A 72,089-nucleotide genomic window follows, 5' to 3' on the forward strand; every position below is an offset into this window, starting at 1 on the left:
ATTTGTATACAAATGTTCTTGAATGACAATGCTTACAGTTACCGCTCTCTGGACGCTCATTTAGCGTCCGTAAAAAACTGTTGCCGTTTATACACACCAAGCTTGAACATGTGGTGAACGTGCAGGAAATGCGCAGTAGGATGCGACCTTCAGACCAAGTGTGTGCATGTCGCGTCTATTGAAATGAGGCTGATGCCTCGTAGGAAGTTTCGTCTTGCTGCTAAATACATTTGAGGACGCAACGTGAAGACCGAATTGAGGTTTGCCGATAGATTTGATGTATTTCGTTCAAGTAGTTTTTTTACATGCTCTTATCCATAAAATTAAAACCACGAACTTCGCGGTATAACTGGAGCTTGCGATTTTTGTAACCATTCTAAGGGAGAATATCTACTCGCTTGCTTATTATCTTCGCATGGGATATGTCAAAGTAAAAAAAAAATTTGCAGCCATTCCACTCTGTAAAGGTGGGTGACCAGCGACGCTTACAAATGGTACATCTAAATGTACAACCCAAGGATACATAACTATATTGGTGTTGTTCAATATTACACGCTTTACTATGGCTTCGTGGTCACTACCGTAGACGGTAGGGGTTCACTGACGAATATTGCCACGACGCCATCTGTGCCCAACCACGCTGACGACGAGAACGACGACCTCGTGTGTGCAAGCGAGCGTGCTAGAGAAGAAGAAGCAAAAACTGAACGCTTGTTCTAATTGTCTAGATTAAAATAACGCTCTCTGCTCTTGTCTCAAGTGAGCCGTGACACTGGTGGACGTGCTGGGTATCACATCATCGCCTAATGATAGGGACGACTCCTGCGAGTAGCCCTGCGTCCAGCCCTTCAAGACATCATCCACGCGTCGAGACACCTGTGCACCGTGCAAGCCGCCGCCTGCAAGGTCTGTGCCCGGAATTTGGTCTCTTGCAACGAACTTCGTCAGCGACCTCAACGACTCAGGAAATGGCGATTGCAAGCCCAACACAGGTGACTATCCAAAACCATCTAGTCCCCTCAAGCTTCCACGGTGACACGTACGAAGACGCCGAAGACTGGCTGGACCAGTACGAACGCGTAGCTAAGGTCAATCAGTGGCGTCCGGACCAGAAGCTTTCCAATGTATACTTCGCTCTTGAAGGTAGCGCAAGGACGTGGTTCCAAAACCGCGAGGCACATTTGACAACGTGGGACGAATTTTGCCGTCGGCTACTTGACACCTTCGGAAGCACTGATCGCCGAGATAATGCACAACGACTTCTCGAGTTGCGAATTCAGAAGCCCAATGAAAGTGTCTCCATGTTTGCCGAGGACATGTCTCGTTTGTTTCGTCGCGCGGATCCCAACATGCCGGATTCGAAGAAGCTAAGCCATCTCATGCGCGGCGTCAAAGAACAGCTATTCGCTGGTCTCGTGCGGAACCCGCCTACAACAGTGGAAGAATTCATTAAGGAAGCCACAGCAATCGAGCGGGCGCTCCAGCAGCGTTGTCGGCAATACGAACGCCTGACTAACGATGCGCCTGCAGGAGCCGCAGTACTCACAGTGACAGACGAGACCTCGCTGCGTCAACTGATAAGAGACATTGTGCGCGAGGAGATTGCGAAGCAAACTGTGACACCGAAGGAGTTTACTGTTGCTTCGGTCGCTGAAGTTGTTCGCCAAGAAATTCGGCAAGCATTAGCACCTCCTGAGCCGCTCCCTGAACCGAGTCCCGAGACGCGCTTCGAGCCACGCGCATATAGCTACGCAGACGCTGTCCGTCGCCCGCTTTCTACCATGCCGGTACAGCAGTACCACCAGCGGCCACCTATTGCTGCCTGGATACAGAGGGAGCATTTCAGGCGACCGCAGCCTCGCAGGACCGACGTATGGCGCACTGCTGATCGCCGACCATTGTGTTTTCACTGTGGCGAACCAGGGCACATTTATCGTTTTTGCCCTCATCGCCAGCGTGGCATCCAGGAAATGTCACCTGCCACTCCGCGCCAGTTTCCAGAGAGACATCCACGCTTCGACGACAGTGTCAGTCAGGAACAAGGCAGCTCAGCTAATCTGCGGTCGCGCTCGCCGTCTCCATTACGTTATTCTTCGCCGAACCGTCGCAGTTTCGCCGACGTTGTACGAGGCCGCTCTCCAAGCCCACGGCGGGGAAACTGAAATCAGCGACCTCCGGGGGGAAGGTTGCAAGTCGTCGAACCGCCGAAAATCCCCCATGCTTACTGAGAAACGAGCAGAGCAACCCGGAGAAACGGGACGCCGACGAATTTGTAAGTGCCGACCTACTCTTAACAATTGATGGGCACGAAGTGACAGCTTTAGTTGATACTGGTGCAGACTTTTCGATAATGAGTGAGCAGTTGGCAGACCGGCTTAAGAAAGTCAGAATGCAATGGACGGGCCCTTATATTCGAAATGCCGGGGGCCAGATAATGGTACCTACAGGAAAATGTACTGCACGGCTCCAGATAGGAAATACAGCTTTTGTCGCCACTTTTATGATTTTAAAAGAGTGCTGCAGATCACTCATCCTTGGAATGGACTTCTTGCGGGAGTACGGCGCCGTGGTTAACATACGGGACGGCGAGATAACCTTGACAACTAGTACAGACACGAGCCAAGACGAAGAGCGCCGACGTATATCGTTACGTGTCGCCGACGACGACGTCTGCATACCACCACTATCATGCAGTCTTGTCTCCGTAAGTTGCGGAGAACAGTTTGACAAGGACGGTGTAGCCGAACAACTAACTGCACTTCTGTTCCATCAAGGTATTGCCATCGCCCGGGGTATCGTCAGCCTAATCGGTGGTCGCACAGAGGTACTACTGACAAATTTTACCAATGAACGCCGGCACATCAGTAAAGGCACCGCTGTTGCGTACTTTGACGAAATTGACCACGTCCAACACTGCTTTGCTGTAAAAGAGGAATCAACCACCGATACGATGCCATCTACACCCGTCGTCGACGTTGACCCAGGTTTAGCGCCGCAACAGAAACAAGGGCTCAGAGAACTGATTGACCATTTTAAAGACTGCTTCTCTACAACGTCCCGAGTGCGTCAAACACCACTGACGAAACACCGCATCATTACGGAGGAAACAGCAATACCCATCCGACAGCATCCGTATCGCGTGGCTGAGAAAGAGCGTGAAGCAATACAGCAGCAAGTCAAGAAAATGCTGGACGATGATGTTATCCAGCCGTCGAAAAGCCCTTGGGCATCGCCCGTGGTACTCGTTAAGAAGAAGGATGGCAGCCTGAGGTTTTGTATCGACTATCGCAAGCTCAATCGGGTTACGAAAAAAGATGTGTATCCCTTACCACGCATCGACGATTCCCTCGACAGGCTGCGGCATGCACATTACTTCTCATCGATGGACTTAAAAAGTGGATACTGGCAAATAGAGGTCGATGAGCAGGATCGCGAAAAGACTGCGTTTGTGACGCCTGATGGGCTCTATGAATTCAAAGTTCTTCCTTTTGGTTTGTGCTCCGCCCCAGCCACGTTCCAAAGACTAATGGATACTGTTCTCTCAGACCTTAAGTGGAAGACTTGCTTAGTGTACCTAGACGATGTGATTGTTTATTCTGCCACATTTGATGAACATCTCAGTCGGCTACGGTCAGTTCTTCAAGCCATACGGTCCGCTGGGCTTACCTTAAAACCTGAAAAGTGCCACTTTGGCTATCAAGAACTACAGTTTTTGGGCCACATTGTAAGTCACACAGGCGTCAGACCTGATCCTGAGAAAATCGCAGCCGTCGCAAAGTTTTCAAGGCCTACGGACAAGAAGGCAGTCAGACGCTTCCTGGGCCTATGCTCATATTACCGGCGCTTTATTGCGGGTTTTGCACGCATCGCCTCACCGCTCACCTGCCTAACCAGAGAAGATGTCACGTTTATGTGGGGCGAGGAACAGGAGGCTGCATTTAACGAGTTGCGGCACCGTCTACAAACTCCGCCTGTTCTTGCCCATTTTGACGTGGATGCGCCGACAATGATCCACACCGACGCCAGCAATGTGGGTCTAGGTGCCGTCCTTGTTCAGCGGCAAGACGGCGCTGAGCGAGTCATCGCTTACGCGAGCAGAACACTGTCGCGAGCCGAGTCGAACTACTCCACCACAGAGAAGGAATGCTTGGCTGTAGTCTGGGCCGTTACCAAGTTCCGCCCGTACATATATGGCCGCCCATTTCAAGTCATAAGTGACCATCATTCTCTCTGTTGGTTGACCAACATGAAAGATCCATCTGCACGTTTGGCACGCTGGAGCCTACGGCTTCAAGAGTACGACATGACAGTGGTCTATAAATCGGGCAGACAGCACTTAGACGCTGACTGCCTTTCCAGATCACCGTTCGAGTCGTCAGGCCGAGATGATGACGAATCCGCAGGCTTTTTAGGAGTTGTTGGTGCAGCTACCATCTCTCAACAACAGCAAGATGACCACGAGCTCGCTTCACTAATTGATTTCTTAGAAGGCCGCACCACAAACAAGCCCAGATTGTTCTCAAGGAACTTGTCATCATTCTGCATACGAAACAGTGTTCTTTTTAAGAGGAACTTCTCTTCAACAGGGAAGAGATATCTACTGGTTATCCCTAAAACTCTCCGCAGTGAAATCTTGCAGGCCTGTCACGATGAAGCTACGTCGGGCCACCTAGGCTACACAAGAACATTAGCACGGATCAAAGAGAAATACTACTGGCCACGGCTAGCAACACACGTGAAGCACTACGTTCGAACGTGCCTTGACTGTCAGCGACGAAAAGTGCCACCTACGAAACCTGCCGGACTATTACATCCCGTTCAAGTGCCGGAAACACCGTTTGCACAAATTGGGATGGACCTTTTGGGCCCATTCCCAATATCAACTGCAGGAAATAAGTGGATCATAGTTGCGACAGATTACCTTACGCGTTATGCAGAAACCAAAGCACTTCCGAGCAGCACAGCAGCCGAAGCCGCGCAGTTCTTCATCGAAAACGTCGTCCTTAGGCACGGTGCTCCAGCGGTCATCGTAACCGACAGGGGAACCACATTCACGGCTGAACTTTTGCGAACTGTACTCACGCTCAGTGGCACAGCACACAGAAGGACGACAGCTTATCACCCGCAATGCAATGGACTTACGGAGCGCCTCAACAAGACTCTCGCAGACATGTTGTGCATGTATGTCGATGTGGAACACAAGAACTGGGACCAAATATTACCATACGTAACGTTTGCTTATAATACGGCTCGGCAAGAAACAACAAGAATGACGCCATTCAGTCTCCTCCACGGTCGAGAAGTGACTACAATGCTGGATGCTATGCTTCCTCATGATTCCAGCGATTCCGAGAATAACGCCGCAGATTTTACAGAGCGCGCCGAAGAAGCAAGACAGCTCGCACGCGTTCGCATAACTAGCCAGCAAGACCGTGATGCGCGACGTTACAATCAACGCCATCGATGCGTCGTTTACCAGCCCGGCCAAAGAGTCTGGATTTGGGCTCCAGTACGCCGCCGAGGCCTCGCGGAGAAACTTCTGCACCGATACTTCGGACCGTACAAGGTTCTACGACGCCTTAGCGACGTCAACTATGAAGTCATTCCTGACAGCCAATCCTGCTCGAGGCGCCGTCAGGACCTGCCTGAGACTGTGCACGTGGTGCGCATGAAACCTTATTTGGCTGAATGACATGGACACTTGCTGGTGGGCTGGACACCGGGTGCTACCCGCCAAGCATCGGGACGATGCTCCTTCTGAAGGGGGGCAAATGCCACGACGCCATCTGTGCCCAACCACGCTGACGACGAGAACGACGACCTCGTGTGTGCAAGCGAGCGTGCTAGAGAAGAAGAAGCAAAAACTGAACGCTTGTTCTAATTGTCTAGATTAAAATAACGCTCTCTGCTCTTGTCTCAAGTGAGCCGTGACAATATGGACAGGTCCTTGGCGAAAGTTAAGCCCAAACAGGAGCGTGTCGTGGTCGTTCGAACCTTGGCATTGCTGTAGCACTGTAGCCCCAACTGTTCGAGCATGAACGAGGTCAGACAATTGCCATCTGCCTGCGACACGTCCACGTTGAAGTTGCCCACGACGAGAACGGGGGTTTGATCGTCATCAGCCGGACCGAGCACCCATCCAAAGTGCACGTTCATAAAGTCGTCTACGTCACGTTTGGAAGAGGCAGGTCGAACGTACAGTCGCGTTCATAGATTTGGAGACCATGCGAGGCCGTGGCCGTGGGCATGCGTGCGCCGTCTGGTGGCTTGGTTCCTGCTGTCGAGAGTGTCGCAGCGCGCATGCGCGTCCATCTTATCTCGCTGGCCTGCTCGCTCGCTCGCTCGCTGCGCACCCGTGAGCGCGCCGTTCACAGGAAATTGTGGCCGCCGCCGCCAGTAGTGTTGTTCGCGAAGCAGCGGCGCGGCATCTTCGATCGCCTTGGTCCGATCTCGGCGCTGTTTTCGACGCGCTCAACGCGCTCAATCTGGGCACTGTTCTCGACGATCTCGACGCGCTCTGTTCAGTTGCCGCAACGTCACAAAGTTGCAATATGCAAAATTTGTGAGAACGGGAGTGAGAGTATAGCCAATCAGCAGGCGGTGAACCATTCGTGCCATGCGAAGCCAGTCTCGTAGCCGAGCGGATTACCACTCGAACTTCACATCTCTAGTCGCGTTCTGCTCCTAGCAGACGACGTGCTCATAACCAAGTTAACGGACAAGAGCATGTCGTCATTTTGACGTCACCAAAAACAACAAACTCCCCGGATCTTTGTCGTCCGGGGAGTTCACTGCTTGGCAATTGGCAGCTCTCCACCTTCCTTGTCAGAAATTTTACATACTGCCACTTTGTGACGTTGCAGAAGCTGGACAGAACGCGAAACGAACGAAGATCTCCGATCGCGCCCCTGGTGGCAACGGACGCAAATTACGATAAGCAGGCCCCGCGCCGGTGCGCAGCGAGTGAGCACACAGACCAGCGAGATGGGATGGACGTGCATGCGCACTGCGATACTCTCGATAGCAGGCACCGAGCCGCCCGATGGCGCGCGCATGCACACGGCCACGGGCTCGCACGGTCTCCGAATTTATGAGCGCCACTGTACATGGTGGCAACGACCGTCCGGTCGCCGGTCTTTACACCACACGCGTCGGCACAAGACGCTGCGCTTTCTAGTTGATGGGTGGTGGATGAAACGTGGGGCCGTCGCTGGCGACTGCGTCGTTTCTCACGTCTATGGCAACTCCGCGCGCTTGCTAGTCGACTCGATGGTCGCGCGCGGCGCTGGTGTACCCCTAGATTTGCATGAATAAGTCGGTTCATGTCTCGAAGAGACACGTCCACCGCGTGCACACGCACCGACCTGACGTTCAGAGCAGCCACCGAGAAGGTATATTTGAGCGAAAGCTCTTCTACGCCATCTCTCGCAAGGTCGTTCATCACATCGCGATTACCTTGAGCAGCCAGAAAGCAAACGTGGCAGTTGTGACGTCACGCATCACGATCTGCAGTGAAGAAGTGTTGCAGCTGCGCTCGCTAGGAGCGTCGCCGAGGTGGCACAACGTAACTTGGCAATAACCGCTGCGTTGTCGCCGCTTGGTCGCTCAGTCTCGCCATGGATGACGCGCCGGTTGGGTCGTCTGTGCGTGCGCTTCAGCGCAAGCTACAGGCTGAACTCATTAATCTGGTCGATATAGCTAGAAGACAAGCGCGAAATATCAAGCAACAGCAAAGTTGCCTGCTGAAAAACCGGAGCAAAGGGAGGCCACATCAACGCGTTATAGATGAGCTTACCAAGCGCCGAAGAGTGCCAAGATCGCAGCTACTGCAGCTGCAACCATGGTTCAGCAACGCGAACAACAAGCAGAAGGACACGAAACAGTAGATACAAGTAACAGCAGCCACAACGAACGTTTGCCAAACCACACCCTTCGGCTTCCGGCAAGCTCGACTGCGACAGCCAGGTTTCACCACGGCTTCACGGGTAACCGCTTCGGCTGAGTGTGGTATGTTTGTGAATGACTGTGGCTTAATTTTAATGAAACATCTGTGCATAGCGCTTGTAAAACAAAGCCAAACAGACCTTTCGCTCACGATAACTAGGTTCACGATATTTAAACATCAGCCAAATATAACAGTTTGACGAGTCTAAGCGCACAAGCTTTGTTGATGGTGTGAACGTGGTGGTTATCTTGCCGACCAAATTTGTCCAGCATGTCGCGGTCTAGGTTCTCTCGGACGTAGTAGAAGCTGCGATCTCCCTTTGTGTTGTTGAAGTATTGCCGATGCAGCTGAAGCGAGCTTACGTACCGCTGGGTCTGCTGCGCGATATAAACGCTTTCGCGCCGCGTCTCAGTTGGAGCGACGCCTACGGTCGCGTTTCCGCCGCTGCTCTCGGAGTCGTTCCTCGTAAAGACCGCCCCGCAGCGTTTTTCCGATTTTTTCTGGCGTTTCGTCCCCCAGCGTCGCTCGGCGTAAAGAGACATCTGAGCAGATCACGCCCTTGCTGCCGGAAGCGGCTCGATGAGCACCGACCAATCAGCGCTGGTCCGTGTGCCGCTCGCGTGGCTGGACCCTCTGTGTAGGCGTTCACGCGACGACGCCGAGAGACGCAACGCCAGAACATACCGCCAACAAAGCTGAGTATGGGGCGCCCTTTTTTGCTGTTCCTCGCGCGTACGAAGCACTCGTGGCCGTCTTGTACCACGCTGGAATGATGGGCGGCGACGGAGCCAGCTATGGGAGGAGACGACGATGCCGAACGCGCGAGCAGTGGCACGAGCCCGTTCGGCGGTTGCGCTGATGGGCGCCAATGAGCCATTTTGCGGGTTGTTCGAGGACGGCGCATTCGCCCTAGCTCTATATAGCTTCGCTGTAAAAATCTTTTTGGTACATGCACGTACGCCGAATGGTATCTTCTTATTGCGATAGCAACTATATGGACACTACATGCGCATTTCTGCCGTCGCCGTGATTTTCGGTATGAGTGAGAGCGTGTGAGAGTGAGCCGGCCAACGCGGTTTAATTTCGTGTGCGCGAGCGAGGACGGCGGCTTGGATGCGTGCCTTCTCCAGTGGCGAGCGAGACCGGGGGGTGAGGCGAGGGAGAGTGGGCGTTCTTCTCTGGCTCCTGCTAGGGTGCCTGGATGTCGTCGCCGCCCGCCGCTTCGTTCGAAGTGGAGACAACTGCGGCGTCTACTAGGGCGTTGGCCGTGCGAATCACGGACGCCGTAGTAGACGCCTTTGGTGGAAGCCGCAGGGACGCTTTGCCGGCAATTGTGTGTCTGGGAAGCGGTCTGCGACGTGGCTAAAGTGCGCGCCCGCGTGGACCTCATTTTCAAAGCGATCTGCGATGTTTGCAGAGTGCGTGTAGTGCCTTTGGCTTCGTATGCGCTGTGCATTCTACGTGTCGTACGACGTGCAGCGACAGATGCACGGAGCTGAATTGGCTCGTTGCTGCTGCCACGTTTCGGAACTTCAGCCTTTTCACAGACAGTTCCGCTGACATCGAGCCATGTGCGTTCATGTTTATCTGTGCGCGCCCTGACACCGTGCTGGTTTATTTAGTTAAAGCACGGTGACGGACTAGTTACTTTGAATTTATTATTGGACTTGTAAGTGCGACTTAAGAAGGATGTAGAAAGAAGCAGACACACAAAGATAGCGCTCGCTCCGTGTTTCTGTTTCTGTCTACGTCCTGGTTGAGTCACGCTTGCGCATTCTATAATTGTTAGGTTAGTTAGTAAGCGAATGTTTACAACTTTATACGGTCAATAAGATTACTATCCTTATTTCGTAAAGCTACCTACTAATTTGCTATCGCAATCGGTGCTTTCCCTTTCAGGCGGAACTGTTTCAAGACATTACTCACTTCCCTGTGTTACTACAATGAAGCTCTTAGTCCAGCAGATTAGTTCTATTGAACTCTCCACAACATGCTGAATATGTTTACTACTGCATGACAGGCTGTTGATTTAGGGAGTTCCCATTTTTGTTTATACCAACTTCCTAATGACCTAAGCAGAAGTTGAAAAGAACTAACCTTATTGCTCTGTTATCTTTTTATATAGGAGAACGCATTATCAGATTCTGTATGTTAGCAAAACAAAGCAGCCATACCCGAAACACGCACTCCTAACTCCTTAAGAGGTTCTGGTCAAAACATATTATAATTTGCCATAGGCAATGCGATATATTAACAGGCATTGGTCTCAAAACAAGTTCACAAGTTTCCACGATGTAGCCACAAAAGGAGGAAAGTTCGAGAGAGTTTGGAAATGTCGAATTGTTTGCCAATGCTGCGCGTAGGTGTTGTGGCGTTGAATTCGAGCGAAGCTCTAGCGGTACTTATCAAACAAGATACTTGATATCTAATTTGCAACGCTCTTTGTTTCTTTGGCTTTTCAGGTGAATTCGACTACTCAGTCAGTAAGTAAACGCTTTAATGTTCTGTTTAAATCGGAAGGTCTCATTTTTTTTGCCCGAGTTCATTGCCAGTGAAGAATATCGGATGAGGAGTAGGTTGTCGTTAACGATTGCGCAGGGCTCTCTTCTTTAGATTATTCTTCCCCGCTATCTTTGTAGACTCCCATATACACATACATATGTGTAAATATAATAGGCCCACACGCATGCACACTGGCATAGACATGCATCTATACGTGTATGAGTGTGTGTGTATATATATGGCGGGCGACAAAAAGAGAGAGCTAGAATATACACAGGGAGAAGCCGACAAAGAAAGTGGAGCTAAAAGTGCAGTTTAAGGAAAGTGATATTCTCCTCACTTTATTTCACGTCATCATTTGACCGGGGGGGGGGGATGGCTGGAACCGAGGCGGCGCCAAAGCGGTTCTTACTACACGGCAGCCCGAATCGAGTCCGTGTAGCCCCAGGAGTGCTTGCTTGATGGCAGCAATTAATTCTCGAGTTTTCGCGTGCACCCGCTCGCTGCGGATCTCAGAAGTCACACCCGGAGTTCGCGGGCATGGGCATTCAGTGTAACATGGCTTAAATTTCATATCAAAATAATCTCGTTCGCACATTGGACAGTCTTGTTACCGAAACTGTGCTTCTTGCTTTTATTTTTTCGAATATGCGTGTCATGCTCATTGTTGACTCAAATGGAAAACAATACAGGTGATGTAATTGGCCTGAACGCCCCGCCTACTGCGTCGACTCACTCGGAACCCAGCACCCAAATGCTTAGAGAAGAAACAAGAGCACGTGATCAATTTGCTGACATCCCCTCCTCAAAGCCCCCTTCATGCAGATGCCAAGGGCGACTAGCGACCTTCTATATTGTGTACCCTAGATATACCAGATCAAATCTTCAGGCGATTTTCGGATGTGAAACTCGCGTATGTTCATCTAGCTTCCGGCATGATACTTGCTTTATATACGGGGCATAGGTCGGCACACTCATTAATGAGTTCGCTCAATCACACTAATTCCCACTCATTTCAAAGGCGTGAGTTCGAGTGAGTACCAGTGAGTGTGCATGGAGGTCAGTGGGAGCGAGTGCCAGTGAGTGTGAGTTGAGGTCAATGCGGTTAAGTGCCAGTGATTGTGAGTGGAGGCGGGTGCCAGTGAGCTCCTAATGGCTATTTCTTTAAAAGATGTGTCTTATTCAAGGACTTATTGTTATCCAAGCCTTCAAAAATTAGGGTTGAAGAAGGCAAAACTCTGTCAAGTTCGCGGCTTGTGCGTTGCCGTTCACATTACCAAGAAATACACTTGTATTGGTTTTGTGAATGTGCCATCATTTGCAGTTGCTAGAAAGCACGACTCAACTAGATAGTTCCAATGCCTTTGAGTTCCCGAAGCATTAGTTTATATGAATGAGTGACAGAATTATCTGTTCAGTTTGGTGGAAGTTGAACGGCTTCCAACGGATGTACATTTCGGAAGCGTGTGAGTGAGAATACTGAAATAGCATTTAATCAACACTTACTCATAATACGTGGATACAAATCAGCCATGTGACTACAAGAAAAGCTCTCCCGTTGAAAACTCAATCTTTCAAAAAATATTATAATGGAGTGCGTGTTTGGGTGTCATGCACGGTTCTCTTTTCTCAGCAGTTGTCTTTCACTCTCCATGTACATCAGTGTTAATGCGATGCATTTGAGTGCTCGTGAAGACGAATCCCATTGTTACGGCGCGCCTTCGTTGGTTGCCTACGTAGTTCATCGTTACGTAGCAGTTTCTTATGCAATGCATGGAATAGAACCCTTTCTGTTTTCTAAGATGCACATCGAGTGACTTCTCGCTTGTGCTGTAAGCGTACTCAAGCTCGGGTAATTAATCGTCATGGCTCGTGCAATAAAAGAAGAAGTAAAAAAAGAGGCAGAAACAACTTAACTAATCAAAAGACAAAATATGTAATAGACATTACTGTTAGTTCAATGTCAAACCGGTTGACAAACTCTTATTAGTTACCATCCCTGCTAAAGACATACTCAATATATCAGAATGCTGAGGTAATCAGGTAATTAAATGCTTGCATCTTGAATAGGAGACCGTGTCCTTGCATTGATTAGCAAGAGTTATTAAAAAAATGGCCCTTAAAATGTATTTAAAATGTTCCATATAAATTACGCATGATTCAGCGAACTTATCGAATATAATAATAATTTCCATTGTTATATTTGCCAACACTGCAATTATGATTAAGAGGCAACGCGCTATGGCGCACTCCGGATGAACAATAAACACCGGAAGTTCTGGCATTCCGCCCTCTTCGAAATGCGGCCGCGGCTGCCAGCGCTCGAACCGGCATATTCGAGTCTAGCAATGCTGCTTTTTAAATATAATGGCGCTTCGCGAAACCACAAGAATATTCTGAAATGATAGCACAAACACCAAAGCCAATAGCCAGTGAATTTTGTTAGGTGCAGTTTAACGTGTGCACAATATTTGTGATACTTCGCAAGTTTATTCGGAGCTGAAAAATATATTAACCATGGACACATATCTCTTCAGCCTAAATATCTCGAGTCCCCGCTTCCTATCGCCACTTTACAATCGCCCTCAAGTATTTGGCGGGAAAAAGAAAAGACAATAGGCAGATTTTAGCACGAAAATACAGCTTCGATCTAACGTTTCTAAACAATTTTCATTTATAAACAGTTTCTAAACAGCTTTCTAAACAACTCACACATTTCTTAAGGCTCGTTCAACCACTGCCTGTGCAACCATTATTTTTTTGTGATAGTTGTGACAGAAAACCATGGACGGGGTAGAAAGAAGCTAAATATTTCTGACTACAGCTTCGTCTGGAGGCACATAAAAATGAAACATGACACTATTGATCTTACTAGAATCAAAATTAGCTCTACGATTCTAGCATGAACAATACTGCAGGCACAAGAATTGAAAGTTCTGGAAATAGAAAAGAGGCAAACTATTCGAGCAAGAAGTGGCTTGTACACTAAAATGAAGTAAATGGTGCTCGAGAGCATCCTTCCCGTTTCTGGAATCGATAAAAATATTTCATTTCAAATGTTCTATGAATCATGTGTTCAGGAATGCAACTCTTGTGCAATGAAATAGGCGTTGAGGAAATTATTGCGCATGGCTCTAGTTTTAAGGTTTTTTTCTCCTACCTACGTTTTCCTTAACGTTATATGTCATTTCACAGTATTTTCTAAAATATTACACATCTCTTTTTTTTGTTTGAAAGGCTTCGCGCTTGTATTTAAGCAAATGGAAGATTGTGAATATTCAACATGGAATATATTAGTTTCCAAACTCGTACACAACTCATGTTTTACCCCTGTAGAAGAAACGAAAATTCCAACTGTCATGTCTTGTGCTCCAGAAAATATGTACCATGAGCTCGTCTCAATGAAATGATACTTTCCTTTTTGGCAATCATACGTATGAGACGAGCTTTGCATTTGCGGAAGGTAAATGTCCACATTAAAGCAACACAAAGACTTTTTTAAGTGATTAGATTACCAACGAATTGGTGAGTGATTTCATAGGTTTGTTGAAAACAATGCTAGTTACAATGATTTCTTGTTTTGGTTTCCTGTAATACTGAATTGAACCTAAAATAATTTGATAGCATTACGAGTCTTCACACAGGCCTTACGGCGCAGAATCATTTGTCTGTATAATTGGTTCATAATTTCAGAAGAATATGATCAGATTTTGATCAGAAAGCTCTGGCCAATACATCGTCAATAAATCGCCTCATACGCGCGTCTACTTCACAGTGTATATTTGCCCGGATCCAGAAACACTTTTTTCTCGTGAGATATATATATATATATATAATAATTTGCCAGTCTTAAAATCAAAATTTTCAGTAACTCGAATAAACAGACTATGTTAGCAATGAAAATCCCTTGGTGTTTAGTGGTTTGCATGGTGGAAAAAATTTTTGCGAAAAAGTAGAGGTAGCTAGTACATCAGCACAAACGCCAGTAAACTTTCCTAATTTCGCGATTATAAATCGTATTCTAGAACACGAACATTTGATGTTGCACTTCTAGAGCGTTTGTGTGACAATCATTTATTATGAAACTTGACCTTCAAAAGGCTCATTTTGTATTCACAGAGCAGAGGTTGAAGATAAATAATCACCCCCCTTGTTGACGCGCCTGATTCTGTATTGCACGCATTTATAGAAGACAGGTAGAGCAGATAACATATGGATTCTCGTCCTTTAGGCGTCCAAAAAGAAGACTTGTGACTTGCGTGGTCTGTTGTTGTGTTGTGCTTTACTCCTCTGAACGCGAAATGAGCGTAGGGAGCGTAAACTTTTACCATGATTGTCTCTGAAGCCAAATGCGTGTTTCGTTGACAAATGAAGTGACGTTACCCTGAAATACGATAATCGTTTATTTAATTAGGAAATCATTATCGTTACTTTTTAGTTGACAGAACCGGTCCATTAAAACCAGCCTTATAACCCACCTGCGCAAGCATCATATGCTTAGCTGGCCTAGCAATTTAACAAATGGAGTTTCTTTATGGTTACGTATTAACTAGTTGTATAGTATTGCCACTGTCGCCCCTGAATTTGTTCACCTCGCTCTATTTAGGTAATATATGGATGCTTTCTATGGAGTGGTTCTTGAAAAATAAACAAAATAATGTTAAATCATTTTCTCTTCAGAAGCTCAGAACTCGCGAAAAAAATTGCGTTTTTCTAGCTCATACACCTAAAGGGAGCCTAGAAAGTTGCTCGAGTCACTTTACTAATGAATATTTATCTCCCCATGCCGACATAATTTGCAAGACAATAATTGCTTTGCAAAAAGCAATTGTTCCGCCTAATAAAATAATTTTGGATGAAATGAATCTTTTACATTAAATAATCGCAATAAATAAACTGGTTACGTCAATTGCCTCTTAGTTACATTGATTACGGCATAAGTATACGTGATGAAGACAAAGTGATCGTCTTAACAGTCCGTTTCCGTGGTTGTGCATTTGAAAACGACCGGGTTATGCGAAATAACGGTTGTCAAATTATTTGTTTTGTTTAAATGATTACGCAGCTGCGCCGCGAAATGCGCCTCGCAGAGCGACCGTTATGTGACATCGCAGCGGCATCAAATGAAGCTTGGTTATGCGGCGCGGTAAAGCGGTCCGCGTCACCCTTGATGTTGAAGTTGTTACCTATCCGATCATGAGGTACACATATCTCCACTCAGGGAAGACGGCAATCCGGTGGCAGTTCATTTTACGCCAAGCTCTTAGGCCACGGAGGGGTTCGACAACGAGAGGTCGTGTCGTGGTGTCGCGTTGCCTAAGAAGGGAAACTGAAGAAAACAATTCATGCGAGTTATTTTTTGTCTACGTTTCAATTTCAATATCAGAAAGCATGGATATTGACTTTTGTGTCCATTCCTCTAAACTTCCTTATATGGACATGCGCCACAAAATCGGTGTGAACCTAGTTGAATTATTCGCATTACTGTTCGGTAAATAGATTGATTTGCTCTTCTTGAAAGTCAGGTGCACCGGAGCACGTGTGAGTGAATAAAATTTACCTCGGAGGCCAAGCTGTTGATGCCGAAGGTGAGCGGCCACCGTAATACCGATAGCCGCAGCCCTGTGCTGATAGCTTGTCCCAGTTCATCAGCCGTAGTTGGTCCCCGGGTTTAGGGCTTGTCAGCTGTGCCTCCCACTGATTGGGTTGGCTGCTTGGATGGACGGTGTCCTCGGGTTATTTTCGCATTCCCAGACCACGTGGTAAAGGGTTTCTGGTGTATTGCAGAATTGGCAGTCCTTTGGGGATGTTAAGGGGTAGACTGCGTATAGTAGAGTGCCGAGGAGGTATTTGTGCACCTCAAGTTGGCGCAGCATGACGGCTTCTCTGTTAAGCTCCATGTGTGGTTGCAGATATTCCCTCCCTGGGACCAGGCGAATAATATATAGTTATGCAATTAGAATAGCTGCTGTACACTTTAGTGTTTAGTTTAAGCGTTCCCAGTGAGAAAATTACATTGCCATGCTTCTTTCTATGCTTGTCGTACCTTTGTGACAGCCTTATGGATTACTTTCCTGTGGACACCCTTGTGCGGTAGCTCTTGGCTGCAATTGCATAGAAATTGACCTACGAGCTTCAGCAACCCGTTGGAAACTGCATACAAGTTTGAAGCTTCCATGTGTATCTCATGGAGCATGAAAGCTGACTCAATCAGGGGTGCATAGAGATCTTTACAAGACAGGCGAATTTCACTCAACATGTGAGAGCTACCAAGAACGTCTGCTAAGACTGTTATCATATACACTGGCTGGCACTATGAATTGTGAATAAAAATGCACTGTCCAGGTTGGTAAACAAATACTGTTGATTCGTTAAGCTGGAAGCTTCGTAGGTAAAATACGAAGCAAAATCATTTCTTAACGGTATTACAACTTTCATCAGACTAAAAAACATTTGCTTGGTTTTTTAGGCAGTAAACTAAATTCGAAGATGTGGATTCCAGCTCAATATCCTCAAATAAAGTGGACGTTTTGCCATGTTTCGATGTTTCTAAAGAAGCGCCGACGCCACAATAAATTACAACGTCCAATATTACCACATCTATATAGCATAAAATTGTGTCGACCGGGCTTCACCTTTATCGTTCGATGGATTGTTCGAGCAGAACAATGATTGATTATTTTGGAAATCTAGTAGCAGCACAAGATTAATGGTGTTAGAAGAAAAAGCGCCGTGCTGTTCAATATTCCACATTCGATGACTGGTTTGTTTGGGTGTTAAGCCTCTTTTTAGAAAGAAATACATCCGGCAGAACTGCTCTCAGATGACTCTCGACGTTATTGCGGCTTGCATTTGAGCAATCCAGCGGGACACCGTTTGGCCATCAACCAGACGCGTCATGTGTAAGCTGCGCACTGTAGCCCAGTTCTCTTCGAACGTGCTTCCCTTAATCGAGTTCTTTGAAAACTATGTTCCGATGGATGCATGTATGGATGGTATGAGCGTCCCCTTTGGAACGGGGCGGTGGGTTTCGCCACCAAGCTCTTGCCATTATACTGCCTAATGTCCTACCTAGGTTCAACAATGAAAAAAAAAAGAAACAATATGAACTGCTAGGCCGAAATTTTCTGATCCCCTATTGGGAACTGTATTTTTGTACGCCTCCTTCTTTTGTCGTTTCCCTACTGTTCTTCCACCAATCCTCCAATCGCCTCTTACTAATGCCTATTTCGGACATGTTTGCTTTATCACTGCTCCCGCTGAACCAAAGCGCTTCAAGAAGGCCAGTGGTGCCTAAATCGACCGCTGGTTAGACGTCTTCACATTCTAATAAAACATGCTCCGTCGTTTCCCTAGCTTTACCGCAGCAAGCGCAAGCTTCTTCTCCCTTCTTATATCTCGCTTTATAGGTGCGTGTTCTAAGGCATCCCGATCTCGCATCGAAAAGTAATAAGCTTCCCTTTGAGTTATCATAAATGGTTTCTTTCCTGATTTCGTTTTTTCCTCTTAAGTAGTTACTCATGGCAGGTTTCTTTTCCATTGCCGCCACCCATGAGATTATTTCAGCCTCTCTGACTTTCTCCTTGACCTCCTTTGTTGCTGGGTTGCCCACTCTACAGGCCGCATACTTGCTCTGGTAAGCTTCCTAGTTCCTTTCCTCCACTGTGATCCAATGTTTTTCCTGTACAGTTACCTGAACACTCTCCCAGCCCATTTACTTTCTGCCATATTCCTCAGCCGTTCTTCATACTCAATTTCACTACGAGATTCCCTCACTTCAAAAGCAGTCAAGCCCATATCACCCTGCGCAGCTTCATTTGTAGTCTTCCCGTAAGCGCCCGCCCAATGCGAAGCCACCCGCTGACCTTTGGTTCCCGTCGAGTCCTGATTGTACTCCTTATTTAAAGCAAAGAACTGCATTTCCAAAAGTAAGTCCCCTCCACACCCGCTGCGCCATCTGGCGGGCACGAACGAAGTCTCCCTACTTTTGGCACCTGAGTTCTGCGGAATCCTGTAAGCCGGTGAAAGCTTAATGCAAGAGAAAAATTGTCACCCACCCGCCAGTAGGACGAAGCTACAAAGGAAATCTGTGCGGTTATTTTACTTTTTACTCTTTTATTCTTAATCTTCCTTCTTTTGGAGAAACCCGTATGAGTTTCCTGTGTAGCTTCGTTTTACGTCGGGGGTAGATGGCAGCCTTATACTTCTTTTGCGTGGTTTCTTATATTGAGGCGGTGAGCGCTATCACTGAGCATTGTTCCCTAACTACGTGCGGGCACTCGTGGCGGAGCGCCGAACAGCTGACCGGCTTTTGTTGATGAACACGTGTGGCATGGGTTGGAATCATTCCAGCACAGGAATATTAGCGCATTTCCTTGTTGAAGAGCAGAGTTAATAGGACAGGTAGCCTTACTAGGCTTTTCAGGGCTAATAATATTTGGCAAATCCACGAAATGTAAGTCGCAATTTCTATCGGCGGAAATTCAGTAACCAAACCACAAGTATGCACCACCGATATAGGTAGCACTGCAAACTCTAGCTCAGAGCTATCAGTACTGTTTTCAGACCTGTCGAGCATTTTTTTAACGAATCCTTTGTTTCCATATAAATTTACATATTCATGTTTAAACAGCCATCTGAAGAGATTTATTTCCTGAAAAAGATTTGCAGCAGCAATGCCGCCGTGAAGGTATAGGGCAGGTGTTGTGACGTACCAAGACTTTTTACCGTTTGGCTAGCCCGTTGTCTTGGAAGACAATTCCAGCGTTTCAGAGGATTTTCCGTAAGAAACGAGCTCCCCCTATACCCCCGCCCTACTTAGTGCCTGAAAAACTCCTAGGTTGACGGGGCAGCAATGTCACCGCACTACTTAGGTTCATTATTGATTGCACCTGTTTTATTCAATACTACCTTTGTAGCAATGAAATTCATATAAAGCCAGTATTTCCTAACAAAAGAATATCTCAATGCCAGGAACGTATTCTACCCTGATACACCAACTCCTTCGTTTGCGCTGCCCAACTTGAACTGTCAAGGCGGTCCAACTTGATTTCTTGCTTCAAGGTTTTGTCAAGTATGGCTTGGCTGGCGAAAATTAAAGTTTGGGCGAGTTGGTTCATTGGAAAACAGCGAAAGTGGTAAGAGAACGGGTTTATGCATTAAGCACATTAGCGCCATTTAGCACTGTGGGGCTGAGGTCAGTCATTTCGGTGCAAGCTAGCTGCTTGTAGATAGAATCGATAGTAAACATGAATCAACATTCATAGCGGTGTGAGTAGGCTGCTAGTTTGTGCTACAAAATACCCCTCCCCCCTCCACATCCCAGCTTCACTGTACGGCGATCATCCTTGAGAATCTAGTGATCTCTAAACGAAAATTCAATCTTATCGTCAATGGTATAATAGATTGTTATTTAGCCTTTTGCGTAGATTTTTCGGCGATTTGTGGTCGCGTAAAAGCGCGGACAGAACCATGCAAACCAAGAGAGTGCATCTGAATCTTCCCACTGACACCAGATGGCAGGCGACTGGTGGTGATACTGCACAAAATCAAAATTCACAGTGCTTTTTTCTTCGTTTTTTTTCTTTTTCAACCTAGGTAGGACAGTAGGCAATATAATAGCAAGAGCTTGTGCCGCAACCCACCGACCCGTTCCAAAAGGGACGCTCATAACATCCATCCATCCATCCATCCATCCATCTATCCATCCGTCCACTGATGGTTGCGGCCTATCGTATGTGCAATGACGGGAGTAATTGAACTTCCGGCAGAAACCACTGAGGCCTCTGAAAATTGCCACTAGGTGCGTCTTTTGAGCAGTTCACGAGTAATAAACACCTGTTATCGCTTCTAATAAAGCATGAGTTCTAGAAAATTGTCCTGAACGAGGTAGAAATTTTCTCAGTACTGCATCCGCAGCCCATCGTTCGTGAGAAGCGATAACATAATTTATCGTTATAGGCTGCGTAAAAGACGCGCCATACAGAAGCAGGAATCCGCATTAGGGCAGTGTGCGAGGCTTGAAAGATGGCTGCCAGATGCTTGATAACTGCAACATCTGGAGCTTGACAGGACGCGAACGGCCGCCTTGTCATCAGGCAGTGCCGTCAGGCGTCGTGGCTCCATCTGTCCACAGGCTCCCATGGTTCGCAGTTTCTCCTCACCGGTTGCTGGACATGATTCCCCTAAGCATGTTGCAATGAAGGCAACAGAGCGCAATGGTGCACATGAGCAACGAACAATCTACCAGAGCACTGACGAAAACCTTAAACTGTCCTTTAAGAGCTATTACAGAACGGACAAGCAGTCGAGACAGCACAGCGGAGTTTGCTTTATTTATGGAAGGAACGGCTCAGTTGATGACACCTGTTTTCAACTGGACACCAGGTGTCACCCATACACGCCCTACCATGCCGCCCCCCCCCACCCCCCACGAGGATAACTGATTGCCTGTTTCCCTCGAATACTGTTCAGTTGTGATATTTGGAGTGAAGTAGGAGAGAAGGTTGCGTCACCCAACTTACATCGGGTGTTCTTTCTCGTGTATTTATGAAGGTGATCGCGACATGAAAGACGACAGCAAAGCAACGTACGACAAACTTCCTAGTTCTGGAATGAGCAACGGAGGAGGAGGGGTCACGACCACTCTGCAAAAGCCGGTGAGTTTGCTCGCAAAGCAATACCTCTCAATCTGCGCGGCTTTTGACTACATAAATCTGAAGTGATACTGCTGGTTAGCGTGTAAGTGTGCACAACAGAATCTGGCGAAGAAAAAGCAACTTAATTTATACAGTCGCTTCCAATAAAACCAGAGAACAATTAAAACGTGGTTCTCATCATAGGTTGAATTATCAACGCAGTCGCTATGTCCATTAGCGACCGGTGGTGGGGAGAATGTGTCATTGAAGGAACCGACGAATACGCAGCCTCTATTTGTGCTAGATGCACATGACCAAAAGTAAAATACAGTTGCGAATATACCTCATATAGCACTGAAGAACACTAATAGCAGGGACTGAAAAATCTTGAATGCACGGTAAATTGGCACGATATATCTCGTATACTAGCCTACACACAAGTACTTATTTTACGGACATATATATATATATATATATATATATATATATATATATATATATATATATATATATATATATATATATATATATATATATATATATTTAAAATACCTTACAGGCCCTATGGGGGCATTGTGTAAGGGGGGTACAAAATCAAGGGGGAAAAGAAAGAGTAACCAGGCTTCTAAAGTGTAATACAAAAGTTACGCCTCAATGCAGGGCTCATCAACATTACGACTACAACATGTAAAGGAACAACTGAAGTAATGAAAGGCCACAAAGGTACACTTAAGGAAATAGCGCGAGTAAAACTCAAGGAAAGGTACTAATACTATAAAGTAAAATACACGAAAAATGAACATATCAGGGAGTACAATTCTTGAAGGGATATTTATTGAAACAGACGCAAAACAGCAATAATATATACAGGGCATACAAGTGAACACGTGACGCAGCATAAAATAGCAATTGATAGGAGCTAGATAGCAATGCATCAATAAAAAATAAAAATCACAAGAAGTTCGAAGCACATTGCCAAGTGTAAGAAACAAGATAAAGTGATTTGTAAGTGCTATTATGAAAAATGCTCGTGTAGGAGATGACGAAATTTTTCTTGATCTGTCTCGGAAGCAATGTGATCAGGCAGATTGTTCCACAAGCCAATGGCCGTAGGGAGCACGGAAAAGTTGGTCCCCTGAGTCCTAAGTCCTGAGTCAATTGGTCCCCTGAGTTACTAAGCAAGGCAATATCATTAGCGAATCGTAAGTGAATCGCATGCTGTGAATAGCATTGGAGATATCGTATCTCCCTGTCTGACGCCTTTCTTCATAGGGATTTTGTTGCTTTCTTTGTGGAGGACTACGGTGGCTGTGGAGCCGCTATAGATATCTTCCAGTATCTTTACATATGGCTCATCTACACCCTGATTCCGTAATGCCTCCATGACTGCTGAGGTTTCGACTGAATCAAACGCTTTTTCGTAATCAATGAAAGCTACATATAAGGGTTGGTTATATTCTGCACATTTCTCTATCACTTGATTGATAGTTTAAATATGGTCTATTGTTGAGTAGCCTTTACGGAATCCTGCCTGGTCCTTTGGTTGACAGAAATCTAAGGTGTTCTTGATTCTATTTGCGATTACCTTAGTAAATACTTTGTAGGCAGCGGACAGTAAGCTGATCGGTGTATAATTTTTCAAGTCATTGGCGTCCCTTTCTTGTGGATTAGGATTATGTTAGCGTTCTTCCAGGATTCCGGTACGCTCGAGGTTATGAGGCATTGCGTATACAGGGTGGCCAGTTTCTCTAGAATAATCTCACCACCACCCTTCAACAAATCTGCTGTTACCTGATCCTCCCCAGCTGCCTTCCCCCTTTGCATAGCTCCTAAGGCTTTCTTTACTTCTTCTGGCGTTACCTGTGGGATTTCGAATTCCTCTAGGCTATTCTCTCTTCCACTATCGTCGTGGGTGCCACTGGTAGTGTATAAATCTCTATAGATCTCCTCAGCCACTTGAACTATCTCATCCATATTAGTAACGATATTGCCGGCTTTGTCTCTTAACGCACACATCTGATTCTTGCCTATTCCTAGTTTCTTCTTCACTGTTTTTAGGCTTCCTCCGTTCCTGAGAGCCTGTTCAATTCTATCCATATTATAGTTTCTGATGTCCGCTGTCTTACGCTTGTTGATTAACTTAGAAAGTTCTGCCAGTTCTATTCTAGCTGTAGGGTTAGAGGCTTTCATACATTGGCGTTTCTTGATCAGATCTTTCGTCTCCTGCGATAGCTTACTGGTTTCCTGTATAATGGCGTTACCACCGACTTCTATTGCGCACTCCTTAATGATGCCCATGAGATTGTCCTTCATTGCTGCAACACTAAGGTCCTCTTCCTGAGTTAAACCGAGTACCTGTTCTGTAGCTTGATCCGGAATTCCTCTAGTTTCCCTCTTACCGCTAACTCATTGATTGGCTTCTTGTGTACCAGTTTCTTCCGTTCCCTCCTCAAGTCTAGGCTAATTCGAGTTCTTACCATTCTATGGTCACTGCAGCGTACCTTGCCGAGCACGTCTACATCTTGTATGATGCCAGGGTTCGCTCAGAGTATGAAGTCGATTTCATTTCTAGTCTCACCATTCGGGCTCCTCCACGTCCACTTTCGACTAACCCGCTTGCGGAAAAAGGTGTTCATTATCCGCATATTATTCTGTTCTGCAAACTCTACTAATAAGTCTCCTCTGCTATTCCTAGAGCCTATGCCATATTCCCCACTGACTTCTCTCCAGCCTGCTTCTTGCCTACCCTGGCATTGAAGTCGCCCATCAGTATAGTGTATTTTGTTTTGACTTTACCCATCGCCGATTCCACGTCTTCATAAAACCTTTCGGCTTCCTGGTCATCATGACTGCATGTAGGGGCATAGACTTGTACCACCTTCAATTTGTAGCTCTTATTAAGTTTCACAACAAGAGCTGCCACCCACTCGTTAATACTATAGAATTCCTGTATGTTACCAGCTATTTCCTTATTAATCAGGAATCCGACTCCTAGTTCTCGTCTCTCCGCTAAGCCCCGGTAGCACAGTACGTGCCCGCTTTTTAGCACTGTATATGCTTCTTTTGTCCTCCTAACCTCACTGAGCCCTATTATATCCCATTTACTACCCTCTAATTCCTCCAATAACACTGCTAGACTCGCCTCACTAGATAACGTTCGAACGTTAGACGTTGCCAGGTTCAGATTCCAATGGCGGCCTGTCCGGAGCCAGGTATTCTTAGCACCCTCTGCTGCGTCACAGATCTGACCTCCGCCGTGGTCAGTTGCTTCGCAGCTACTGGGGACTGAGGGCCGGGGTTTGATTGTTGCATTTATATAGAAGGTTGTGGCCAAGTAGTGCACCAGGGTGGCCAATCCTACTCTGGTGAGAGAGTGCGTTACCGGTTCTGGTCACTGGGATCAGGCCGCACTCCAGGCCTGTTTGTGCAATTTTCTCAACACATTGTTTTTTTTATTACGGCGAAGAACTAAAGGCTGTATGGAATGATCTAGTTTAATTTGCGTTATGCTGGAGTGATGGCTATAGTTACGTGTAATGAAACGGGCCGCTCGGTTTTGGACTTATTCAAGCATGTCGATATATATATATATATATATATATATATATATATATATATATATATATATATGTATATAGTTACGGTAAAGAAAACGAAGAAGTTGGATTGGACTAGAGGAAGACGAAGTCTGGCAGTTTTGCAAATGTACGTTATTCTACACTCGTGGGCCTGCTTTCTTCCTGCAACATTTTGGTGGAAGGTGCGGGGTACAATCACGGAACTTCGCAGCAGACGTCATCTACCTGCCGCCACAATGGCAAATCAACCGATACAATCGACAACGCCTCAGCAGCCCTTTCCAACGGTCATCCTCACTCATCCGCGGGACCCAGGGACATTTTGTGGCACGGACAACGCTGACGTCGAGGACTGGCTTACGATGTACGAACGAGTGTGCGACAACAACAGGTGGGATCCAACAATGATGCTGGCAAACGTGATATTTTACCTAAGAGGAACTGCGTGGCAATGGTAGGACACACACGAAGCTGACCTAACGAGCTGGGATGTCTGCAAAGAAAAAATGCGCGACCTGTTTGGCAGAACTGTCGGTCGTCAGCTGGCGGCCAAAAAAGAACTTGCGTGTCGCGCTCAAACGTCCACAGAATCCTATGTCGTCTACATACAGGATGTGCTGGCCCTCTGTCGCAAGGCTGATAACAACATGACCCAGGCAGACAAGATTGGTCACATATTGAAAGTTATCGCAGACGATGCCTTCAATCTCCTGATGTGCAAAGATTGTGTCACTGTGGATGCAATTATAAAGGAGTGCCGGTGCTTCCAACAAGCGAAGGGCCGCCGCGTCGCTCGGACTTTCGGCCGATTGCCCAATACCGCCGCGACATCTTCTTGCGAAGACCCGCCGTGCTTTGTTCAGCCCACACGACCGGAAGAAATCATGCGCATCGTTCACCGTGAGCTTGAGGCCATGGCTCCGGCTCCAGTCCGTTCTGACTGTCGGGAAAGCGTGCCCGCTATTTCCCTTATACAAGTGGTCGTTCGGGAGGAAATAGCAAGTTTGGGCATTCCGTCTCTCTGCTCGGTCCGCCATAGAAACACCTACCAGATTTCGCCGGCCGCTCGCTCCCAGACGCAAAGCTTTCCTCCCCCTCGTCGCAACCCAGCTGACTGGCGCACAGTGGATGATAAACCTATCTGTTTTAATTGTTCCGGTATTGGACGCGTCGCCCGTCATTGCCGCAACCATTGGTCGTCGCCTCCTCGGTGGTTGTCTCCGAGTCACTACCGCCAAGTACCGGACAATCGTACTTTCTCGCCCTATACGCCGACTAGGAACATCAACGCCGACAGTGCTCCACCAAGATCCAGCCGCTCCCCGTCTCCGCCAGGTCGTAGGTCCCGTTCGCCTCTCGTTCACCGCTCTTCGTACCCTTCTGCAACCGGTCGCTTCGCTTCGGGAAACTAGGCGGTGCAGCTCCCGGAGGTGAAGCGGCAACTCCGACCCGGCCCACAAATCCTCTGTTGACCCGGCCTACATATGGAAACCTACTGGACATCGAAGTTGATGGCGTTCCAGTTAGATCTCTCGTTGATACAGGAGCGCAGCTTTCAGTTATGAGCGCTGCTCTCCATCGAAGGCTCAAAAAGGTTCTGACACCCGCCGTACCGTGCGCTGTGCGAGTCGCCGATGGGAGTACTTCACCTGTCCTTGGAATGTGCACAGCACGTGTGACCATTGGGGGCCATTATGCCGTTGTTCTATTTATCGTCCTTGAACACTGTCCACACGACTTCTATTCTCGGCCTCGACTTCCTTTCGAAACACTCTGCCCAAATTGACTGCTCCGCAGGTGTTGTACAGTTGTATCTGCCGTTTCCTGCTGACGCAACAACTTGTGTTTCACACCGCTTGCAAGGCTGTCTGCAAGGCTGTCTCCACAAGCGGCTACAAACGTCCTCCTGACGTCCTGTCCTCCCGTACCTGATGGCGAGTACATCGTGTCACCGCTTACTGACGTGGTTTTGTCGCACAATATTTCCCTACCAAGCACCTTAATCCGGATCCGCGAAAACTGCGCTCGCGTGCCCATCCTCAATTTTGTGTTTTCGTCGCATGGGCTGCCACACGGTATCGCCATAGCGCACATCGCTCCTATGGAAGAATTTGAGATTTCTTCTTTGACATCTGAATCCTTCGTCAGTACCAACGGACCTTTGTCACCCACTCCTCCGTACTCGACGCCTGCGGACGATGTTTCTACGATGACCGCCCCTGACCTTCCTTCCGAGCAAACAACAGCTCTTCGTCACCTCCTGTCATCTTTTCGGGACGTCTTTGATTTCGACGACCGTCCACTTTGCCAGACATCTGTTGTCACGTATCGCATCAACACCGGTGACGCTAGCCCCATTCATAGGCGGCCATATCGTGTCTCCGCAACAGAAAGGGCCATCATACAGAAAGAAGTAGACATGATGATGGACAAGGACATCATCGAACCTTCCAGTAGCCCGTGGGCATCACCGGTTGTCTTAGTAAAGAAAAAAGACGACTCGTGGCGCTTCTGCGTTCACTACCGTCACCTCAACAGGATAACAAAGAAGGATATTTATCCAATGCCACGCATTGATGACGCTCTTGACTGCCTTCACGGATAACAATACTTTTCATCGATTGACCTCCGCTCCGGCTATTGGCAGATTAGCGTCGATGAGATGGACCGCGAGAAAACCGCCTTCGTCACACCGGACGATCTGTACAACTGAAAGTCACGCCGTTTGGATTAGGCAATGCGCCAGCTACATTCGAGCGCATGATGTACTCTCTCTTGCGCGGCTTGAAGTGGTCTACATGCCTCTGTTACCTAGACAATGTGATTCTGTTTTCGCCGAACCTTGAGAGCCCCCTGCGGCGCCTCACAACCATACTATCCGTGTTTCACAGGGTTGGCCTTCAGCTAAACTACTCCAAGTGTCATTTCGGTCGCCGTTAAATTAACATGCTCGGCCCTTATCGTAAACGCCGCCGGAATCCAACCTGATCCACAGAAAGTTCATGCCGTGCGAAATTTTCCTGTACCTTGTTCAACAAGCGATGTCCGTAGTTTTATAGGCTTATGCTCTTATTTCCGGCGATTTGTGAAAAATTTTGCCGACATCGGTCACCGTCTCACTGACCTTCTTAAGAAAGACGTCTCTTTCTCTTGGGGACCTCTGCAGGAGAAAGCCTTTTCTACCCTGATTGAGCGGCTCACAACTTCCCCGATTCTGTCACACTTTGACCCTTCTGCGCCCACTAAAGTACGAACTGACGCGAGTGGTCATGGCATCGGCGCTGTCCTCGCTCAGCGTCAAGAGGGCCAAGACCGTGTCATCGCTTACGCTAGCCGCCTTCTTTCCACGCCCGAACGAAATGACTACATTACCAAGAGAGAATGTCTCGCGCTCGTATGGGCGGTTGCGAAATTCCGGTCGTACCTTTTCGGTCGGAGCTTCTGCGTCGTAACCGATCATCACGCCCTCTGCTGGCTTTCCTCTTTGAAGGACCCAACTGGACGACTTGCACATTGGGCATTGCGTCTACAGGAATATACATTTTCTATTATGTATGTCAGGGCGCCTGCATCAAGACGCTGACTGCCTGTCCCGCAATCCCTTGGATCAACCGGACGATACCGATGCAGACTCGGACATCAGAGTTCTATCCATCTCTGACTTCCTCCATATTGGCGACGAGCAGTGCAAAGATCCTGTTATTCGAACCCTTCTGGAACGCCTAAGCTCCTCGCCCAATGACCAGTCCCTCCGCATGTCCACTTTGCTCGATGGAACATTATACCGTCGTAGCGTTCGTCCTCCTCCTAGTCGTTCCCAAGCATCTTCGACTAGCCGTGCTCCAGCAACTTCACGACGCTCCAACTGCTGGACATCTGGGCATCACTCGTGCATACGACCACCTGCGGCGCCTTTTCTTCTGGCCCGTCATTTATCGCTCTGTGCGCCGTTATGTCGCTTCATGCGACCTGTGTTAGCGCCGGAAGACGCCTGCTACGCCTCCCGCTGGTTTGCTTCAACCAATCGATATCCCCACAGAGCCTTTCTTTCGTGTGGGCCTAGACCTCCTGGGCCCCTTTCCAATTTCTATCAAAGGCAACAAATGGATTGCTGTAGCAACCGATTATGCCACGAGATATGCCATCGCGCGAGCGCTACCAACCAGCTGCGCTACAGATGTCGCAGACTTCTTACTATACGACGTCATCCTGCACCACGGCGCCCCTCGCCAGTTGCTGACGGATCGCGGCCGCTACTTTTTATCGAAGGTCGTCGATAACCTGCTCCGCTCCTGCGCAACAGAACACCAGATTGCTACCGCGTACCACCCTCAAACGAACGGCCTCACCGAGCGACTCAACCGCACGCTAACTGAAATGATGGCCATGTACATTTCCGACGATCACCGTGACTGGGAGGTCGCTTTACCATACGTGACTTTCGCATACAGCTTGTCCCGTCACGACACTGCCGGATTTTCACCATTTTACCTTTTGTATGGCCGCGACCCCACTTTGCCTTTTGACACGTTGCTACCTTCCGCAGTACAATCACCCAGTACTGGTTACGCTCGCGATGCTATTGACTTTGCCGCCCAAGCCGGAGATGTCGCCCGTCATCGCCTCACAGTCTCGCAAGCTTCTCAAAAGCGACGCTACGACCTTCGGAACCGAGATTACCATTTTTCTCCTGGTTCCCTTGTCCTTCTCTGGACGCCTTCACGTCGCGTCGGCTTGTCGGAAAAACTACTTTCCCGGTATTCTGGTCCGTACCAGATCTTACTCCAACTGTCCGACGTGACATACGAGATCGCCCCAGTCGGTCAGCCTTCAGTGCATCGCAACCACAAGCGCAGCAGTGCACCAGCGATGTTGTTCACGTCGCCCGGCTTAAGCCTTATGTCCCCCCATTAAGTGAGGCTCTATAATTGGCACCGGGACGGAGCTACTCCACCGGGAGGGTGATGTTACGCTGAAGGGAATGAAGAAGTTGGATTGGACTAGACGAAGACAAAGTCTGGCAGTTGCCTGAACACCATATACGCCAGCTGCAAATATACTTTATTTTGCACTCGTGGGCGTGCTTTCTTCCTGCAACAATATAAACACAGTTTCTAAGCTTCTAACTTTTTCAAGAAAGCTGTTATTACTACAATTGAAGCAAAATTGGTTTGGTAGACGGTGCACTACAGTTGGTTCACTTTGTTTTACTAATAGCACACGTGTAACGTGTCGGCTCTTCAGAGAGATGTTTAATTCCTTTTACACTGTTATGTCAGTGTCGCAACATTTTGGTAGTGCGGTAGCATGTGGTTGGTGAAGATGTGGAATGCTTGCATTGCTGCCTCCTTTCACAAATAGTGGTGTTTGAAGGGTCACGCAGAACTCAGCATACTCTATGAAGCATGTAACCGCTGTTTGTATACTTTCCGTGTGCTACTCCGTGTCAAGTCAGTTCACATTACATGACAATAAGTGAATGTCACTAATTTTACCCGTTATGAGACAAGGAAAAAAGTGGTACGTATTAGGAGGCACGCCATAGTAGCCTATATTCTCGTTGACATTTTGACCAAGCAATACAGTTGAGGAAGTCAGATAAGTATGGAGATGATTCACTTGTCTATTAGCATTACGAAATGAGTACGTAGAGTAGGGACGCGCCATCTTAGATGATTGCAAAGTATATGGGGTAATAAAATCAAAACATTCGCAGGCCTAAATGAAATGTTGTGAGTCTGCATATGACAAAGGAAACTGGAGGCCTCTGAGAGAGGCCTTCTTCCTACGGCGCACATAAGTATAGTGATTATAAAAATGGTTTCCGTGGTGGTGGTGATGATCTTTATTAACAATTTCACCTGGAAACTGGCATCCTCTGCAGACACCAACTCCTCTGACATCTGCCGGAGTACAGGATCCTGTTACTACGGAGCAGGAGATTATACCAACGCCGAAGAAAGGGGTGCCACCGCAAGTACCTACCACTTTGAAGATCACCCCGGCACCACCAACTCAAGCACCTACGACGCCGTCCACGCCAAAGCCCACAACAACCAAACCGCCTCCTACTACGCCGGCTGTTACTACAACGCCACAGTCGACGACACCACCTACCACGCTTGCACGTACGTTTCCTAATCCATGTTAACTATATACCTAAGTACACACACACACACACACACACACACACACACACACACACACACACACACACACACACACACACACACACACACACACACACACACACACACACACACACACACACACACACACACACACACACACACACACATATATATATATATATATATATATATATATATATATATATATATATGCATATATGGTGCTTTTCTGTTAAGCACTGGACGTGGGAACAAATTCCTGCTGCGGTGACCGCATTTCGGTTGGTGCGGAATGGCAAAAAAAAGCCGTGCACCGTGGGTTATGTGCATAGTAGAGAAACCCAGGCGGTCAAATTTAATCCCGAGTACCTCTCTACGTTGCGCCTCTTACTCGTATCGTGGTTTTGGCAGGTAAAATTTAAGAATGTAATCTGATATAAACATTTTGGGCTAGTAATTCGCGACATTGTGGAAAATTCAGTAACAAAGTCACAAACGCTGCCTTTAGTTCAAGCTCCCAATTTTGTTACACTAGAGGCGTTTATACTTCTTTCTGCTTAATCAAGGAATATATATATATATATATATATATATATATATATATATATATATATATATATATATATATATATATATATATATTCCAGAGTCCTCTTTGTTCTGTTGCAAGTTATACAACGTATGTTAGAGTTCAATGACCCTGTTTGCGCTCTAACCTGGTCACATGCTATCACAGGGCATGAGTAGACTTTCTGTACGCCATGTCCCCCTGTGTGCAGCTTTAGTTGGCAAGCCACCGCAACGTGACGCCTGCATCTGCACCGTGGCCAGTGATGGCGAGATGGAGATGCCAAAAGATGGGGTCTGTGACTTCACGTTCAACGAATCTCTGAGACTGGGCGAGACGTCCATGGGAAAGTTCACGACCTTTAAATCCATGGCGGCCAAGGGGAAAAAGACGCAGTTCCGCATCTCCATATTCGCATTGTAAGTTCAAGCTGTCTCGAGAACCGACAGAGCAATGGGGAAAAACAAACGCAAGACATGAGCCAAAGATGCGAGAAACACGCATTCTACTTTCAAAAATTTTTTTTTATTCAACCAGGAAAAGAAATATATCCTTACCATACTCTTTAAGAATTACCCCTGTGTAGAACAACTGAATTCGTTGCGTGATATTGCGCTCAGACCTACTCATATTTTGCACAATATCTCGGAAAGATTGAAATAAACTTATGAAAAGGTCCATAATTTTTGGTTGAAATAAAAAAAATGTTACTTTGGCTACCTTAAGTGCATTCCCATGGAGGGGTGGAAAAAAATGAAGCCTGCGAGCACTGCTACGTTCATGACATTAAAACAATGCATGAGCCAATAAACCAGTAACTCGCCGTGGTTGCTCAGTGGCTATGGTGTTGGGCTGCTGAGCACGAGGTCGCGGGATCGAATCCCGGCCACGGCGGCCGCATTTCGATGGGGGCGAAATGCGAAAACACCCGTGTGCTTAGATTTAGGTGCACGTTAAAGAACCCCAGGTGGTCAAAATTTCCGGAGTCCTCCACTACGGCGTGCCTCATAATCAGAAAGTGGTTTTGGCACGTAAAAACCCAAATAATATATTAATATATAATAAACCAGTAAATACATCCCCATACGCATCTCTATAAAGACCAATGAACCCTTAGTAAAATGTCGCAAGATATACCAGGGCTTTGTGTTTCTTTAATTAGACAAAACATTATGTGCACCGAATTTAGGCCATCATTTATGCGCAGATTCTCGGCCAATGCTTCGTGATAAATATGTGCCACTGTGTCATATAGGGTAAATAACACCGTAGTGTATTTATCAATTGCTCTTAAATTTCACTGCTCCCCTTCTTATCTATGCATTTATCAACTGCGCTGTTCCCTAAACAAGCGTCGTACAACACCTTCATCCTCCTGATATAACTGCGTCGGCGCCTCAAACTCCATAGCTTGCTAACCGTGTAGCACAATAATGTGATCATCAAATATAATCAAAGAGACGACCGATGCAGTGCCTAAGCACATGCACTTTGTGAGCAAGACGTCAAACACAATGTAAATATATCAAGCAGCAGAAGCTTGATGTGGGCGAGTTGGTTGAGCATACTTAATGAAAAAAGAGAGCGCTACGAAGACAAGGACGAACATGTCGTACATGTTGTTCTTTCGTCCTTGTCTTCGTAGCGCTCTCTTTTTTCATTAAGTAAATATATCAAGTTTACACATCCCACTTTGTCATTTCGCCTTTATTTAGCCGCTTGACGAGAGCATCGTTGCACATTAAATATTTTTCACTAATCGGCATAGTCTTCGTTCACTCCATAGTGTACTCGTAGTGAAAGGTGCTCTAGACCACGTAGTTGCATTGCGATAGTATGTGTTCAAATGCACACTTATAGACTTCAGCCAAATACATTGTGAAAACTGCAACATCAATGTTTGACGGGGCTATAGGCATTAGGTTTCCGTAAAGCGAATTTTTCAGTGTGTCTGCACAAAATTGTAGTCTCCACTCGTGCAAATCACCCATGTGAAATGAGCATCGGTGTTTGGCTCACTAGCGCTGAAAAAGGGAATTCCTCTTGCTTCATTCAATTTCTTCATTCCAGAAATGTGTTCGGCATAATTTGTTGCATAGCGTACAACGGAACATTGTCAAATGTGTTGCTGAAGTGACGTAAAAGTTGTTGAATACTTTTCAGTGCGTTAGAAACATTACTTTATGTTTGCTTTCTCTGCAGAAGAACGCTATTTTAGGAAGCGCTGTGATCATAATTAATTGAAATAGTTTGCCACTCCTTCCTCTCATAATGTTGTATTTTCTGCTTGCCTGGAAAAGCACTTTATTGCTGTCCAATTGTTTGTTCGTGTTTTCAGGGACATAGACGCTTTCTTGATCCACCTGAGTAAGCAGTCCGCTAAAGCGTGGGCGCAGGAGAACTTGTGGAACCACAACATTCACCACTGGGGAATTCTGAATATTTATGAGACAATTTTTAATCAACCAGGCTTTTTCAGAAACGCCACTTTAACTTTGAAGGTAAGTAACCTGTTTTTATTCCGCGTTGCTGCTGCTCTGGGCAGTTCATCTTCACGAAGCACGTTTCTTCGTTGTCAAGTGGTAGCGGCAAGCTCACATTCGTAAATTCTATTATTCATTCAACTCAAGCGCGAATAAGCAGAATAGAACTAAGAATATAATAGAACAGTATCCTCATTCAAGAATAGAAGAAGAAGAAGAAACTTTAGTAAAGAATAGTCCGGCAGTTCTTGATGTGGTGGCCTCATTGAAACGTGACGGAGAACCGGAATCAAGATGTGAAGTGACTACTTGACGCGTATGCCCAAGCGTAAAACGGCAGCAACGAGCCCCTACATGCGCTCTTCTTTGCACTATGAACGAGGGAAAATCATTCGACGGGTTTGACGCCAGCTTTTCTGATGTTCGCGGGAGACCCCCAGACGCTGACGGACAAAATATTGGCAAAGCGGACAGATTCACCCGGCGCAAAAACGCCATTCTACCACTATGTACGACATTTGCCATCGCCTATGGAGCGTGGTGAACGAAGCGAATTGCAACCTTGCAGAAGCAAGGGCGAGTGGAAATTCCGCCTACGGACGAACGCACCAGGACAAAATTCCAAACGGGAGGTGCGGTAACGTAACTATGCGCTCAGCGACGCGAGGCCCGAGTTCGCGGCGGGTTTAGCACCCAAATGGCTTGGGCCTTTTGAAGTTGATTTAAAGTTCAGGGATCTGAACACAGGTCGTTTCAGCTTACCAATCCACGTCGGCCAGGCGAAGCGGTATTTCCGAAGGGAAGGGGCCGTGGAAGCTGTAGCACTACCCGTGGGCAGGCAAACGTTTGTCCAACGGCCCCTGCGGTGCACGCTTAGAACACCCGCACTCGGCGAAACAGACCGTAACAAGTCCACACACTCGAAGCAGCACAATCAGCAGCTACGGAGCAGAAGCCAACGCTGGCCATCGTAGTAGCCGAGGGGATAGGGTGTGGAACGGCGGTTGCACGTCAAGTGGTTAAGAAGTCAAGCCAACAACTAGCCTTCCGTCAGATAACCACGCTGGTGCACGCGCTGAGGCCGCCCAATGGAGGAGTTTGCCAGCTCGAGGAGCCATCATTTGCAGTTCGCCTTAAGCGGTGCACCTTGATCCCTGGCCGTGCTAGTGCTCAGCTGGAGTGGATCAAGCCTTCCGATCAGGGGTACGCTGAACCAGGTTCCTGTTATCCACGGACACGGGGAACCTGGCTGGCGATGGTTTGTCCAACAGGTGCGTCATGTCCTCTCCAGCTCACACGGATGTTGCTGACTTCGGGGGAAGTTACTGGACAATGTGTTCTGGTGAAAATGTGTCTACAAAACATCCACACCGCCGACTGCATTGCGAAAGCAGTGAAATCGAGCAGGTCAGTTGTGCTTAGAGTGCCATAACATTGTGCCACTTGAGTCAAGGGGGCTTAAGGGTCTTAAGGGGGAGGGACGTGGGAATTATGAAAGTTAATAATTTCTCACGCTCCTACGTGCGCTACGGAAGAGAGAGCAGACGCCTTCTTCTCCTCTTCCCGTGCAAGAAGCTAAACGGTTCTTCTCGCGTAGCCCAACCGTCTTGCAAACCAGTTGCGATCGTGCGGTCACGTCGCCGGAGTGCCGCGCTCCCATCGGAGCGTGCAATCAACATGCAGGGGGCGCCGAAACTGACGCTCTCTCAGGGGAGGCCGCGATGGAAAAGAAACCTGCCATGAGTAACTATAAGAGGAAAAAACAAAATCGGGAAACAAAGTGCCTGGGTATTCGAGTCGCGTGATTGTTGTGTAGTGATCGGAAGTTCCACAATGATATAGTGAGATTCTCTTGTCTGGTTGTTTTGAGCCCTAATGAGGAGATTTGGACGGTGTTGTATTCTCGGTGCCCGTCGCGACCGTGGTCTATGCGCTCAGGTTGTCCAAGGAAAGGCTGTGCCGAAGTTTGCGCACTCGTTAGAACTTCTAATGTAATCGTCCACGTATCGTTTTGGTTCCTGGAACTCTTCAGAAACCCAAGAAAATTTATGGTTTGAGGCTTCAATGTGTAGTGGCGCCAGTGCTGCTATAATGATATTGCGTAGGGATAAGCCCTGATAGGTGTATAACGATCTTGAAGTCTGCCTTTGGTAGAGGTGGCAGTCTGGGTTGTATTCTTCCTTTCACAGAGGGGGCGTTTTCATTGGCGTCCATGTTCCTTTCCAGATGGTCTTTGACCGGCTTTTTGCCGCGCTTTTGTTCAAACACTTGTTGTTTTTGTCGGCGTAATGTTAGCACCGTTTGATGGTCTGGCAATATAGGAGGGGGGGTCATGGAAAGTAGCATATGTCGGCTCACGTCTATATGCTTGGTTTGGTACCCCCGTCAACGTGCCGGGTCCAGTTTGATTCATTCCATCTTCGTTGTTTGATTCTTGCTGGTGTAGCGTTCCAGTGCTCCTGAAATCTCTAGTTGCTTCTACAGGCATGATTAGAACAGCTCCGAGCCGGAGCCCGCACCGCCGGTACAGCCGTTGCTTCAATGTCTTGTCGGCGTTCGGGTAAGCGACTGCACCACCTTGGACTGACCTGTTTGGATTCGTTGCTCTGGCCAAAGCAGTCTAGTTCAAAGTTGGTAACATCCTCGGATTCCTGTATTCTTTACGAATCGATGGGAATTCCTTTTCGGTGGTTTCTGCCACAATGTTTCATTGACGTTATTTAAAATGCAGAGCACAATTCTAGGTAGACTGCACTGCTCGGTGCTCCGTAGGGGCTCCCCACCACATGAACCAGACACATTACAGGAAAAAGAAAATCACCAAGACAACATAAATCTATAATCCAAAAAGGGCAATGAAAACGGCAATTTATGCAAATATGTCAATGCGAAGAAAGGATGAATTTTAGGTGATCTAGAAACGAGTCAAGGGACAGGAAAGTGGGTAATATACGCCACTTGCAATGGAACTCATGCGACATGATAGGATTTCAGGAGAACTTCAGTTTGGCCTAGTTGGTGTTTACAGCATATTATATTGACCGCAAATAAAAACGGGGGCAGCGGAAGAGAACACAAATACGACACGGGCCCTAACTTTCAACTGGAAAGTTACGAGTTGAAACATCCCACCCATTCCGTTTTTGTGTTTTCTTCTGCTGTCCCCGTCTTTATTTGAGGTCAATATGATATACAATAGAATTTTGTTTTACGAGTGGTTGGTGGACTTACGTTGATAATGAGTAGGTGTTCTAATAAAAAGTCATGTCCAAATTTATATTATGAAGGGCTTCTAGCAGCACTGTGTGAAACTATTCGTGACCCCAGTGATCTTTACGCAATGACCCTCTACCTCTTTCCCACAGAGAGCACACGAAATATCGGACCCGTCGCCTACGAAGAGAGTAGTGTCGTACACCTTCCTCGGCTATTACGGTAAACAGCCCGGTGGATGCGATGAAGCTGCAGAAATAATGAAGTAAGTAATTTGCTATACTCTGTAAGGATGCTCTCTTTAGAAAGTGAGAGCTTCCGCACCACGTGCAATAGCGCTGAGGTTGTCGTCAGGGCGGTATCTCAGGCGGCATTTATTTAAAGTGATAGGGCAGACGGTAACGGAACAGTTAAGATAACGACAGGCCTTCAGGTTCATTCATGGTTTCGGCTCGCAGGGGATAGGAGAGAAAGCGACCTGTCGTTAATTGGCGTAAATATACACATTGGCCTCAAAGCGACTGTTGTTGTTCAGTGACTCAATGCCGAAATTCTCCGCGGCGCGACTATAGTAGCAAACCTTCATTCTACTAAACTAATCAACAGCGCAGGAACAATAGGTCGGCACACGCCTAACTAGGGCAGCGATAGGGGTGTGAGCAAACGTTTGCGGCATCAGTCCCAAACATCTGAGCGTGGCGACGGGCAGACAGCGCTCGGAGGTGCGAGCAGTGATCTCTGTGAGACGCTGATTGGTTTATCAGGCGTGGTCAGTCGAGTGATGTCTTTCAAATGTCGGTGTGAATGAACCCTGACAACATCCAGATTACAGAAACGGCGGACGGTAGTGGATGAATCCACAGCGATCACGAACAAGCAGAGCGAGCCCAAATTGGGCAAACGTATATAGTGAGCCTAATCAATCTCCACCTTCTTAACTTCATTTTAAGATTAGAGCACGGTTGCGATACTGCATTTTCTGTCATAACAAGATTTCATCACAATAAAGCACGAATACCGTGGATCGCGAATGACCTCTATCAGCGTATGAAACATGCGGAAAGATAATTCAATTTCTAAAGTCACGTGACTTGGATATTTTGCAAGAGTTAAATAGGTTTAGGAAAAGGTTAAGCATAGACATTAAACAAGCAAGGTTGTCGTTTTTCGAACGCAAGTTCGAAAGCGCAGCCCAAAACAGCCGCGAAACATGAATGATCTTTCATGAATTGACAAACACTTCTGCAGCATGTCTTCAGTTATTTAGTGGTCATTGCTATGGCAATTTGCTGAAAAAATTTGTTGTAAACGTCGGGGCAGCTGAGTTCTTGTTTCCCGTGTTGCGTTAACGGAGCTTCTGGACGTACGTGCGCCATGTCGTAAAAGACGCGTTATTTTGGACTCGCATATCTTAAGATAAAATCGCATCTATTCTGAAATATCTTGGAAGCAAGTTAGCAGCCGTAAAAGATCCCACAAAATGTTCACCGAATATGGCTGTTGCGTATGAAATTACCGTGCCACTGAACTATATCTTCAACGTAATTGTTTCATCAGCTGTCTACGCCAAAAGCCTAAAAATTTCTCGCGTAACTTCATAAAGGTGTACAACACAACGAATTGCTTCACTACACATCAGTATCTGTGCTATCACTTCTCTCTAACGTTTCTTAAATGGATTTGCACATTAACTTATTATGTTTCTTACTAGCCAAGAATAGGGCCAGTCAAGAAAAACGTCCTTAGTGGGAAATTAAAATCAAGCTATCAGAAACATTGAAAAAGGTTATTTACAGTTGTAATATATACGTAAAAGTTTTTAAAGGGCATTTGACACATTAAAACGCGATAATTTCCCACAGAAGCTTGAAGGGAACGGTTTGAAGGAAAAGCACCGAACCTTAGTAAAGTGTGTTACGGGGCAACACAAGAAAAGGGCAAGATAAGGTGAAAAACGACGACACATCGCCGTGCCTTCGTTTTATACCTTCTGTTGTCCTTGTGTTGTGTTGCGCTGCAACAAACCCTACAATGAATCCCAACTAACTGGCCCAACTTGCCGTTTTGGCAGAGAACCTCATCTGTAGTTATCTGCGCAATCGACTGCAATATGTTCGTGTCGATTTTGTTCATTCTGACAGTAGCCCAGTTAAATATGGTCAGCCCCAGGATATGCATTAGGCCCCTATTATTCTTAGTGTATTGGAATGATAATAATATTCTTAATACTGGTAAGCTATATTTGCCTGCCGATGACCGCAAGCGTCTCCTCCTCTTGGGCTAACTTGGAGGAGCTCGAAGAGACATGAAACAACAGGTTCTGAGCACTTATGCGTCTCGTCTCTCAAACTAAAAGGCAGTGCAAAAAATGAAAGTCATTATCTCGTAAGAAAAATATAATTGATTACTCAGGAAAACATAATTACAATGACTTATTAATTTATCTTCTTAATTATTTATTTTTAGACGTCCGTTTTTTTAAGGGACTTAAGCTGGCCATGGCATGTAAACGCCAGAATAAAAGTCGCAAGTCCCCAACATGCTTAAATGTTTACGTTATTTCCTACCAACTAGGCTAAAGATGAAATTGTAGTTTGCTCCAATTTATTCCAAACTCAATTTTTGCGTGTTGGTGTGCAGAATGGGTATTATAAGTTATATGGATAAACTTTATGCTTTACATAAAAATTAATTAAACTGCTCAACACTGCAGATCAGATGGATAGGTCGGCCTTTCTGTTAAAGCCTAAAATTACACATTTCTGCCTTCTTTGGAAAATTAGGCTCTCAGTGGTGCTGTGTCCAGCTAAATACTATGACACTGCAGTGTTTTTTCTCGTCAGTTCCTAAGCAGGAACAATCGCCATGACTTGAATAAAACGAGCATAGTTGTAGAAAGTGCACGATCATGAAAAAAGAAAGAAAAGAGCTCGTGAAAAAAGAGCTATAAATTATGGAATTATGAATTTGTTTAATGAGAACCCTGCTATATTGGACAAGCACACAAAAGTGTAACTGCTCAACAATGTCAATTTCCATGGTCGCTGAATTATTATTTTTAAATCGAGAAAGACCAATGGCCGAGTTCCGGTCATATGTAAAGTACTGCCGTGTTTCATACATCTTGAACATATTGTGACCTGTGTCCGCTTTCTTTTTAGTGTTATAATTATGTGTGCAATGTGGGAAAATAGCGTTGTCAAAATTTATCAAATATTACGACTATTACTTCTGTATTATGTACCTGCAAATTGTGTATTTGGCATTTTTGTGTCAGAGAACCACCCTTGATGTTCCTCATTTTTGTACAAAAGCTTTTCTTCATTTTTTTAATATGGACACATAGGTTGTGCACGGTTAGGGAGAGCTTTGTGTAGTCTGTAAAAATTATGTCATTGGCGTGACAAGCATTTGATTAATTTTTGGTTTCTTATTCTGTAGAGTGCTGGTAGTGTCCATAGATTCCTTGAATTCGTACATTTCTTCAAAACGTCGTTATGAAAAGCATTTTTCTGTGAATTCTTTAGGTGAGATAACAGCGGATCATGCGAGTTACAAACGCCATCTGCATCTACATTTGCATAGGCTTCCATCGTCAATCTTACTATACACTTTAATTAGCTTATTCATGGTTAGTCGAGCTGCCTGATTTGGTAGAATGGAAAAGATAGGCATCCGATAATTTATAATTGCGGTTATTGCACCAGCAAAACATTCCTGAGCGTTGAAGTTAAACATGTCAATTATGGTCTTTAAAGTGTCCGTAACTTTCGTAGGAAATGTTATAATACCTTCAACTTGATCGCAATGAAGTGCATCAAACACATCAGTAGTAATGGCTTGAGTGTACACCAAATAATTATTTATGATGCAAATTACTGTAGAGTTCAAATAAGAAGACAACACGTAATCGATCATTTCTTAAGACATCTGAGTTTCGAATTTAACCAGCAGAAATGTGCTAAACAACAATGACGGGGATGCACGCAAAAATATACATGACAGCCTTACAGGGGTGTTTCAAGGCACAAAATTCTTCTATTGCACAATTTTGCGTTTCCTATCCTGCCTTCGCTGAACTTTCGCTCAGCAGAAGCTGAATGAGCATGCAACATTTTCTGGTGCGCGTCCGAAAGGAACAGTGAAAGAAAGGTAATTGTAGGATGCGTTTATGTCATTGGCTCAATTTACGATTTTGAAAACCTTCAAGAAAAACATGGAATAGCTGACGGAACATTTACGAGGGCGCAAAATTTACGCATTAACTGTGCGTCTATTGTCATCTTCGTCGGTATCATGCTGTAGAGATTGTGCGGTACGTGCAAAGCAAGGTTTTGTTTCTCAAATTATAGTAGCTTCGGACAGCACGTAAAAACGAACGTAATATCGCCGAAATTTTCATAAGTATCGCATTCCAGTTTTCGACACAGTCAATTTTAAAACAGCATCATTACGTTTGGTCGCTATGTCTGAAAGGTTGCACTCCCATTGTCGCATTCGTCCAGAATCTATCACTATTGCAACCTGTAGTAGTGATATGAGACTGTTGGATAAATATGCGATAAGTGCGTTCTGCTTGGAATCTGCCCCGATTCACGAGACTAAGCGGCAAAGAAGTACAGCCCACTGCGTAGGTAGGCGGCCAGCCTTTTATGAAAACTTGAAAACCTCCACTCATCAGTAATTTTAAATCAGTAAATATTGAGAATTCTATTGTTATATCTTATTTGGCTAACATGAGAGGAGTATTCAAAAATTCCTATAACAATTTCGTAAGCTACCGTTTATGTAAATCGCCGAGGCCTGGCATGCGACAATAAAAGAAACACAGATGACTGTGATGTCTCCAGAAGGCATCCGCCTCACATTCACACGTTCGTTATCAAGTGCTGCCAACTGCATGTTTACGAAACTCGAATACAGTTTCGCCCTGCTGACTCTGTCAAGAAATTTGCTCAGGCCTTGTAATTCGTGATCAAAATAACACTGTCACGTAGTGGTGATGGCAAGGAACACAGCAGCAATACTGTGAATAAGGGAACTACCATTTATTTGGCGAACCTGTGCCCACAAAAGCAAGTCACACTTAAAGCACAACGATAGCGGCAATGTTGGCGATTGTCGTAAATCTGATCTGCAGGTCAAGGGCGTCGGCTTTCATGCATAGGTGATGGAAGGTTCTAGAGTAATCGCTGCTTCCCATGTGTCTTCCAGAAAATTCTGCACAATTCACGTCGCGCACACGATGTGATTACACAAGCTTTGGTGACAACAGACATCGATAACATTCGAGAAATTTGCGATACATACGGGTGCGTCCCGCACTGAGCGATAACATTTGTTAGACGGTGAAAAGCCGATAAAGATAAACGTGACCCAATAAAGATCAAGTACGCGGGTCAATGTATCCCTCTCAAAAACCATCGCCTCGATGCTACAAACACGACTGCGAAGAACAAAATGACACGTATTAAACAAACATAATAATCAAACAAGAAAACAAAGTCCAAAATAATGCAGTAAAAAAAAGAAAGTCTGAAACTCGTCTTTGCAAAGTCCAAAAGTTCGTTAGCGCTGGTATAACAGCTTCAGTCGTACAACATGGACTATTTAAGGTTTTGAGTGACACCGCTGTGATAGCTAACTGCCATCGGGCATGACCTCATACTGAAATGCGCCAATGAGTCAGATGATCTTGTAGAGTCTGAAATAGCATCACAACAGTCTCTCACTGAGTCCTCGTCTGCGTATCAAGGTCCAAACCCAAACACGGCCGTCGGGTTGGTATTCTACGTATCACCGTCAAACATGGTTGTGCCAGCTGTCGGCCTGCTGCTCGTTCTTCATGCGTAGGCCGGCGAGCTCTCATCCTTCTTTAGCGCCTTAGAGATAGGCGGCGACGTTAATATTTTCAAAGTTGGCGACTTGCGGCAGCATGGCGTCGAGAGTAGTAGTCGGGTTCCTTCTGTAAACCATCTTGAACAGCGTGATTTGTGTTCTTTTGTGCACTGAAATATCGTAAGCAAAGATGACATACTGAAGCACGGCTTCCCACGTGTTGCGTTTGGCGTCGACGTGCAGTGCTAACATGTCCGCAGCGTCTTGTTCAGTCGTTCCATTAGGCAATCCGTCTGTGGGTGGTGGGCACACAGTGGTCCTCCGGTGACTCGTCTGGCTTAACTGCAGGATGCGTTCATCAAGATCAGCAGTAAAAGCCGTTCCTCTGCCAGTAATGAGGACTTCTGGCGCGCACCATGTCGCGGCAGGATGTTCTCTGCGAAAAATTTTGCTACAATGGCCGCACTACCTTTCGGCAGAGCTTACGTTTCGACGTAGCGGGTAAGGTAGTCGGCGGCCACACTTGTTTCTAGAAGTCGACATCGGGAAGGACCCGAGAAAATCACACCAGATCTGCCGAAACGGTGTGCAAGTAGGCTTGATCGGCTGTAGTAATCCCGCCAGCCTTGTAGGTGGTGTCTTGCGTCATTGGCCGTCTGGAATTGACATGAAGGGTGACGTCGGCAGTCAGACGTGGCCAGTAATATCTTTACGGTATATGCTCCATAGCCTCCTGGACAATCTGAGGTTTCCTAGCGGTCGGATCGCCATGTAGGGCGTGCTGTACTTTTGGACGGAGTGATGAGGGAACAAGGGCGCAGTTGGCGCTAACTCGCGAGAACGTCTTTCCGAGTAACTGATTTTGAAGCAAAAACGAAGATAATTCTCGCATAATTGGCCTAGAGACAACGTCGGTGTGCCCTTCCAAATACTCGACGAAGCGTTTTAGCTCCACCTCTGTTCCTGCTTATTATATCAAGGAAGGCATCGTCATCCTCGTTGTCTTGCGGAGGCGATAAATAGAGGGCCGTGATAAACAGGCATCATAGTGCTTTCGTCCGGACTTGTAGATAGGAGTGATGTCATATTCTTGCAGTCTGAGCTCCATCGCACCAGGCATTCTAAAGGGTCTTTAAATTAGCTAGCCAACAAAACGCGTGATGCTCGGTGACTACTTTGAACGGCCTGCCATTTAGTTAAGGGTGGAATTTTGCTATAGTCCAAATCCTGACGAGGCGTCGTTTTCGGTCGTAGAATAATTGTCTTCCGCTTTAAACAGGTGACCGGCTAGTATAAGCTATCACCCGTTCAAGTCCGTCTTTCCTGCACACTAGAACGGCATCAAGGCTTAGGCTACTGGCGTCAGTGGGTATTTCTGAATCGGCGTCATCGTCGCGGCGTACAAGTACCGGTGGCGAATGCATGCGTCGTTTGAGTTCTTAAAATGCGTCGGCCTATGGCGTTTCCCACTTAAACTGGACTTAACATTTAGTTAGATGTATCAGCGGCGGAGCGATGCATGAGAAGTCCTTGGCAAAGCGTCTGATTAGGCACACATGCTAAGGCATGTATTGACTGCCTTTTTGTCGATGGGCAGCTGGAACTTTGCGATGGCAGCTCTCTTCTCCGGGTTGGGGCGGACTCCATATTTGCTGATGACGTGGCCGAGGAAGAGAAGCTCATCATAAGAGAAGCAGAACTTTTCCAGCTTCAGAGTGAGCCCTGATAACTTGAAAGCCTCTAATGCTGTCCCTGATGACTTGAAAGCCTCTAATGCTGTCCTAAGCCGCCTAAGGTGATCGTCGAAATTTCTCGTGAAGATCACGATGTCATCTAAGTAAACAAGGCAGGGGCGCTATAACGTAAATCTATTACAAACTTTTCTATTCCAATTCTACAATCAGCCCTCCGCGATTGGTGAAAAACATTTTTGGACCACCCCTACTTTACCTGTCTGTCACGCGACGTCACAAAGCCGCGATAGCTCGCCATCTGATATGACGTGTGCACACTGAATATGCATGATTTGGCTGATAAAAAAATTGTTCCTTCTGATTCGACGCCTTTTCGCCATTAGCCCTCGGCTATTGGTCAAAGTATTCGGGCTGCACCCACTTCACCTGCCTGTCACGCGACGTCACAAAACCACAAAAACTCACTGCGTCAAAGTGACGTGTGACGGTATATTAAAGGTGCATTATTATGCCGAACAAAACTGAATTTTCTTCTGAACAGACGCAGGCTGTCCAGTTCCGAAAGGAATAAAAAATGGCTGCCGCCGATCACTGAGGCACTGGGTACTCGCAGCTGCCGGAAAGCATGGGTTTATTTGTGTGTAATGAAACTTCTTGCGTGGCCGCGTAACGTTTTCGAGCACTTTCGGCGCGTTTACGACCTCCTTCTGCCAACTATTCTTTGCTATGGATCCGTTTAACGTTATTTTTAAGCTTCCGTTGCATGCCGCCGCGATTTTCGACGATCCACCGTAAGCTAAGTAGGGGAAAGCGGACCAATCAAAGACGCTGGCACCACCCTCTTCATCCGGTTATGGATTTTCAGTGCACTGGCTCGGCTTCATCGAATCCACCTCCACTTGCGCGTACTCCTCGCCTCTTCTGAGCCAATTAGATAAGATAAGCCGCTCAGTGTAGGCATGGCATGGCATGGAAAGAACTTTATTTTAGTTCAGAGAAACTAGGGTCCGAGGGCACAAGCCCAAAGGCTAAGTCGGTGGCTCTGTCCATGTAGGCACCGGTAGGCCAATGGCTTTCCCGATGTCGTGAGCTCTCCGGACGGCCAGGAGTTGATCTGGGAGGACTTAGCTGGATATGCGTCGACTCCAGTCCTCTTCACTGTTGAGATCCGAAGCGCTTTGGTTGGGGCACAGCCAGAACATATGATCAAATAAACATGGAGTGTGTCCACAACTCTTACATTCCGCGCGATAATCCTGGTCAATTTTGTTAAGCACGAAAGGTGTGGGATAAGATTTAGTTTGAATCATTCTTAATGTGACTGTCTGAGCTCGGTTGAGCTTCTGATGGGGGGGAGGAAAAGACCTGCTGCCGTTCCTATAGTGTGAGGTGATCTCGTGAAAAGTAGTAAGTGGGTCTTTGTAGGAGCCGCTGTCATCCTGGAGCAGTTCCTGATCTGACGTGCGGCATGTGAGATCTCGCACAGCAGAGTGAGCTTGCTCATTAGGATTGCAGCCATTGGGGCTGACCGAGTGGCCCTGATGAGCCGGAAACCAGACTAGGTGTGAGCTATCCAGTTGGTCGTAATTATGAGTATTAATACTGTGTATAAGTAACTTGTGTGCTTACACTGAGACGAAGCCGGCTGAGTAATTCCTAATAGCTGCACGGGAATCGTAGAAAATCGTGGAGCCTTCCTCATTGTAATTGCAAGTGCTATGCTTGGTTCTTCGGCGGCATGAATGGAGCTCGTTCTTAGTGACGCCGCGCTTATTAATTTACCGCTCTCATCGACAACGGCAATAGCGTAGCGGTTGCCCGATCCATAACTAGTTGCATCGACAAAAAGAGCTGAGCTGTGTTGTGGGTGCAGTTTACCCAGAATGCATTTGGCCCTGGCGTCCCTTCTGCCCTTTTTGTGGACAGGATGAATATTTCTTGGTATGGGGTCTACAACTAATTGTGTCTCCACCTCCTTGGGTATTTTGAACTTAGAGACGTCTCCTCCTCGAGGAAGTATTCCGGCTTCACCTAGAATTTTACACCCTGGCTTAGTGTTGGAGAGTCTTGCAATTTGTGACATCGAATGTGCCTCAATGAGCTCATCTATAGTGTTATGAAGTCCTAACTTGTTGAGGAGTTCGGTACTCGTTCCGTGCGGGAGTCCCAGAGCCCTTTTGAGTCCGGAGGTTATAAGTGCGTTTAGCTTAGCCTTCTCTCCTTTCCCCCAGTTCAGGTATGATGCAATGTACGTCACATGACTGATGAAAAATGCATGATATGCTCTGATGAGATTGTCCTCCTCGAGGCCTGCATTTCGATTTGAGACCCTACCCAGGAGCTTTAAAGCACTGTTGGCCTGACCTGTGAGATGGTTCAGGGCCGTAGCGTTACGGCGCCTTGCGTCAATGAGAAGACCCAGAATTTGAATTTTCTCTACTCTGGGTATGACCCGTCCTGTGTTGTCTGTGATTTTAATTGGCGGAGTTTCTAAAGGCGCAAGGTTTCTAACACCTTGTCTCCCCTGTCTAAAGAGCAGCAACTCAGATTTACTAGGTGATAGCCTGAGTCCGGTGCCCTTGAGGAAGGATTCTGTGGTGTCTACCGCTTCCTGTAGTGTCTGCTCTAGTGCTGCGAGTGACCCCCTTGGGACCCACACTGTGATATCTTCAGCGTATATGACGTGCCCCAAGCTGGGGATTTTGGACAATTCCTCCGAAAGCCTCTGCATGGCAATGTTAAAGAGGAGTGAGGACAATACTGAACCTTGTGGTGTGCCGTTGTTTCCTAAATTGTATGGACCGCCTGTGACTATCCCGAGTCTGACCCGAGCTGTCCCTTTAGCTAGAAAGGACCTCACATAATTGTAAAAATTGCTTCCCAGGTGAAAGGTTGAGATTTCATGTAGGATATGTTTATGTGCAACCGTATCAAATTCTTTGATAAGATCCAGACCCAGGAGGCCCTTTACGACCCTGCTAGGGTGGTCAATAATAGCCCGTTTGGTCATGCGAATGGCGTCCTGTGTGGATAATGCCTTCCGAAAGCCTATGACATTGTGCCTGAAAAGCTCCTGGTTTTCTATGTGTTCTATTATCCAGTTATGAAGTGCGTGTTCGGCTACTTTGCCAATACAGGATGTAAGTGATATGGGCCTGAAGTTCTCCTTTGTTAGTGGTTTGCCGGGTTTCAGTATAAACGTCACCTTGGCATCCTTCCATTCCGGTGGGACAGTGCCGGATCTCCAGTGACTATTAATTTTGACCGTGAATATGTCTATGGCATCGTCGTCCAGGTTTCGCAAAAGTTTATTTGTGATGCCATCCGGACCCGGGGCAGATCTCCCATTTAAATTAAAAAGTACATGCCTTATCTCAGCTGCAGTGAAGTCACTGTCCAAGTCCGGTTGCGATATTCCGGAGTAAGGTTCGCTTATTTCTTCTTCGTTGTCGTATTCATTTTTAAGTGGCAGGTATATGTGTGCGAGGTCGTTTGCGACCTCTCTTGCTGTCCGCCCTATAGCTATCTGTTTATTGACGAGTCTGTTTATGGCGAGGTTTGTAGTACCTCTAGAGAGCTTGTCAATAAGTAGGCACTTCAATAGGTTCCATTTGCGTCCTCTGCGCAGTCTACCGTCTGTTTCTGAGCAAGTTTCGTCCCATTGTTGACGTAAAAGTTGAGCCGCGTATGTTTCGATATCACGATTAACTTGGGCGATCTTGGCTCTAAGTCTTCTATTGAGTCTGTGACTCTTCCGTCTGGTTAGAAGTGAATTTTTCGCTTCCAGCATGTGAGCTAGCTTGGAGTCCATTTTTAGGGCTTCGATTTCAGTTGAGACTGCTTTAGTAGCTTTGTTAATCGTTGCCTTCTGTTGATCTAAAAGCTCCTCATAAGATTCGTCATCTATGCTGGTTTCCTTACGCAACTTACGAAACAGATCCCAGTCCACGCACTCATATTTCTTTAGTGGTGGTGGTTGCGTCTGTAAGATGACTTCAGTTAGGTAATGATCACTTCCTAAGTTGTCCTGCAGAATGTCCCATGACCCTTCAATTTCCCGAAGGAATGCTAGATCCGGGGTTGTATCTCTGGTAGTGCAGGTACCAGTTCTCGTGGGGAAGTTAGCATCTGTAATAAGAGCAAATTTTATTTCACTTGCCGTGGTTCCTAAATTAGTACCCTTGACGCTCTGATGACCATAGCCCCATTATTTGTTGGGAGCGTTGAAGTCCCCAGCCACTACGAGTGGGGCTGTATCTGCCTTACTGGAAATGCGGCCCAATAGGGTCTTAAAATCCCTTTTGCTACCTTGCGGAGAGCTATAAACGTTAGCTATATACACGTTAGCTGCTTTTTTGTTCTTCAGGATGAGTTCGATCATTTGTGCTTCTAGACCAACCTTGTACTTGGGAAGCTCATGAGTTTCATAGGAGGTACCCTTTCGAACAAAAGTCGCTATTTCCCGACCCCCTGAAATGGTCAAGGTTTCGGAGTTGTAACCCGGTAGAGAGAGATGCTCTTTAGCTAGTGTTACCTGTAAGAGAACAACGTGCGGCTTAACTTTTGCCGATCTAATGAGCTGCTTCGGAAACTTCGGAAACTTCGGAAACTTCGGAAACTCGCACAATTACACTGCCATATTTTAATGTTATTCTTGTCGTTTGAAGCCATTATGATACCATTGGTTGATTACCCGAACCCTTAGAGTCCGTGCTCTGGCTACCGTTTGTGCTTCCGTGGACTGCCGATGCAGCCTCTGCGCTTGCCTTTGCCTTAACTTTGGGCCTTTCTAGTTGACCCACTCGAGCATCTAGATTAGTGATTAGCTCCATGATTTTCGCCAGAGTCCTGTCTATTGTGGCTAACCTTGAGGCTATTCTGACTTTTTTGTGTTTGGGGGGTGCCTCACTCTCTCCCATCTCCTCTGCCTCAGAGATTTCTAAATCTTCCTCCTCTGTTTCGCTAATGGGAACAGGGTGGGGGGCTTTACGTTTAGGTTTGCCGGCCAAGGGTTTTGGAGCCGTTGTCTCCATCCGACTACGGGGTGTTTCGGACCTTTTTTTAAATGATTTGAAAGCCTCCCTGAGCTCAGACAGTTCTTGCCTTAATTTCCGATTTTCTGGTTATAATGCCAATATTCGGGGATTAGACTCACCTTCCGGCTGTGCCCTACCATTAGTACTCCTAGACCTTGCCCTTGTCGGTTGTCCTGGTTTCCCAAGGCCTCCGATCTTGACTCGATCGGCCCAGGTCGCTCTTGGGGTCGACTGTGAACGGGACCTCGATCTTGCCCCAGGTACTCGGGGTTGCGGGTCGACACCAGAAGATTCTCCAGAGCTGGGTTGTCCTCTGGATCGAGAACGCCCCCTGGAGCGGGAGCGCCCTCGTGAGCTGGAGCGCCCTCTCGTGCGAGAGCGCAAGTTGGTGTCATTTTCTTTCATGATCCCTTTGCGCTGGGAATCGTCACTGTCTTCAATGTCGTCGGCCACCTGTGTATAGCGTGCTTGCTGTCGTTGGCGTCTTCGACGCCTTTGTCTCACAATATAAGGCATCTGGAAACTTCGACTGCATTTTCGGTCCCCAGTTGAGTGTGCGCCACCGCAAATAGCACACTTGGGATCACAGTGATGATCTTCAGGTGGGGAAGTGATTCCACAGCCCCTACACTTTCTAACACTTGCCGGATTGGGACACACGTCGAATTTGTCCGATTTCACCACAGCCGTAGCACACATTTATCTGTCGTCGGTAGAGATAACAGGGCATGCGTACGTTACCACAAATAACGTGGTTTGGCACTCTTTGTCCTTCAAAAAGTACCACCACCGTTGTAGTTTGCTCGACCCGACGTACCTCGACGAGGCGCGGATTTCGGTGATTGACGAAAAGGGTTTTCAGTTCCGCGTGGCTAATGTCCAGGTCGATACCGCGAACAACACCCTTACATGTATCTTCTCCTGCTGCAGTGTAGGCCGCCACTTCGAAGGGTCCATCCCTCGTATGAATCTTGCGTACCTTGGCGTAAGCTCTCGCGTTTTCTTCCCGCGGAGTCGATACCACCAAAATGTTTCGACAGCCGTTCGGACAGTACGTGTCCTCCGTCGTGTCTTCCGGCGCTAAGGCTGCCGTCATGGCCAGTGCTCTGGAGAGATGTACCAGGCTGAACTTTTTAACGTCGGGGCCGCCACGGGGGCGGACAATTATCTTGATGTGATCCCTCGGTAGCATCGGGATCCTAGAGGCGGTAGCGACGCGCTTAAGCACGTTCTGCGAGGTGGCCGTGCGGCGACTACCTTTCCCGCCATGGCTGGTATCCTTTATAGCCGCGGATTTTCCGCCAGCGGCTAATGCGCGTCTGCTTCGGCGAGTGATGGCTGTTATCCATCCGATATCTTCCTCCGAGGTGATCTCCATGCCTTCAACAGCTAAGCCGCAGGCCATGCCTACACTCCGTCTTGCGCGTGAGGCCTAGACCTACAGCGAGAGCTAGGGGCTGGCACCTTTTCTACGTGGCACGCAGAAAACAGTTTGCAGAGAGGCGAAAAATGGACCCACCGGCAAAAAATGGGCATCCGCGTTATCCTTGTGATACGACGCGGCGATCAAAACCAGGTTCTCAGGAGTGGCACAAAAATTCGGCGCAAAAACATTGATCGAAGTTAACTACAATAGATGTTAACTACAATAACCGTTCTTGTACAGGAGGTCCCGAATACAGTCTTTGACTATGGGACCTCCTTCTGCGTACCAAGTACTTGTAATTGTGACCCAACTTCTAATAATAAATTTTTGATTCTGATGCTGATTCTGCACCACCGCACTAGTCGGCTTCTCTCAGTGTAGGCAAAGTTATTCGTTTTTCAAGCAAAGAAAAGTGGCCTCCTGTGAACGAAGAGGGTGTTTGATTGGTCTGTTGAGACAACCCTGTGGGTGAACGACTCATGCTTGCATCGGCGTTTAAGTGAATTCGAGGTCAGGAGACTGGAATAAAAACATATTGGAATAGTTTTACGTTATGGGGCCCGAGGTCTGCCACACGATCCTAACACCGTGTCCATCAAACCCTGGAACGTTGATGGCGCCGAGCACAGCCCGAATGGCCTTATCTTGAACTGGTAGATGACGTCTGGCGTCACGAAGGCGGTCTTTTCGCGATATTTCTCGTCGATTTCAATTTGCCAGTTGCCATAGTTGAGATCCATCGACCAGAAGTATTTATCGTTGTAGAGCCGATCCAATGCGTCCTCTATGCTTGGGAAGGGGTGTACTTCTTCCTTCGTCATCTTGTACAGCCGACGATAATCGATACAGAAACGCAGGATTCCGTCCTTCGATGACGCCTTCTATGTCTGCGGGTCTTTGGGTGCCGACGTAAATGACAATGCTGAACCGAGGCAGGAGGCTGACTTGGTCCTCAAGTGCACTCAAAGCACGCTGACTGGAAGGTGTCTCCGTCGGTATTGCTTGATTTGCAGTCAGTGTTATCGACCTCAACCTTAGGTCGATCATTGCGACGTGTTGGTTCAGGAAGTCTATGCCGAGAATTAAGTCTCATCAGCACTGTTCGAAGACAATGGACGTGGCAGGATAGGTCCGTTCATCGACTGTAATTATTGCCGTGCAGGTTCTCGTTGATGTTATGAGATGTCCTCCAGCTGTCAGAATATGAGGGCCGTCCCACGCAGTCTTGCCGTTCTTCAAGTTAGATGTGAATAATCCACTGATGATGGAGTAATCGGCTCCTTTGTCCACTAAGGCGGTCACTGCGTGGCCGCGGAGAAGCACGTCGAGGTGTATTCTCTGCCTTCCGTTCCATTTAAGTCTTGTCGTCAGATCACGGCTGCGTCGCGTCGACTTCTGGCTGCTATGTGGCTTCGTCAAGTCGCGTTTTGTCGGCGTATTGTTAGCTCGCAGGCTTCTTCGGGAAGACGGCGTGTCGTTGCTGCATCTTCGAAATGGATCGTGAACCGTCATCGTCGGCGGCTGATGGTTTTCGGCATTTCCAAGTACAGCAACCGTACCCCCATCGGTTGCTGCTTTTAGTTTTCTGTATAGGGGCATATGGACAGGTCCCGGGCGGGGCCAGCGTAATGTCAGCGTTGCGGCGCCATGTAGCGTCCTGGCGGCGGTGAATAAGAGTGTTGTCGAAGGCTCCACTGAGTGGCGGTGAGGTAGTCGGCGATATTACGAGTGCGCGCCCCTCGCTGCAGGCGCGGATCGTTAACAGCGAAGCCTAGTACTCGCATTTTGCGGTACAGGCACCTGCGGTATATGTTGCCCGTTTCTCTGCAATGGTAGCAGACCAGACGGTATTCAGGGGCACGCCAAACGTCTGTAACCTCCGGGGTGTTTCGCTAGCCGACAGGTGGGCGGTGTGGCGGCGTCTGTCGAAGGAATCGCGGGGTCATGGGGCCCTGGCACGAGCACAGAGGAAAACCTTGATGGCGGACGAAAGCAGCGTACTTGATTGCTTCCGACTGGGACCGTGGTGGATGTGGTTGCACCTCAAGAAATCCAAGCGATCGCTGAACCACTTTAAGGTTGCGACCTTGGGGAGAGCGTCAGCAATTCCTCACGACTGACCGCTCTGAGGGTCTCCCGCAGGTCGTCACTGCCGAGTGCTTGAACGTTGGTGTAATTTGTGGTCAGCGGTCGGCGGTTATATTGCCTTGTCCGCATGTCGAGCGTCTTCCCAATAGTAGTGGCCTCAGAAATAAATTCTACAGCGGTCTTAGCCGGGTTGCGTATCAATGCGGCAAAAGGCTCTTGCCTCAAATCACGCATCAGGACGACAAGTTTTTTGTCTTCTGGCATGTCTCGGTCTGCGTGTCGAAAGAGCCGAGTCATCTCCTCCGTAAACATCGCAATGCTCTAGTTCGGCAGCTGCACGCGGGTTTCCAGTAGACCTTGCGATCGCTCTTTGCGCAGGACGCTCGCCAACGTCTGCAGGAAGCCGTTGTGGAACGCGTCCCACGTCGTCAGGGTTGATTCCCGGTTCTTAAACCATGTTCCGGCCGTCTTTTAAGGCGAGGTACACATGCCGAAGCTTGTCGTAAGTGTTCCAGTTGTGCAATGCAGTGAACCTTTCATATGTTTTCAGCCAGTTATCTGGGTCTTCAAATGCAGATTTGCGGAAGGTCGTTGGCTCCCTGGGTTGCTGCAGCACAATGAGATACGCTGGTTCTGCCATTGGGGTTGGCTTGGCGACGATCTTACTAGCCGTCTGAGGCAAAAGGCCATGCTCCAGGGGCAGTTCTAGCAGAAGACGGCTACCACGCTGTTTCTTCGAGACGTTGGTGTTCTCTTCTGCGTTCGGGCTTGGGCACGGTGTTTTGGGGGCGTGCGGTAGATGAGCGCAAACAGCTCCATCAGATCTCACGCAGTAGTGGTGGCAAAGAACACAGTAGCAATGGATAGTATAAGTTAAGCGCTTGCAACCCAAAGTAAACGCATTACGTGTGCAAAGAAATAGCGTTTTCATCACTGCGCATGCTCTGAACGTTATTTTGTTTCAGCAGTTTACGTGCGCTGTGATAACATACATTATTTGGCGAGTTTAACGTTGGAATGCTTATGTACGCTAAGAAGCAGCGTTGACTAACACGTTGTCAGTGTTTCAAGAACGAGAGTTGTTGCAAGGCACATGAGATTTGGAAAGTAGAATATTGTCTCCGCCTTCGCTCTGCCATTTTTTAGATGACAACTGTGTCCCAATGATGATCAAGCTTTCGTTCTGCACGTAGCATTTTTGAAATGTTCATAGTGCTTTTTTTGTTTTTTTCAAGGAACGTTTACCTGCCCTCCGTCCTGGTGATCCTGGCTCACCTATCTTATGCAGAACAAGAGATTCAGGCTCAAACTCCAGGATTCGAATGCTATATAATGCCGCCTATGATTTACACAATTCCAGAATCAATCCGGTATAGTTTGAAATACGGGCACACTTTTGTGAGTACAACCGCCAGTCTTTTAAGTGAATATTGAGGATTAACGTTCCTGTCCAATAACTGTGTCGCTGTTTCCGCAAATGCACGTTGGAGTCAATTTGTGTTTTTCAACGTGAATTTGCTAAAATGTGAGTAAAATTGCCAGGCGCATATATATATATATATATATATATATATATATATATATATATATATATATATATATATATATATATATGTATATATCCATATATAAAAACCTATTCATTTCCCTATCAACTGAATTGATTTCCTCTTTCTTTGAACTTCTTTCACCCGCCCAGTAAACGGCATCACTTAACCTGTTTCTCATGGTCTGCTTCACGCTCAAGCCCGTGCGGCCGTTCGATATTTTAATGCAACTAATTTACTGTTCGGTTTCTTGTTTAAGAAAGCGTAGTACAGTCTCAGTAAAATCCTCCTGATAACACTTCTGTGCTTATCCAGGAGAAAAGCTTAATATAATGACGTTTATTAAGCGACTAACGGTAAGAAGGAAGAGTAGTTGATTTGCCCCGCAAATATCAAGCTCCTATGCTTAGCTGGAAGCCGTGCTCTGGTACAAAAGCTAAAAAAACGACGCTTACAAAGCACTCTGCCATTTAAATGAGGCATAACTATGTGGCACAAATGTTCAAAAAGCCGACGTTTAGACCGTGACCATCAGGATAAGTGAGTCCTGCGTATTTGGCAAGAAAGTTACAAGTGATACTTACTAGGTGGACGAAATAAGTGTTACCAACGGTGCTTTTCTTTTTTCTAAGAATGAAATGCTTTTAGCTCGCGTTGTCGACGGCCTTCAAGTGACCTTGAGCCAAAAGCCCGATCCGTTATCTGAGCACTCATACGAGGCTCAGAACAACCGGGCAAAGTTGCGAAAACAAACGAGATCATTCGGGCTACCACTCAAAGCTGATGAAAATGGGGTCTCTGGCCCCCAGCTCTTTGTACAGGACCGCATTACATACGCTTGTTACACGTGACAAAAAATTATTTACAAGCTCTTCCTGAGGTTCGTACGCAACATTACTGATGCTGTAACTTCTCGGACGCTGACGCTTTATTTGTCATTTCGAATAGCTGCGTTCAAAAGGTACATACTACGCACGATACGTTTATTTGTCATGTTTCGGTGGGGATACAGGGTTGCCTGTTAAACGCAAGCGGTCCATCTGTTCCGCGGCGCGGGATTCGTGCAAGCTCGAGAGTTGGAGCCACGCTGCGCGACCGATCCGGCATCGTCCGCAGCACCGCGGATGGCTGTTTGGCCGAGACGACACTTGAAAGGCGATATATATATATATATATATATATATATATATATATATATATATATATATATATATATATATATATATAACGCGAAGCAGAATACTGTTAAGTCTATTCTGTGATTTGGATGGTCGCAATGGAAAGAAATAGCTGGAGCACTGTCTAGAGCTAGCAAGCAATACTGTTAAGTCTATTCTGTGATTTGGATGGTCGCAATGGAAAGAAATAGCTGGAGCACTGTCTAGAGCTAGCAAGCTGTAGCCATATGTCTCCAGTTGCCATGAGCTCTGAACTTTTAAGCGTCTAGAGTATACAATCAGACATAACTGCCTGTAAGCGTTCTCGCCAACAGAGGCACATGCCCGCAGCGACCAAATTATTTTCACACTGCAGTTCTCAGAACATAATGTGAACATATTTGAAGATGCTATTCACATTATCTGTGACATGTTGTAGAATAGGACAGGAGATTGTAACTCATATTCGAACCATCTCTATACGTGTCACGTTCCTGGAATAACGACAACAGCTTCAGTCCTGACAAGGACAAACAACACTCGGGAACTCACAATGAGCTGAATAAATATTCGCACAGGCCACCGTGGCTTTGACAAAAGACCAAGACTACACTGTGACACGACGGACATCTTGCAGAGGAACATGTTCGCTCCTCTTCTACAAGGAATGTAGAACAGGGCGAGAGCTCCTCTGTAGGGGCCCCACAATGGAACAGTACTGGTGAGCATAGACTTCGTCCAAAAAGCGTATGCAGCTTTAGAGTATGTGGAAGGTAAGAAAGGGATCCGTTGCAAAATGCCACAGCAGTCATTGCAGGAACAAATATTTGCTCGATGCTGTTCTAGTCCGATGTGCTTGTGATGTCGCTTACAGGTGAACATTTGCAATATCACTGTCTTAGCGCGTGTTCTCAAAACCATTGGAGTACATTCATATGTGTCACCGGCAATAACTAGTGCGAATATAGCTCTTTCTTCGGGGTCAGAGTTCCACCGCTTCTGGATGTCTTTAGAGTGATGCTCACTGTCAGTGTTGTCTTTATCTCCATAGGTGCTCTTAATCATGATAGTTGTATTGTTCTATTCTTTGCGGCTCGTTTCACTATCTTACAACAACTCTATTCGCAGAACTTCAATATGCTCGCGCGCGTGTTGCACCACAATCCAACTCGTTACTGTTGATATTAGGATGTTTCCTAGTAGTCTGGGGATTTATTTTATTAGTTTTATCGTTTTTTGCTAAAGTATTGTGTATTTACTTCTTTTCGTGTGCGTTACCTCATGACAGAAGTTGGCAGAAACATGTTATACCTGTTTTGTGGGTCATTTGCCTTTGTGTTCTTTATGGTGCTGTTTGTTGAAAACCTGCGTTTTTAAATCTGCTTTTTTTGAGTAGGGGATAATGGCGAAGCGGCAGAATAGCTGAACTAGCCTTTGTCCTTAATTCTCGCGGCACTTTTATAATTTTGTAATCGCGATCTTGGGACAGTGATTCTTGTCCTTAAATTGTGGGGTTTTACGTGCCAAAACCACTTTCTGATTATGAGGCACGCCGTAGTGGGGGACTCCGGAAATTTCGGCCACCTGGGGTTCTTTAACATGCACCTAAATCTAAGTACACGGCTGTTTTCGCATTTCGCCCCCATAGCGCCCTATGAAGACAGATTAAAGAATGAAAAATGATTCAAAGTGACAGTTAGTGAATGATAACGTTATATTTAGATCGGAAGAGGTTAATAATGACTGGTAATGACTCGTAATGACTACGAAATGACCAATAAGTCTAACGACAACTCTTAACAACTACAATTAATTACAAATGACTAAACGTGCTTAGTAATGACCAGTACTAACTAATAATCACTTGCAATAACTACAACTGACTACGAAATGACCGATATGTCGAACGACGGCTTGTAATGACCACAATTCATTAAAAATTACTAAAAATGCTTACTAGTGAGCAGTAGTGACTAATAATCACTGAAATGACTCGTAATGACTAGTAATGACTATGAAATGACCAATATGAAGAAAAAGAGAGGAGGCAAATAGAAGGAGGCGAATAATAAGAAGATTAACTGTAGGCTTTTGCCATTCACCCTTAAGAGAAATCTTGAAAGAGCGTGTAATTTCTTTTTAAATGGCAGCGCACATGTCCCGGTGTTGTAAAACGAGTGTCGGTGAGAATGATACTCGGAGAGTGCGTTCTCGCCAACCCTCCTAATATTGCGGGATTGCGTGGACATCATATTAGTAGTAGAAACATGATTTTACTTTGGGGGGGGGGGGTAATGGGGGCACGAATGGATGCATCCCCTAGTCCAAGCCTCCACTTGCCTGTGCGGCTCGCTGGGCTTGGTCCAGCAGAGCAACTTTGCCCTCCCGATCCTTGCTCCTAAGCTAACCTCCTATAGCTTTTCGAATGAATTTGTTCATAATAAGGTTCAGTTAATTTCAGGTGGCTTTAGTGTACACCTCCACGTTATGTGACATGGCCGCTACGAACACCATGGACATGTGTCATGGTATTCCGTCGGATGTATTTTATTGAAGAATAATAGATTGGGGTACGCGTTTGTTTACAGTCGGCGCGAGTCCCTAGCCTGCCTTAGTTCAACTATGGGGTGTAGCAGGCTGAATTTCTGTTTTTCTATGTGCCTCCAGCATGTCGCGCGTGCTTATCTGAGGTTCTTCGCAAGTATCGATCCGCGCTCAGATACTAATTCCCCAAGCTATACCGTCTGCCCTCTCGGTACTCTCTAGCCCCGGGTGTGCAGGACACCAGGTGATCTCTTGATATTGTTGGACGTGTGTTCCAAGAATCTTCGCTGTAATTTTCGATACAGTTCCCGCGATGTATTGACGGCATGCTGACTGCGATTCGGATATGGCTAGTGCGCCCTGGGTTTTGTCTTCGGCATCTCGGATGGACAAGGCTATGGGTGCCGATTCTGCCGTGCTAACCGATTCTGTTTGTAAGGTTGTTGTGATCGTGGTGTTCTGATTTGTAGCTGCTATAGTGTATTTCTTTGTGGCTACTCTACACACGTCTGTATAGTACGTGTCCCAGTTGCATCCGAAATTACTTTGTGACGCTCTAGTCCTGGCCTCACGTATGTCCGTATGATATTTTGCACTCATGTTTTGGGAATGAGAGATGCCATAATGTGTTTGTTCTCTGACTTTTTTGGGTAGAAGAAGTGTCTGCACTCCGGAATGTTGCGGTCTTAGGGGATAGCCTAGCCTTTATAGTAGGTCTCTGCCTTGTTCTATTGAGTTTAGCCTTGCTCGCTGCGTGAGTATCACTGACGTTCCATGTTGTTCAAGCGTGTAGTGTATTCCCTGGTCTTAGAGTGTTTCAGTGCTTGTATTGTGCGGTAGGTCCAATGCTATTTTGTATGCTGTGCGTATTAAGGCATTTAACTGCATTATTTCTTTTTTTGAGAATTTGTGGAACGAGAGAGCGTAGGTTACTCGACTGATGACAAATGCCTGTACTAGCCTTGTGGTTTCTTCTTCCGTGAAACCTTTCTTATTTCTGGTCATCCGGCGGCTTATGCACGCCAGCTTGTCTATGTTTTCCTTAGGTCAGCCGAGGTGTGATGTGTTTTGCCGTTCTCATGCATCCATTGACCTAGTATGCTTAGTCTTTGCACCTCCTTTATGGACCAGCCGTTTAGGTGTACTCTCTATGTGTTCGTTGCTGTTTTTTCGAGTATGGTGCTCGGACTCTTACGAATTCGGACATTTCTTGTGAGCATTTCATTCCTGCTTCTTTAGTGAATCTCGCTACTTTTGACGTAGCTATTTGCAGGGAGTTCTGCATGTTTCCATATGAGCCTCTATGTGCCCAGATCGTTATATCATCGGCGTAAATTGCCCTTCCCAGGACCTTTGCTTCCCCTAGTTAAATAGCTAGTTTCTTCAATCCTATGTTGAAGAGTACTGGGGAGAGTATCGAACCGTGAGGGTGCCTCTTTCTGGCATTCTGAAACGCTCTGACCTAGTCAAACAAAGACCTTTTGTTGCCATTCTATTGCTTAGGAAAGAGTGTATGTACTGGTATACTTTCTCGCTCCATCCAATTTTCTCGATTTGTTCGAGGATGAGGCTATGTGATATTGCGTCAAACTCTTTCTTTATTTCTAGCACTAGGACGGTCTCGTCACTTCCATTTGGTGAGATTAGTGCTTCCGCCTCTAATAGGAGAAACACGTCTTGTGCTGATATATGTGGTCGAAACCAGAACGTGGAATCCGGGAATAGCCTGTGACTTCCTATGTGGTGGCATAATCTTCTTTGTGCTACTTTCTTAAACAGCTCTCCTGTGCACGAAGTAAGTGAGATGGGCTGCAAATTCTGTAGGTTTCTGGCTTTTCCTGGTTTGATGGATTAATATGATGTTTGCCTCTTTCTACTCTTTTCGGACTTCACCTCCCTCCATTCAGGCGTGTCTGTTGAAAAATTTGGTGATCTGGGTGAGGTCATTGTGATTCAGGTTACGGACCACTGCATTTGTGATTCAATCGGGTATGGGGGCCGTGTTTTTCTTGAACGACTGGGCGGCTGCGCACACCTCTGCTACCGTTATAGACTCGGCTAATACCTGATTTGGCGGCCCTTCGTAGATGGTGTTGAGGTACCATTGGTTCGCCGCTGCGTCAACGTAGATTTTTTTTAGTTTTTCTGTTAGCTGAGTGTTTGTTCCCGTGAATTCGCTCTCTAGCAGTTTAAGCGTTAAGTTTGTGGCTGTTTTCCTAGTTGCGGGATCCATCATGCTACGAAGGCGAAGGATTGCCCACGTCTTCTTCGTATGTAGTGTCCCCTGCATCGAGTCGCAGAACTGTTTACAGTTGTTATTGCATAAGTACTGAGCGTACTGAATCACTTTCTGCGCTATCCCTGCGATGCGTATTGTAGCCTTCTGTTGTGGGTTCGTCTTTTCCATCTCTTAGTAAGAGTGCGTCGAGCTTCCCATAAGTACAAGAGACGCCTGTCTAGAGCCGGTGCTTCGGTTGTGATTCTTACCTTTTTCTTGTTTTGCCATGTATGTCCTAATGTATAGGGCCCAGGATGTCGCATTTTCGTCTCCGTGTAGTCGGTCCTGTTGTGCCCTAAAGGCCGTCCAATCCGTTATCATTGCGGAGCCTGTAGTCCTCCCTAATTTCGGGGAGTTTATAGCTAATGGTATTATGTTATGATCGCTGCCTGAATTTTTTTCTGTGTTTGTCCGCATGAGTCGGTTCGGGTCGTTGGTGAACGTTAGGTCAGGTGTCGTATCTCATGCTACGCTACTGCCCGTGCGAGGGGGCATTCCTGGGTATATTATTAACTCTAGACCCCTTTGTATTGATGACCCCGATGGTGTCTTCCCTCGGGTAACTCCAGTGCGAGTGTGGTGCATTGAAGTCCCCAAGTATGATTTTGTCACGCCTCAGAGCTTCCTCCCTAGTAAAATCCACGAGGCCACTGAAGTCTACTTGCTTCTGCCTGGGCAGACTGTAAGCGTTCCTTTAATTGTTTTTGCTTTGTTTATTTTGTATGGCCGTATCGTGATTATCTGGTGTGGTATCTCGCAGACTGGGATGTGTTTATCAGATAGCACAACACCATGTTTTGGCAAAGCTAGAGATTTGCGGGAAAATGGGGTTCCAAGGAGTGTCGTAACCCCGGAGCTTCGGTATCGTACTGCCAATTTTTTGGGATGCATATAATGTCTGGCGGTATTAGTGCCGACTCTGTGTATTGTGTTAGAAAAGCATGTTTGTTTTTCAGTGTGCGGCTGTTCCATTGTCACAGCTCGAGGTTTTCGGGTAAGCTGTTTCCATAACTAGGCATGATTGGTGCCTTCGCTATCCGTTGTCTCCAGAGCTTTGGGACGGCGGATCGTAACCCCGGCGCTGTCGTTAGTGTGCTTGCGGGTGGCTGTTTTTGGTAATTGATTGATTCGTGTACCGCTAGCTTCAGTGTACATATTTATGTGAGCAGGAGCAAGATTTGTTGTGTTCTTTCGGCAAGCTGTTTGCTATCGCCGGTTCGTTCCAGCTGCTCCGGGGTTTTTCTTATTGGTGTGGCCGTGGCTACCTCTGGTTTTTGAGATTGTGTGAGAGCGGTCAGCTCCTGCTTAATATCGGCCAGGCTAGCTTTTAGAAGGCGTTTTTCTTCAATTATTCTTTGATATTCCGGATTTTGAGTAATTCGTTTGGAATAGGGACATACGACCTGAGCATAGCTAACCTGCGGCTGTGCCAGCGGTACTGGTTGGCGAGCAGCCCCTTTGGACTGGGGTTTGTTTTGTAGGAGGGGTTTTGAGTGGGCTGCGACCTTGGTGTTCTTTCCAAGGTATTGGAATGTCGTTCTCGATCAGGCGCGGGATCTTGGTCAGGACCTATATTGGGATGTCGATCTTGCCTTATCCCTTTCGGAAGGTCTATGTAGTTACTGTAGCACGCTTCTTCGTCCTCGGATGCGAACCATCTTGGACAGTCCTTGTAGGATACCGAGGCGTTGTCTCCATTCTTCTGGGTTTTCTTCGGGTTATCATGGGGGCAGCGCTGAGCTGCCTTTAGTTGTTCTCTGCAGCTGCAGTCCACAGTCAAGTGTTCTGCACCACATGCAGCGCACCGCGGGCTGCTGTCATGCCCTTCAGTTGGTTCTTGGGTGCCGCAGATTTTGTAGACTAAGTTCTGGTTGCGGGAAACGGCAGTCCGATGTCCGACTTGGTGACAGATTTTACACACTTGTACCGTGTTGCGATACGGGTAAAAAGCTAGTTCGCCCCCCTGATAATGCAAGTATTGGCGGACAAAAGCTCCACAGAAGGTGATAACCGCACTTTTAGAGTCTCCTAGCGCTCTCGCTTCGATCAGTTCAACGTTTTGCGTGCGGTCGCGGAGATTTCTCTTCATGGTTTCGGGCGGAGTGCGAGGCGGCAGTCCATAGAGGACCCCGCTTATTGCCCCCTCGTCAGTGGGAACGTACGCGTTTACCACGTGTGGCCTGCCATTTACCACCTTCGATGTGAGTATGCGCAAGTGCTCTGCCACCTTTTGGTATGGGGTCGACACTATCGCGATGGTCGAGCCGGTTTGATGCGTAGCAAGAACTGCCCACCTGTGACTTTCTTTTGGCATACTCAATGAGGGCTTCGGCTAACATTGAGCTTGCTAGGGTCCGCATCGGTAGGCCCTGGGGCGGTCGTATAATCACCCTGAAGTCGCCGTGTGGCAGTGGTGGGAGTTTTTGCAAATTTTTGAGTCTTGGGCGAGATTTTGATTTGTCTTCCTTTGAGTTACGAGGGCCGTTCCTCGGCACTTGCTGGCGCTCCCTAGCTTGCTGCTGCTCACCCGCCGTGGTTGCTCAGTGGCTATGGTGTTGGGCTGCTGAGCACGAGGTCGCGGGATCGAATCCCGGCCACGGCGGCCGCATTTCGATGGGGGCGAAATGCGAAAACACCCGTGTGCTTAGATTTAGGTGCACGTTAAAGAACCCCAGGTGGTCAAAATTTCCGGAGTCCTCCACTACGGCGTGCCTCATAATCAGAAAGTGGTTTTGGCACGTAAAACCCCAAATATTATTATTAGCTTGCTGCTTTGTTTTGAGGAAAGTGGCGCCGTCCTCCAGCCCTAAAAAAATTTAACGGAGATATGGTGTTTTACGCGCCAAAACCCCTTTCTGAATATGAGGCACGGCGTAGTGGCGAACTCTGGAAATTTAGACCACCTAGGATTCTTTACCGTGCGCCTAAATCTAAGTACTCGGGTGTTTTCGTATTGCGCCCCCATCGAAATGCGGCTGCGTGGCTGAGCTTCCATCCCGCGACCTCGTGCTTAGCAGCCCAACATCATCGCCACTAAGCAACCACGACGGGTAATGCCGCAGCCCTCGCCATAGGCTTCAGTGAAGCGCGTTGTCGTGCGGGTCCGCCGTTGGGAGTCGGTGTCGGCTTGCTCGTTGACCATAGTGGGCGGTTTCGGACGTGGTTGGGCGTCGGAAATATCCATCCGCTCTTCTGCAGTCGATTCACGGCTCCTTGAGGCACGCGCAGAACTGTTGTCCACTCCGGACGACGGTGTACGGGCCGCCATATGCGTCAGTGTCGCTGATGCATCGTGCGCTTTCGCCGGCATCGAAGGTTTAGTTGTCGCCGCCGTCCTTTACTCCTCGGTAGGCTTATCTTGGCTGCCACGTGATGGAGGTCTTCTTTCGGTCGTAAACCCACCGAAGTCGGTCCTAGGTGCACAAACTTGGTATCGTCGGATGTATTGAATTCATGGATGGAATTATGTGCTGTTTGAGTGGTTAGCAGGAACTGGACCGCCAGGGAAACACAGAAACTGCGGAGCCCGACGTTAGCGCATCTGCGGACAACTGAGCCGCGTCGGCGTTCCCCTGGCCATTATAATATGCTTGGCCATCTACATTACAGCTGCTGAACGAGCCTGTCTATTTAATGATGTCGCTAAATAGGGTTGCTCGAGGGCATATTCAAATATTGCAACAAAGTAGACCGCACGGAGGAGTAAAACGCTTACAGCGTGTTTTCGTTCACCAACTATAGGTTTGCTGCTTCTCAAAGTGAGGGAAATTGCAACCATTCCTTCATTCATGCGCTCGAGAGCTTGGTGATATGCGATAATGGTTCCAATGAGACTCTACAAAGTAAATAATTTGCTATGTTAGATATTTCAAGGGCAATATGTCTCATGTTCTTTGTCTTCCTTAGAGGATCGTTTTCCTTTAAACCATAGAGATTTTTACAAAAACCTATAAACTCTGTGAACACGTCAGTTAGCAAATTTTAGTTGGGCGAAGCGGACATACTTTGCTGTAGTAACGTGAGCTTCAACTGAATAAACATCAGAAATTCAGTCCTTATACTTTTTCTTTGTGGGCACATGCGTAGATGGCAAATTTAGAGGCCGTCCCAATTCATGGTACACGTACTTCTTAAATTTTTAAATCGCACCTACTAAGAAAAAAGCGTCATAAAATTTCAAAGATCACTCAAGGCAGTATTGACAAGTGTACGTACCCTTTTCTCGGGCACTTCATTTCGACCACTAAGAGCTTAATGTTACCGCTGAGCGCAAGACGCGCCTGCATGTTTTGAACTTACCCGAACGTTTACGACTGTTCTGTTTGTTGTTCCTTGTGTAATCTTGTGTAATCTCCTTCTATGGGCGACGTGAATTGTGCTTGACAGGTAGATCAGATTCTCGACCATCTCCGGTTGTTGTCGGGGCTATCATTCCGTTTCGAGTGTCACTTGCTTTTCTGGGCACAGGGTCGCCCAATGAAGAGGTAGTTTCATCCCTCAATGTTGTTCACTGTGTTCTTGACCGTAACTAGCACGTGACTATATCATAACTGAGCATGTCCCTCTGCTACACCAAAGGGAAACGCTTTTTCACGATGTGTAGGATGATACTTGAATGGTTTCATATCGTGGCAAATAGTGACACTCCACAAGCCACATATGCTTGCGAAGAAAAACTCGCCGTATCACTTTTTGCTGTGACTGGCCGAAAGGTTCAGTTTCGAACGACGCCGGGCGTTTTGTCACGGGAAGTTTCCGTCTTATATGATGGCGGGCCTGCCTTTTCTGTGCTACCATGTCGGTAGGCTACAATATAGCCTGAATTTACCGTTGAAATTAAATGAGGAGTACATCCAGTTTATGCGACTTTCAGGATTTAAAAAAACTGCGACAAAATGGTAGTGCCTCGAAATTAACTACATAAGCAACGGCTCCAAAAGCAGTACTAAAGGGACTTTAATAAATTCTCTTCATTTGTCTTCTGAAGCTCACGTAACTTGTCCGCAAGGTGTCTCTGACTCGCCTAGGAATTCCCCTTTAGGTATGCCACCTTTTCTGCATTTACACTTCTTATTGAAAAGCTGTATGATCTAAAAGAATCATGCATAGTAGAACGAGAATGACTCAATGCCGTTGAACAATTCGTACTTTGCAGAGTGAAGGACACTTCTGTAGTAGCTTTTGTGATCTTGCGAAAGACGGATATTTATGTGGGCCATACAAAATACAATATTTTTTGTAATGATAATGTTTTGCGGTGCAATAACTGCAGTTTTTGTTTTACCAGTGACGTTATATTTTGTATTTTCTTCCAGGTTTGCAACGAATCAGATTCGGCATACTTGAAACACATGGAGATACAGTACGCTGACTTACATGCGGCTACATATGATAAGTCTCGAAGGAGAAAGAAAACGCTCGTTTTTGAAAGTATGTGGAGCCTAGATGAAAGGGTGAGCAAATAGAGAAAGTCGATATATCTCACGCCAATAAGCATTCAGAATGTTCGAAAACGAGGTAGAAAGGGAGCCCCTAAAGGTGTACTCAAAAGGTAGTTTAGGCTGAAATGCAATATTTGATGGTGCTTCTACAGCATTGAGAAGAAAGATTAATACAAGAGTGGGTGATAAAACAGTATTAGTTATTATCGAGACTATGGCATTGACCGCACCTTGAAATTTCCGCGCCAGCAAGGCACGAAGTCATGAATGATCGGTTTGCAGCCCTGCCTTTTACATGGAAGGAAAGAATGCTATAATCTCATAGTTGTCATCGGTCTCACTGCACCTGATCAGCAGGTATTTGATTATTCTGGAGACCCTCCAGCCTTGCATAAATATCCACCAACTGAGACAATCGCATGACTATTCACAGGCGCTGTTCTCATCTTGTTTACATCTGAATACCGTCAACTCTGAAACATTTAACTCCTCAATGCGTACACGATCCTACATTTATTGCATTGTTTTAAACATTTTGCGGTAATATTAAGTCCATTTACAGCCATACTACATTAAACACCTTACGTAGCACCATTTCAGAGCATTATTAACATTGCTCTGGTGCTCTTTGGCCACAATTGGCCCTTGCACCATTAAACACCACACATCATCATCATCAAGTGCATCTTTTTGGACCATGCTAATTGTGATACGTAAAATATAGTGTAGATTCTATATTAAACAAGCGAAACACAGAACAGTGAATTTCAAAACTTGCTATTTCACCGCAACTGTTCCAATTGAAGAAATTACGTTGACAGCCATGCCATCACAACGCCTATTGTCATTTTAACATCGGCAAAGAAAACGAAAAATATTGTACAACTTTTGACGAAAACAACGAAGCAAGACGCTGCCCTAAACTATCACCATTTTTCAAGTGTCACTTATGTCGCTGCACCTTGCTAAACCGTTGCACACCTCGAAGTAGTCCACGGGTAACGAAGTCTGACAGCAGTTACTAGTCCCTCTTACAGCAAGAGATTGTGCAAATAACCAGGAGCACCATAAACAACCCGTTCCCAAACTTGCCTTTCACAACATCAGTGCCCCCTATTTCGATCAGCGCCCGTTCAGGTCCGTCGCTCGTGAGAGCAAGCAGCTCTTACAGGAACTTCGCAGGATCCTAGTAGATGTATGCATGGCGTAATGAAGGAGCGCATACACACGCGCGCAGCAAAGGACAAAGCGTAGAGAACGAACGAAGCGGAATGCACCAGCAACGCTTTTGCTTCGTTAGCGAGAAATGATTTATCCCCCCGAATATAGCGCGAATGTATGCAGGAAACCCATAGGTGTATTAGCTTGAAATACTTTTTAGCTGCTGCTGTCGACGACCTTCAAGTGACCTTGAGCCAAAAACCACAGCCGTTATCGTAGGAGTCAAACAGGAGCATCCGGACAAGCTCCGAGAATAAAACGAGGTCCTCCCACCGTTTGTACAGGACCACATTACGTACGCTTGTTAGTCCCAAACAAGGTTTAAAAGATATTGCTTCAGAATTCCTTCTTATGTTTGTTCACAATATCAATCAAGCTGTAACTTATAGTAAGCTGAAGTTTTGTCATTTCCGATAGCGACGTTCAAAAGGCCGATACAGGACACCATACGCTTCAAATCTTGGATCCGGAATTTGCGGCAGATCTACTGCCTTCACCGCTGTGGTGCGTGGCGCCGGAGGCGTCTAGAAGCGCTGCCTGGCCTTCATAAGAGAAGCAGAAAGTTAGGAGAAAGCATTACGTCACGCAGCCAGCCTTGACAAGTGAACACTCCGTGAAGCCAGCCCTTTCCTCAGTGGCGGCGTCGGGATCACGGAGCAAGAATCCAGACTTGCTGAGACATTTCGTCGCGGCTCTTTCAGGCTTTTTTCTTTTTCCAGCTGGGCTCAGTCTCCCTGGCGTCTTTCGCTGCCTGCCGTGCTTCCTTCATTCTGTTTTCTAATAATAATAATATTTGGTATTTTACTTGCCAAAACCACTTTCTGATTATGAGGCACGCCGTAGTGGAGGACTCCGGAAATTTTGACCACCTGGGGTTCTTTAACGTGCACCTAAATCTAAGCACACGGGTGTTTTGGCATTTCGCCCCCATCGAAATGCGGCCGCCGTGGCCGGGATTCGATCCCGCGACCTCGTGCTCAGCAGCCTAACACCATAGCCACTGAGCAACCACGGCGGGTTATTCTGTTTTCTCCTGGCTGGAAAGATTGCATATGGAACAGTACACAGCATGGCATGGTGCAGTGTAGTATTGTGGGGTTTGCCGTTACGAACATGCACTACATGCACTACACTTCCCGGTTGTCGTTTCATGTATACATCTGCATCGCTTACGGGGGAGCGAACAATTCTTTTTTTCGAATGGAGAACGTCGCAGTTGACTGATGATTCATCCAGTGCAAGTGTCACTTTGCGCGGGCTTGCGTATAGTTACTTTGCCATGTTCTGTATTTTACTTGAAAAAACCTGTATTTCTTGAGGCATGTATTAGAAGGTCATTATCAATGAATGTTTGGAGCTTTTTTATGATAGTACAGCTGGTCATGTGCACACATTGGAGAAATATCCCATCATGGCGTCGCGGAATAAAGATTTGTGTAGCGCTTGCCGGTTGACTTTTCTTTGGAACATGTGTGTATGTGTGTATATTGGTGTTTGTTTATGTGTGTGTGAGAGAGAGCGTGTGTACATCCGTGATATGTATGTGGAAGGGGGAAGGTGTGCGTGCGTTCCTTTACCATTTGATTGAGGTCCGTTGTAGAGTATCCGTGCCTTATTGCGAATTCATCACCTTCTCGTAGAATGAGGAGCATATAAATATGCGTACGTTTTCATTAAAAAACGCGCATAGGGTAACTGTGCTCTATTTGTGCTCTCGTCCATGCAGTTCTGTGCCGAGAAGTACAACCACGACACATATGACTACACCATCGCTGTTTATGACGTCAACTATGATTACGCTCCCAGCAATTGCAAGCCCTGGATGCCAGGTTCATACGCTCGCACCAAGTATCTCAGGTTTCTCGCCGAAGTTATCAACATGTACCCTCGCATGGCGCCGTACGAATGCCTCCCTGCTTAGTATGGTACACAGAAATAATCTTTATGCTCAAGAGTAGTTTCAGTGATTAAAGCTTACGTTCTGGCACATGTAAGATTCAGTATTTTGATTATTTTGCAATCTGTATCTCTTGCTAGCTCATATACATAGCAAAATGGAACAACCCATTTCGCACGAGTAGAAACCATGATAGCGTAAATAATTTTTCTTCTTTTTTTGCAGTACATGTTCTTGATTTCATACCACTGAATCATTCCGCAAAAACCGGCCAGCTGAGTGACGGATAAGTTATGACCTTCCTATTAATTTCTTTGGTCGACTAGAAGACATTGCTTGATGCTGGCGCATAAGAAAAATCTTTAAAGTTCACACCTCGACGAATTACTTTTTCTAACGCCTGAGTGCAGGATCTTACATATGAACATGGCCAAGGACAATAATTCGCCGTTTGGCACAAAGCAACCCCGCTCATTCTTCAGTGCCTATGCAGAAGTCAACGCATCGCTGACACCGATTGTTGACGGGGCCACAAAAGGCGCCTCTACGTGTACTTACAGACTCAACTAACCCTGCAAAAGGCTGAGTCGACGACTAACGAAAAACGGCGCCGGCCTTGACTTTCCAGGTTGCTATACGGTAACCTATTCCATACCATCGGAGGCGGAGTTTGAAGGAACGGCGTGAAATCCTTGGCGGGATATTGCGACTGATTGGATGATTCTGATTGGCCGCGATATAGTCATCAGATTCCCTAGTCTAGTCGGCCAGGGAAGAAGACGGGATCAAAAACGGATGCCATCCAAGCAGTGAGGATGCCGTGTCCTGATGTCACGTAACGCGGTTAATATGCTCCTGCATGGGATGGACGTGGGTTCCAGAAGCCGGTGTAACTAATGTGAAATAAATCCATTTTCTTTCGTGCCCACTGCTGTACGTACTCGTCGATGTGCTTGGTGGATTCTTGGCCCAAAACCACCTCGAGATAAACCAAACTGGTTGAAAGCCGTATGATCAACAAGGCAGTCCTTCACCATCTGTGATCGACGGACCTGGCCATCTTCGCAAGCAAGATGTAAGCCGTAGACGGAAAAGTAACTTCCGTGGATCCGGAATCAGCAGAGGTCCTTTAGGTGGCTCAGGCAGGCACAACCGTCGCAGTAACTGCATGGAGTCTTGCACGACTCGAGGAAGCTTTACGGAAGAGCCGCAAGAGGCTGTCCCCGCGATCTGCAATCGGCGGACGTGTGAACGCGGCGCTGAGAGAGACGAACCTTGGGTGCTCGAGGTAAACTGTGGGCGGAAGAGTGACTTCTGTGGATCCGGGATCAGCAGCACTCCTTTTCGTGGCTCAGTAAGGCAGAACCGTTTACAGTGGAGTCTTTAACGACTCGAGCAAACTTGAATGAGGAGCAGCAAAAAGCAGTTAGACGGACGAGTTACAGGACGAGCTCACGGATGCCTTGGAAATGATCAGTCTTGAGTAAGAAGGAACGGAGGAAAAGAAGGAACACAACAAGAAAGATAAGGGGCAGGAAGAGATGTAACAAAAGCGGGCAGAAATTGAGCGGGCGAAAATAATACTAGAGCAAGGGAGATCAGCACGCAAGGAAGATGCGGCGCCGCCACATACTGAAAGCGTGGAAATTGCGAGCTTGGTTTAGCCGTACAAAGCGGGCGACGAAATCGGTCTCTACCTGATTAATTTTGAATGGATTTGTGAGATGTGATTATTTCACCAGCACACTTGGCCGGAGAAGTTCCTTGAGTATCTGCCAGGAGGAGCGTCGCAAGTTGTAACTTTACTGAGTGCACTCGAGGCAGGCGTGTACAGGTAAGTAAGCCCAAGTTTGTTCGCAAAACAAAGGCTCTATGCAAAGGAATTTTGGAGGAGATTTCAAGAGCAAAACGAAGTCTGCTGAGAGCTTTGTCGCGTTTGCGTGACGCCTGAAGGATAATTTTGCAGAGTGGGTGAAAGGACCTGGGGCGGATAACGTCAGTAAACGGGCCATTTAAACTGCTTAGAGCGATTTAACGAGACCATGACGGATAACGCGCGCCTTTCTGTAAAGGACGGGCTGGAAGGCGTGCATGCAAAGAGCGCTGCACTGCTGGCCGATGAGCATATGGCAAAGCATGGTTTCCAGTGACAGACCAGTAGCTTCCTGTTAGATCAAAAGCCTTCTCCACGGTTGCAATCTTGCCCTCGGGGTCAGCCAACCACAAGAACAGAGCATGAAAAAGCTAGCTCCGGAGAAGTATTTAAGTTGGAGGAGCAAATATTTCCGATTTCCCCCACAAAAATTAATGAAGAAAGTGCGGCGCTGATTTACGACGACGAACACAGTGCAAAGAAACAAGACAAAACAGCTAGATCAGGAGACGTAATTAAACTGAAGGAGGAAATCTTTCCGATTTCGCCGATAAAATTTCAGGAAGTTGATCTGGCTGAGGAGTTGCCAAAGGGAAGAAAGAAAAGATGCTCGAAAACTTGTAGCAGATAGCGTGCTAAAAGAACACGGTGTCGCAAATTCAGGAATGCAGTAGGGATGGTAACGCGCCAGAGTAAATCGAAAAACGCTAAAAGAGGTGCCCATCGTAGGAGGCTGCCCTGCATGGTCCCGATTTCGAAGCCGACCTCTGGGCAGTGCAATTGGCCCGCGACGCGGCGGCGAGGCTAGTTCTTTCCGTCCCGACGTGGGAGCGGCCCGCTACGTGCTAGTGCATGTTCCGATGGACCTCAATAAAGTTTTTTGATAAATCTTAAAGCCGAGATAAAGCTTCCTCCTTAAGAGGAAGCTTTATCTCGGATGCTTCTATCTAAATACATGTAGAAGGTGCATTAGTTTTTCTCGGCAACCACTG

The 72,089-nt window shown here is 46.8% G+C and overlaps 1 protein-coding gene and 1 long non-coding RNA gene across 2 annotated transcripts; both read left to right on the forward strand.

Annotated features, from left to right (window-relative positions):
• Nucleotides 1-10,412: 10,412 nt before the first annotated feature.
• Nucleotides 10,413-31,784, forward strand: LOC142591464 (uncharacterized). Its single transcript, XM_075703791.1, has 4 exons — nucleotides 10,413-10,428; nucleotides 21,002-21,105; nucleotides 30,547-30,790; nucleotides 31,573-31,784. Exons 2-4 carry the CDS (start codon nucleotides 21,013-21,015, stop codon nucleotides 31,782-31,784), a joined length of 549 nt encoding a protein of 182 aa, XP_075559906.1. The 5' UTR covers nucleotides 10,413-10,428; nucleotides 21,002-21,012.
• A 1,924-nt stretch (nucleotides 31,785-33,708) lies between these two features.
• On the forward strand, nucleotides 33,709-54,532 carry LOC142591161 (uncharacterized). Its single transcript, XR_012830370.1, has 3 exons — nucleotides 33,709-33,862; nucleotides 37,210-37,322; nucleotides 54,375-54,532. It is a non-coding gene; the product is annotated as an uncharacterized LOC142591161 (long non-coding RNA).
• Nucleotides 54,533-72,089: the final 17,557 nt, after the last annotated feature.

The sequence above is a fragment of the Dermacentor variabilis genome, chromosome 8 (assembly GCF_050947875.1).
Source record: "Dermacentor variabilis isolate Ectoservices chromosome 8, ASM5094787v1, whole genome shotgun sequence".
NCBI classification, from domain to species: domain Eukaryota; kingdom Metazoa; phylum Arthropoda; class Arachnida; order Ixodida; family Ixodidae; genus Dermacentor; species Dermacentor variabilis.

Bases quoted from the DNA above. Each gene is read 5' to 3' on its own strand.
- LOC142591464 (XM_075703791.1), top strand. From the start codon at position 21,013: ATGAAAGACGACAGCAAAGCAACGTACGACAAACTTCCTAGTTCTGGA. The intron at 21,106-30,546 runs GTGAGTTTGCTC...CATCCTCTGCAG, and splicing joins CGACCACTCTGCAAAAGCCG to ACACCAACTCCTCTGACATC. The intron at 30,791-31,572 runs GTACGTTTCCTA...CCCTGTGTGCAG, and splicing joins ACCACCTACCACGCTTGCAC to CTTTAGTTGGCAAGCCACCG.